The following is a 72089-nucleotide window of genomic DNA, read 5'->3' as shown; positions in this document are numbered from 1 at the left end:
TTAAAGTGAAACAATAAAAGTGTAATATTCCTTTAAATTTCGTACAAGGGGGGTGTCTATAGTATGCCTGTAAAGGGGCGCATGTTTCCTGTGTTTAGAACAGTCTGACAGCAAAATGACATTTCTAAAGGAAAAAAAGTCATGTAAAACTACTATCACTACTATCACTACTAACTACTGTAAAACTACTATCGCTAGCGCCGGCTATTAATGAATTGTCGGTCCGGCAATACACATAAAAGTTCATTGATAAAAACAGCATGGGATTCCCCCACAGCGGAACCCCGAACCAACATTTAAAAAAAAAATGTGTGGGGTCCCCCTAAATTCCATACCAAGCCCTTCAGGTCTGATATGGATATTAAGGGGAACCAAGCGCCAACATTTAAAAAAAAGTCCCCCTCAAATCCATACCAGACCCTTCTGGTCTGGTATGGATTTTAAGGGGAACCCCGCGCCAAAATTGAAAAAAAAAATGGCGTGGGGTCCCCCCAAAAATCCATACCAGACCCTTATCCGAGCACGCAACCTGGCAGGCTGCAGGAAAAGAGGGGGGACGAGAGAGCGCGCCCCCTCCTGAACTGTACCAGGCCACGTGCCCTCAACATTGGGAGGGTGCTTTGGGGTAGCCCCCCAAAGCACCTTGTCCCAATGTTGATGGGGAGAAGGGCCTCATCCCCACAACCCTTTCCCGGTGGTTGTGGGGGTCTGCGGGTGGGGGGCTTATCGGAATCTGGAAGCCCCCTTTAACAAGGGGACCCCTAGATCCCGCCCTCCCTGTGTGAATTGGTAATGGGGTACAAATGTACCCCTATAATTTCACAAAAAAGTGTCAAAAAAGGTTAGAAAACACAAGAGACGGTTTTTGACAAGTCCTTTATTAATTTCTTCTTCTTTCCACTTCTTCTTCCATCTTCTTTCTTCTGGTCTTTCTTCGGTGTTCTTCTTCTTCCTCCATCTTCTTCTTCTCCATCTTCTTCTTCCTCCGCTTTTCTCGTCCTGCATCTTCCTCCGACTTCTTCTCCGCTCCGTCCGCACGATCCGCCTCAGTGGGAGTCTTCTGCCGTGTGACACTTCGCTTCTTCTGACACTTCTTACATAACAGAGGGCAGGGGCACCCAGTGACCCCGCCCTCCTCTGGGGTCTTATGTGCAGGGTCCCCATCAGAGCCTCCCTTATATCTGGGTTCCCATCATAATCCCCCCTTATGTTAGGGTCCCCATCAGAGGCCCCTTTTACATCAGAGTTCCTGCTTACATCAGGATCCTGATGTGAGTCTCCTCTTACTTCAGTGTCTCTGCTTACATACGGATCACTATCAGAGTGCTCCCTTACATCTGGGTCCCCATCAGAGTCCTTTCTTACATCAGTATCACTCTTACATTCCCATCTCAAAATGTTGGGGGTTATGCATCAAGGTCTCCATCAGAGTCCTCTCTTACATCAGGGTCCCTATCAGAGCCCCCTTATATCTGGGTTTCCATCAGAGTCCCTTCTTATCTCAGGGTCCCCATAAGAGTCCCCTCTTAAATTAGCATCCCTGCCTACATCAGGATCCCCATCAGAGTGCCCCCTTACATCAGGATCCCCATCGGAGTTCCTCCTTACATCAGGATCCTCATCAGAGTGCCCCTTACATCAGGATCCCCATCAGAGTGCCCCCTTACATCAGGGTCCCTATCAGAGTCCAATCCTACATCAAAGTCCCCCCTTACATTAGGGTTCCCCTCAGAACCCCCCTTATATCAGGGTCTCCATCAGAGTCCCCTTTTACGTCAGAGACCCTGCTTACATCAGGATCCCCATCAGAGTGCCCCCTTACATCATATTTTTGTTTGTATCCGGGTTCCCATCAGAATACATCTTACATCATATTCCTGTTTACATCAGGGTCCCCATCGAAGCCCCACTTATATCAGAGTCCCCCCTTACATCAGGATCCCCATCAGAGTTTCCTCCCTTATATCCAGGTTACCATCAGAATCCCCCTTATGTCAGGGTCCCCATCAGAGTCCTCTCTTACATTAAAGTCCCTGCTTACATCAGGAACCCCATTAGAGTGCCCCCTTACATCAAGGTGCCCATCAGAGTCATCCCTTACATCAGAGTCCCTATCAGAGCCCCCTTATGAAATGGGCGCCACCAGAGTCCCCTCTTACATCAGAGTCCCTGCTTACATCAGGATCCCCATCAGAGTGCCCCCTTACATCAGGATCCCCATCAGAGTGCCCCTTACATCAGGATCCCCATCAGAGTCCCCTCTTACATCAGAGTCCCCCTTTACCTCAGGATCCCCATAAGAGTTTCCCCTACATCAGTGTCCCCATCAGCGCCCCACTTATATCAGAGTTCCCATCATCATCCTTACATTAGAGTCGCTGTCAGAGTCCCCTTACATCACAGCCCCCATACATCAGAATTCCCCTTTACATCAGGGTCCCCATCAGAGTCCCCCCTTTCATAAATGCAGGGTGCACACTCTAGGTTTTTTTTTTTTAAGCCCAGCATGCTGAATGAAAAAAACTGACAGATCTTCTCCCCCGTTGAGCTATTGTGCTCTGACTAGGGGACGACCACCCCCGCCCCCTGCTAGAACACACCGGTAAGCCCTTGCAGCCATTAGCTGAGAGCATTGATTGCCGATTGGCTGCTGGTTTTCCAGCATGCGTGTTCGACAGAAGCTGAACATTCAGCCGGCTTCTGACGGACAGGCTGCTGTACACACTGGCTGAGATTTCTCCTAACAATAGAGTCCCCCCCTTACATCAGGGTCCCCATGAGAGTTCTCCTCGCATCAGGGTCTCTATCGGTCCAATCAGTAGTGTCAGTGGCAGGAATTATGCTCCAGCTCCACTGTTGGCATCCAGTGGAAGGAATTGCGGCTTGTAGCAGTGGGAGGAATAGTGTCCCAAGGGACAGATAGGGCAATCAAAGGGCCGAAGTTTGGAGACCACTGCAATATAGGAACAATCATGAACTCTCCACTATAAATTTTGTAGAATGATCACCCTTAAATTTGCCCAACGTGCTGCATCTTTTAATGTTGGGCCATTTTTTCCAGTGCTTTATAATTATAGATTGTTTTTTGGGGCTTTTTCTTTCAGTGATGGCGGCTGCTGAACTGAAGCTTGAGGTGACGTGTTCCATCTGTATGAACATTTTTACAGATCCCGCCACCCTGATATGTGGACACAGCTTCTGCCAAGTTTGCATCACAAGAACATTTGACAACCAACATGACAGGGAATACTTCTGTCCAGAATGCATGAAGGATTTCAGGAGACGTCCAGAATTACAGAAGAATCCAAGATTATCCAACATTGCCAACCTTTTGTACTCTGTGGAACCAAAGAGAGACAAACCTGAGAAGGTCTGCAGTTCTTGTATTGACCTTTCTGTACCTGCTGTTACATTGTGTCTACACTGTGAAGCTTTTCTTTGTGATGTGCATCAACAGGAACACAGCAAGTCACCAGAACACGTCCTCACCGATCCCAACACCTCCCTGGAGGGCAGAAAGTGTCCCGTCCACAAGACGATTCTGGAGTATTACTGCATCGATGATGGTACGTGTATCTGTACTCACTGCATGACCTCAGACCACAATGGGCACAAAGTGAACACTATAAGTGAGTATTTGCAGCAACAGATAAAAAATCTAAACCCGATTCTGGAGAAATTGTCCTCTAAAAAAATGAAAACTGAAGCAATGCTCCAGAGTCTGCAGAATCACCAGAGGAAGATAGATAATGAGGCAAATGGTGTAGTTGAGAAAGTCAATGCCATAATGAAAGACATCAGGAAAAAACAAGAAGATCTAGAGATGAGAGTACTGACTGAGGTCTCCAGGCAACAAAAACAGATTTCCCTCTCAGTCTCCAATGATATCCAGCAACTGGAATACGAAAAGTCTGAAAGAGAAAAGAAGATCACTCAAATTGAGGAGCTGAGTAGAAATACCAACCCAATATCTGCCTTACAGACTGCAGAACTGTTGCTTTGTGTCTCAGCGGATGAGTATAATTTGGACACAGAGATGGGTAGAGAAATTATCCATAAAGCAGGTAATCTGGAGGAGGATGTGATCTTAGAGACTTTGCATTCTGGGCTATCAAACATTGTGGTGGGAGCTGGAAAAGATGTCCACATGAAGGATGTTCCGAAAGTTTCACTCTCTGCAGCTGATGATAATATACACATAGGAAGTAGTAGTAGTAGTAGTGTTTCCAATGAGCCTCCGATACAAGTGCCGATCTTTATACATGAACCAAATGCCCCTGTTCAATCACACACCCCATCAAAAACTCAAATTAGGGCAATCACAACTAAACCTCAAAACGTCTTACTCATCCCAGCTGAGTCTCAAAATGATCCACTTGTTGCAGCTGAACCTCCAAAAGTTACACCGGTTGCAGCGGAACCTCAAAACATTCAACTCATTGCAGCTGAACCTCAAAACATTCAACTCATTGCAGCTGAACCTCAAAACATTCAACTCATTGCAGCTGACCCTCAAAACATTCCACTCATTGCAGTGGAACCTCAAAACATTCCACTTTTTGCAGCTAAATCTCAAAACATTCCACTCATTTTTGGCAATAGGATCACTACCCAAAAAATGTTACCTGGTGTAAACAAAGCTAGTAACTGTTTGCTCATCTATGATGCCATTGATAATGACATGGATAATGACATTGATAATGACATGGATAATGACGTTGATAATGACATGGATAAGGACATTGATAATGACATGGATAATGACGTGGATAATGATGTTGATAACGACATTGATAACGACATTGATAAGGACGTGGATAATGACGTGGATAATGACGTGGATAATGACGTGGATAATGATGTGGATAATGACATTGATAACGACATCGATAACGACATCGATAAGGACGTGGATAATGATGTGGATAATGACGTCGATAATGACATTAATAATGACGTGGATAATATCGTTGATAATGACATGGGTAATGACGTTCATAATGACACTGATAATGACGTTCATAATGACATTCATGATGACATTGAAAATAACTTCAATGATGACTTTGAAAATAACTTCAATGATGACTTCGAAAATAACTTCAATGATGACTTCGAAAATGACTATGATGACGTTGGCTGGTGATTACGGTGTATGTATTCTAGATTTTTAGTAATTAAAAACAGTGAGAAAAAAAGATAATCCACAATCCTTCTGAGAGAATAAAAATGGAATTTGATTATAAAGTGGGGCAGTTGACCATCTATGATATGGGTGACCCCATACAACACTTACACACCTTCACTCAGCCCCTGCATCTTATAATCAAATTTAAAATTTAAACTGTGTCTTCAAATTCGCTCACAGGTTTTATTTTACCCCAGCCCGATTGGGAGGGATATATTCATTTTGCTCTGCGGAGTGCTGGAGATGTGTACTTTCCCCTGCCAATTTTGACCATGTTTTCTGGCACAGCTAGTTGATTCATGGCTTTTGGATGGAAGTCAGGAAGTCACGAAATGCAGAGGTCTTGGCCTCCCCCCGTTCCAATGACAGTTTCTGTATGTCTACTCAGCCTTGTAGAGGAGATGGTTCCGACCAGTGCCCATAGAACACTACTCAACATATTATTGTTTTATACTATTAAGGCTATTATTTTACACTTGAAGAAACCCACCGCCCCACGTGGTCCTTCTGGAAAGGCCTAGTAAACTCCATGATACGGTTCTATAGGGCCACCTATCTTTCCAGAGGGTGTGAGAAGAAGTTTTCATTTTAGTAGGTTTCATTGGTCTTTGTTATTATTACGAGATTTTAGCACTCGGGCTTTCACACTGGAGTGACAGGAGCTTTACAGGCGCTTTGCAGGCGCTATTTTTAGCGCTAAAACGTCTGTAAAGTGCCTCGGTGTGAAAGTGGCCTAAATGTTCATGGATTACTACTGAACAAATTGCCTGCTATGATGTACAGACTCTATAAAACTGGCAAGTATTTACACTGACAAAGCTGGAAACTGGGTGTGCCTGCCCACACACCAGTGGCCAACAAGAGAGAGAAAAATTTCACCTTTGTTAAGTGGGAAATATGTCATGAAACGAAAGAAAAAGCAAATAGGTGCATGTGTATTTACCTATAGGAAGGAAAGCATATGCCCTAGTTAAATAGGAGAACAAAAAGATGGGAGGATACACAGATTAGCTTAACATTTGTCCTAATCTGTTACTCTTTTCCAACCTGGAATGTCAGGTAGATGATCACTATCTACAAAGGAAACCTCCCTCTCTAAGACAATTTGATTGGCCAATTACTGTGGTTTGGTGTCTTGCATTCAAGCCACTTGTTGGTCTTAGACAAAACAATATATAATAACTCTCATATCTCCATTGTAAACAACTAGGCAATTTGACTGTGAAAAAAGGAGGGAAAATACTGCGCTAAACCAAAAAACAAACAATGTGCAAATGTAAAATTGTAAAATTAGAAAGCAGCTAACACTCAAACAAGCAAAGTTCAAAGTGACATGTGAAAAATAATGTGTAGCGCTCAAATAAATGACCATTAAAATGGAAATAACCTGAAAAGGTAATCAATGCATAAACGAGTAATGTAAATACTCTGTACATACAATAAATGTGAAACAAAATCAATGATGATGCCCCAGTTGAAGACCACTTGTGTCGAAACGCGTCGAACCTGCTCATTTTTGCCTCTCACATTGCTTTTATACATGTTTTACCAATTTTGTGATCACTTTTAATTGTCTATCTTTTATGACCAATAAACCATATTTGGTTGACCTGCACCATATGGAGCACCTTTTTTCTTTTCTTCTCCTTTTTACATTTTGATATTCCTGATTATTCTACCATTATCACGTGGACGAGTTCTGAATTCCTCTGGCTGTCGGTTGACGGTTTCTTCCAGTCCTGTGGTTTGGAGTCACACACTGACCAGCATATCCAGTGTGACAGTCCTAGGAGGACTACAAGCCCTTTTGACTCACTGCCGTATGGTATGTGTGTCCATCTCAGCTGGTAAGAGTACCCTATCTTACTTACCTTATTCCTTGGAAGTGTCCATAGGCATGCCCACTTGTTTACCGGGACCATATACCAGCCTACCTATCTTGATACGTGGCTAGAAGAATTCTTTCCATTTTATATGCAGTGACTATATGGACTATGTTCTACATTCCATTGTGTTTCACTAGCACAACCAGTATTATTATTTTTATGTTATAATACTTCACTGTAGCGGATTGATTGTTTCACGTTTATTGTATGTGCAGAGTATTTACATTACTCGTTTATGCATCGATTACCTTTTCAGGTTATTTCCATTTTAATGGTCATTTATTTGAGCGCTATACATTATTTTTCAAAAGGCAATTTGACTGGCCAATTACCGTGGTATGGTGTCTTGCAACCAAGCCACTTGTTGGTCTCAGGCAAAAAAAGCTCTCATAAATTTCTTGTAAACTTCATGTTTACTATCCTAGTAAACCATATGACAAATGTGACACCTCAAAATAAAGGTGAAAAAATAAGGTGCAAAAATAACTTAACTCTACATGTTTCGCTCACTAAATAAGCTTCATCAGGAGTACCAAATAGTGCACCAAATCAATAAAGTAAAAATGAGACAAACAAATATATAAGGTCCATGGTGATGAAAGGAAAGAAAATGGCATCCAATTGTTTGGTCACCCTGCATTTTTAACATTATGAGCAAAATGTCCGCCATGCGTCCACGTGCAATGACGTCATCACGCACATGATAGTGCTCTGTAATGTGCTGTTTGTCTGTGTACTTGTGAAAAATGTTTTATAAAAAGAATAAAAAACAAAAAATAAAAAAACGTTAAACTGAGTTAAAAATTTAAAGTAGACCTTATATTTAAATTCAAAGGTCACTTTTGTGTAAAAGAGTACTCTTTGCCATGTGTAGAAAATACATCTCCTGAGTTCCCTCATTTGGCCTTATGTCTAGGAATAAAAGATCACATGATCTGCCATTAGTATTGTGGATGCCTCCTTTTACATACACACTATACATAGAACCAAGAAATGTTACACATCAGCACACACTGATAGGATGACGTACATTACACTGATCTATTGAAATATACCATATGTCTAAAAATCATTAGGAAGGCTGTAGCCATAGTTAGATTAGTAATGGGTTCCTGCAGATGTTCTGTACAGCAGCGTAGTGTGTGGAAGGTAGGAATTAGCAGAAGGAATGGGGGCTATTAATTGAACCTTAACAAGTTCACTTCAACAACAACATAAGTGTGAGCTAACGTTCAGACTTTGCAGCAATAGCAGCAGCAGGGACGGTTGATGCCACATGAGTACCAGCAGGGCTCTTTGGGACCTTAGGCCTAGTTACAACTCCTCTTCCTATGAAGAACCTATGAAGAAACCCAATATCACTGAACAACAGACTGGGATTTACAGCTTTCATGAGCAGGCACTATATCAGTGGTCTCCAAATTGTTGCCTGCGGGCCGGATGAGGCCCTTTGCTTGCCATTATCAGGCCCTTGAGGTACTATTCCTTCCACTGACACTAAAGACGGGGCACTATTCCTCCTATTGATACCATTGATGGGGCACTATTCTTCCACTGACACCAATGATGGGGCACTATTCCTCCCACTGACACCAATGACAGGGCATTATTCTCCGCTAACGCCAATGATCGGGCACTACTCCTCCCAATGACACCTATGATGGGACACTATTTCTTCTACCGATTCCATTGATGGAACATCATTCCTCCCACTGACAACAATAATGGGACACCCTTCTTCCCACTGACAGCAATGTTGGGACACTATTTCTCCCACTGATACCAATGATGGGGCACGTTTCCTCCCACTGACACCAATGATGGGGCACTATTCCTTCCGCTAATACCAATGATGGGGCACTATTCCTCCCACTGACACCAATGATAGTGAACTATTCCTCCCACAGACATCAATGACAGGGCAATATTCCTTCCACTGACACCAACAATGGGACACTATTCCTCCCACAGACACCAATGATGGCACTGTATGCTGTACGCTATGTGTGGCGAAAAACGAACACTGCACATCACCCTGAGCACACCATCCCCACTGTGAAACATGGTGTCGACAGCATCATGTGGTGGGGATGCTTTTCTTCAGCAGGGACAGGGAATCTGGTCAGAGTTGATGGGAAGATGGATGGAGCCAAATACAGGGCAATCTAATGCCACGTACACACAACCAGTTTTTCCGTCAGAAAAAAACTCTGATGGTTTAATCAACGGAGTTCTGACGGAATGCCGCTGAAATTGTCTTGCGTACACACGATCACACCAAAGTCCGACTGACCAGAACGAGGTGACGTACAACACTTACAACGGGACTAGAAAAAGGAAGTTCAATAGCCAGTAGCCAATAGCTTCCGTCTCGTACTTGCTTCAGCGCATGCGTCGTTTTTGGTCCATCGGAACAGCATACAGACGAGCGGTTTTCCCGATAGGAATTGGTTTGAAATATTTGGAACATGTTCCATTTCTAGGTCCGTCAGAATTTTCGAAAATAAGGTCTGATGAGGCCTACACACGATCGGATTATACGATGAAAAGATTCCGTCGGACTTTTCCTGACGGACATTCCGCTCGTGTGTCCGCGGCATTAGAAGAAAACCTGTTAGAGTCTGCAAAAGACTTGAGACTGGGGCGGAAGTTCACCTTCCAGCAGGACAATGACCCGAAACATACAGCCAGAGCTACAATGGAATGGTTTAGATCAAAGCATATTCACAATCCAGACCTAAATCTAATTGAGAATCTGTGGCAAGACTTGAAAATTACTGTTCACAGACGCTCTCCATCCAATCTTGAGATATTTTGCAAAGAAGAATGGGCAAAAATGTCCCTCTCTAGATGTGCAAAGCTGGTAGAGACATCCCCAAAAAGACTTGCAGCTGTAATTGCAGTGAAAGGAGGTTCTACAAAGTATTGACTGGGGGGGGGGGGGCGCCATACAAATGTACCCCCACACTTTTCACATTTTTATTTGTAAAAAAAAAAAAAGGAAGTCCATTTATCATTTTCCTTCCACTTCACAATTATGTGCCACTTTGTGTTGGTCTATCACATAAAATCCCAATAAAATACATTTACATTTTTGGTTGTATTATTATTATTATTATTATTATTATTATACATGATTTATACACAATGTATCATGACAAAATGTGGAAAATTTCAAGGGGTATAAATACTTTTTCAAGGCACTATATATTCATACTTTATGAATTTTAGTTTTTATATATATATATATATTTAAAAAGTACTGTATATGATTCACATTTTATATAGCTAGCTTATTTAGTTATCACTAACTCTCCCTACATTTTACATATTAAGGTTAAAATTTGAGCCATGGGTGTCTTTGTTGGCATCAGTTGACTTTTCTCCAAGGAGCAGAGTGGGAAATCCTCAGCCAAATGGTGCTTACATCTAATCACATCCTATTGTTCTTAATGTTCAGGCATTCTGATAGCGTCGGATGGCAGCCAACGGGGGGGGGTTATATATCCTTGCTCCTTAGCGAAGATGGAGGAATCTGTTTGCTTTCTTCCATTCAATCTGTAGGCTGAACAAAAGAAATGTATGCATTTAAGAAATCTTTGTATCTATGCATGTATGGCCAGTCTAGCACACAAACACTGAATTATGCAGACACAAGTCTCATCAGGTAAGTTTACTGCAGATGAAGGGCCATGAGGCTGAAGGAAGGCGCTCTATTCTACGTGTTTTATCTGGTTATACTGTGAACCAACTATTCAAAGAAAAAAGCAACGTTGTAGCTGACTCCTTCAAGGGAAAGTAAAGTATTTTCCGTTTTTTTTTTTAATACACATGTAAAAAAGCAAAAGAAAAAGGAAGAAAGAAAAAAAAAGAAAAAAAAAAAGAAAGAAAAAAGAAGAAAGAAAAAAGGAAAAACATAAATATGCTTGATTCCGGTAATCTTATCAAAATGCATTCATCATAGGAAAAAACCTTTTGTTTTTTTGAGTAATTTAGAATTATATATGTACATGGAAGCAGCCATATTTGCTTATTAGCTATGCAGTCCCTGCTTCCTGCTTTGCAGTGCTACATAATGTTTGTGCTTTACTGCTCCTATCACAATGCACAACTATAGACTATCATTAAATGAATTGAATCTCAGTTTCTTCGACAGCCGAGATTCAATCCATTAATGGGCAGGCTGGTTGTACTGAAGTCGATCCATCAATCGACTTCAGTACAACCAGCATCTTGGATTTTTTGCATGTGATTACTGCTATACCTGCCAGCAGTAATCATTGTGTTCCGCCAGCAGGGAAGGCTACCCACTGGCAGAATACAATAGTGCTGCAGGAGGAATCCCCCCCCCATCAACATTGACTATGTTGATAGGGGAAGCGAGTGGTTTTCTTTTCTGTGACCCGTGGATGCTGGAAAGAAAATTGCAACATCTATGGCTTGCCTATGAGTAGTCCGACCGACTGAAGACAATACACACCCCATGCAGCTGATATTTTATGCAGAGAAAGACATGGGAAGGAGATATGGAGAGCTCCCACTAGTGATCAACCTTGATATCTTTAGATTTAAAGCAACTCCTTTCCTGGGTTACCAATATGTAGCAACTCGCCTTCTTCAAAAGAAGTGGCTGTCTACTTGCCTATCCCAATGTAAGCTCAGAAAAAACAGGGAGGGGGAGGCGCCGACCTGAGTGTAGTATTAAAATGATGACTTTAATAGGATAAGATTAAAAACACTTACAAGATGATAGAAGAACAGCAGTGGGACCCACAGAGCCATTTGGAATGCCAGGAATGCACTTTACTTTGACGAGCATGCATCTTCTATCATCTTGTAAGTGTTTTTAATCTTATCCTATTAAAGTCATCATTTTAAAGAGGAAGTAAACTCTCCCACTCTGATGCTGCTTTTCATTTAGTCCATTATAATAAGTAATTATCAAACTATAGCCACTGTAATCCATCCCAAATCGCATATTACTTACTGTTTAAAGAAACTTTAAAAAACTTGTTTCCAGGGGTTAGGCAGCTCCATCTTAAGTATTGTTTTCTTAGTCCACAGTAGAGTGTATTTCCGCCCTTACATTGAGCACTTCCTGTACTGTTAACCAAGCCTCCTTCTCAATCCAGCGTTTCTATGGCAACCCTGTTTCCCTGCTCATAGCTGAATTGTTTTATCCTATAGTATTTACTTGTGCCGATTAACTAGTGTTTGCCTGTGTCAGTCTTATCAGCTTCAGCTGATAAGGCTGCAGTAATGCTGTCCGATGCCCAAGTTTACACTGCATGTGTCAGGCTCCTACTTACCAGACCGGTGAGTCCGCTTGGGCAGAAGGTAGGCTCCCTTACGCGTCCGACTCGCGGCCCCTGGCCAGGTAAACAGGAGGCACAGGAGTGCGGAGTGGTATGAGAGCCTGTTTGCAGGAGTCCAGATGCAGATGGAAGAGCAGGCTAAGACGGCTGGTGCTGGCTGGAGCACAGGCAAGACTGAGCAGGATGGTCAGGAGACAGGCTGGGTTCGGCAACAGGCAAGCAGTTGAGGTACAGAGGAGCAGGCAAACGGATAGTCAGACAGGCAGAGGTCAGGTGCAGGCAGAGTTCAATGGGAGGTTCAGGAAACAAGGCCAGGTCGTCAGGATATCAGGATCAATACAGGTACAAGGGTCAGGCACTAAGGACGGCAGAGCTGTTGATCAGGCAGCACTGATCACAGAGGGAAGCCGGCTTAAATGGGCCATTTGGCACCAAACGACGTGCACATGCGCGCACCGGCATGCACAGGCGCGTGCACCCACACACGCCCGCGCGCACGCCCCCGCACACCAGCACACATACGACAGACCTGCCTGGGACACACATGCCAGCACTGCAAGGAACGCGCGCAGTGGAACCCGCAGGAACGCGCGCGCCGACGCGCCCTGACACACACCACCACGAGCACCCTGCCCACCGAGGTACGCTCTCTGACAGCATGTGATGTCACATGGTCACATGGGGTGTAGTAGGAAGCTCTGAGTGATTATGCAGTCTCGTGGGATTTCAGTGTTGTGCCGTAGGAAGTCCTGATAATAGACAGACAAGTACACAGAGTGTGCCGTAAATCAGAGGAGATCTGGGCATGCTCAGTGAAGTCATTCTAAAGAACAAAAAGGATTACAACAATACTAAGCAAGTAAGGAGATATCTACAAGCAGTGTTCATTAGGGTTTTTTATGCTGATTTACATGGGACAAAGTTGTCGGGGAGAGTTTAAAACCACTTTAATACTACACTCAGTTCGGCGCCTCCCCCTTCCCTTGATTTTTCCTTACATGTCTTACAGAGTTCTGGACAAACTCTGAAGGATGGCTGCCTTCCTTTTTAACCCTTAATATCCCTTTCTATGGATACATCACCATCCAGCTATTACAGCCACAGACTATACCCCTAAGGATTACGCCTTCTGGAGCGCCAGATAAACACTGACTATACTGCCAATGTAAGCTCCGAGTCCTGAGTGGCTCGGTGAGAGCCGACAATGGTGCGGAAGTCCTAGAACAGTGATGGCAACCCACCGGCACCAATGCTCTGGGCATTGTTAGAGGGGGGTGATAGTCTCCTCCCATCAGTCGTAGCAGCTGCCCAGGACCCAGAGATGTGGGATCAAATGACCACTACAAAAAAAAAAGGTATTTACACTTCTATTTATTATAAATGTTCTACATTACTACCGTGTTTCCCCGAAAATAAGACCTACCCTGAAAAAAAGACCTAGCGTTATTTTCCCAGGAGGGCTGCAATATAAGCCCTACCCCGAAAATAAGCCCTAGTTTAAAATGCTTGTAAAATCCTATAATCCACTCTATTACAGTACTATATAATGTACAATGTGTGTGTTTCTGTAATATAAATGAGAGGAAGTGAGCTCCGGCAGGTCACAGAAGCGCAGAGTGGCGCTATAACAAAGGTATTTGGCACAATTATATTACAGAAACACAAACATTGTACATTATGTACTACTGTAATAAAGTGGATTATAGGATTTTACAAGCATCTTAACTCAGTTCACACTGGGGATTCCTGTCAGGCAGGGGGAGAGAAGACAGCACATTACATGGTAAGACCTACCCCGAAAATAAGCCCTAGTGTGTCTTTTGTTGCCAAAATTAATGTAAGACCCGGGCTTATTTTCGGGGAAACACGGGACTAAACTAACAAAAATTGAAATTGAGGCACCACACTGCTAAGAGGTCAAGATGCAACAGTATTTCAATAAAAGTCAGGGGGACTATTCAGAAAGCAGTCAATGCATTTTGGGATCCAAGAGCGCCCCCCCATAATCTGCTTTAGAAGGAACATAAGGACATCTTCATATCAATCCAACGTCAACACAAGATCCTATATATATATAAAACTAAATAGCCAATAGTATTGGACGTTTCAAAATGAGTATTCAAATGCAAAATTATAAGGACGTGGCCATAAACCAGCAGGAGGAAAGTTCAATACTACCTTTGGACAGTTTTTTTTTAAATTAAAGCTTAGTTATTGTTTGGAGTGGATGGCGGCCAGCAGAGGTAGGGAGTCAGTCAGCAGTAGGGGAATTTAAACATGCCTAGGGCAAGCATAGATCTATACTCAAAAGGTTTAAAAAAAAAAAAAAAAAAGCAAAGATGAGGAAGAGTCGATGTCACTTTTGTTTGTTTCTTTGTAAGCGGAAGTAGCTGCAAACGTAAACCAGCTTCATCCAGCTGACACATCTAGAGCATTTCTCAGTAAGTTTTTGCTTTTATATACTGTATACGTTTTCTTAGCTCTAAAAAGCCGAGTGACCAATATACATGCAGAAGGCTGCATGATAGATCACATATTAAGTGCTAAGCTGGATACACGCTATACAATTTTTTCCTTTAGATTTACCAAAACCAGATAATATGAAGGTCAAACCTAAACACTTTCACTTTGTATGCAATCAGGTAGGGCCTTGCACTACATAGTTGAAAGCAGGGCTTTTTTTCAGCAGGAACTTGGGGGAACGCAGTTCTGGCACCTCCAGAACTGAATGGCAAGGGGTGCTGGGGTGTCCTGGAGAGTCTATTGATGCTGGCTGTTGAGGAATCTATTGTTGCTGGAGGGGATCTATTTTTGGGGAGGAAGGAGGTCTACTGTTGCTGGGGGGGACTTCTGTTGCTCGTGGGGGATCTATTGCTGCTGGGTGTGGGTCTTATGTTGCTGGGGGGGTCAATCATTGCTGGGAGGAATCTACTGTTGAGGGAGGGGTCTTTGTAGCTGGCTGCTGGAGGGTCTATCAATGCTGGCTGCTGGGGAACCTATTGTTGCTGGATGGAATCTTTTTTTGCAGGGGGATCTATTGTTGCTGGGAGTGGGTCTTATGTTGCAGGGGGTCAATCGTTGCTGGGTGGGATCTACTGTTGAGGGAGGGGTCTAATGTTGCTGGCTGCTTAAGGGTCAATTGATGCTTGCTGTTGAGTATGCATTGTTGCTGGAGGGGATCTATTGTCGCTGGGCTGTCTATTGTTGCTAGATCTATTTTATTGCCTTTCTTGTTATCATTAACAAACTCCATATAAAATACTTGGTTCTGTATTCTCTTAAAGGGGCAGTACTGGGAGGTGGGTAAGGGTTGGACCCAAAAAAGAGAATGGAGGTTCCCCGTGAGGTTTTTTAGCAGCAATTTGTAGATCAAAAAAATAGTTTTGTTAAAAAAAGTTAATTTTATTGACAAAATACTCTGGACATAGACCATACAAAACAAGGATTTAAAAACATGAGCTCCGGTTTACATAATGCGAGACACGGTGAATTGGGTAACAAATCAGACAATAAGTTAGTATCATGTGGAAATTGTTGTAAAAGGTATACATACAGCGATGCTACCTAGAACATTGATTATAGTTATACTGTAAGATGTTGGAGAAAACCCCAATGCATTTCAACCTTATTGGGTCATGGTCTTCCTCAGGGGGTCCTTATAATTCTACAATAACATCAGAGAAAAAAATCAAAATCTTAAATTTTAAATATGTCTTCTACAGAAATTTGGAAATAATCTCATAATATTTACCCTCTATACCAGTGATGGTGAACCTTGGCACCCCAGATGTTTTGGAACTACATTTCCCATGATGCTCATGCACTCTGCAGTGTGGTGGAGCATCATGGGAAATGTAGTTCCAAAACATCTGGAGTGCCAAGGTTCGCCATCACTGCTCTATACCATGCACTTGTTTATCCGGAGACTTCTTTAAAAGCAAAACAAAAAACAAAAGAGTTCCCCCACTTGTGATTCTGGGTTACGCTGAAACGTTGTCCCTACCCGCACCCCAAAGGGAGGCAGGGTGGACCCGTACGACTTGCAGGTGGTCACAGACAACGTGGCCCTCACCCAGAGCAGGAAGGGAATGGACAACCAGAGCACCTGGAAATTACCATAATAGTACAGATTAGAATATTATCTATATGTTACATTATATTATATTAGTGTTCTAACCCAAGTATGCAAGGTATTTATGTATGACACAGGGGGCGAGAAACAATTTGTTTGGAAATATTTATATACACCAAAGGGTGTGTGTATCAATGTAAAAATAACAATAAAAATAAATATAAAGATCAGTGTATGAACAATTTTTAAGAATATAGATATCAGTATATATCCTGAATTTATTTAAAGGGAAATGGATATCCCATCATGATATAATTTAATTTGGACATGAAATAGAAACATCTATGCCAACAAAGGTGACAAACGTGATAAAAAACTAAATACTGGTAAAAATGCAAAGTGACAGATGACGAAAAAAGGAACTTGTGCCAGGTGTTTCCTCTTCCTTTAGGGGGAGGGGGGGATTTTAACTAGTGCAAACAGTGAAGAGGGAAATCATATGATATGACTCCTCTTATCCAAACAGGGTTGCTAAAAGACCATGGTCTATATGTCACCCCTGAAAAAAAAAGGGGGAAATTAAAAACAAAACAAAATATATAGAAGTGAAAATAAAAGTGACAGTGAATAAGAAAAGCCACTGTGAGTTAGAAAAACTGGTGCAAAGGTAGTGCTTGTGAGAGATGTAATTATCTTGGCAGATATATACCCAGCTGCCGAGGATATTAGAAACCAAGAAAAGTAGATGAATGTGAAAATGCCCTTATAGATTAGGGTGCTGTAAGATATATATATAGTCCATCAACAAGTGTGAGAGGACTACCAAAGATACTTAGGTGCTACAAAAGTATAAAAGAAACCACAGAAATCAATACCTTCTCTCTATATTTAAAATGGTCGGACACATATGACATCCAGAAAGAAATGCATAATGTCTAATCGCCAAAATCAAAAAGACATGTAGCACTAACTCTCGGTGGAGCTGCTGGTTTAAAGCGGGCTGTTACCTTCACTTCCGCCACCTCTATTTCCCCGGCACTGGGTCTAGGGTCCCGTTGAGTTTACCTCCAGACAATGTAGGCACCAGACACTTGAGTATCTTTTTCCAATGCTTTAATGAACAGGTAGTAACGGAAGTAGCAGGAAAGAGGTAGAAGGAAAATTGCAGGGAAGCTCAAATACCTTGTCTTAGTATTCTTTAGTACATCATTATGAATTATTATTATTATTATGAACGCTTGTAGCTGAATATGCTCCCCTTGTGGGATTTAATCTTTGCCCGCCTGGATAGGTTTCTCTCACTTGCCTAGCAGCCAGTACGTAACACGAACAAAAGTCTCTGACACAGACTTGTTTGGAGCAAAACCCGTACGATCCTCTGCCACAGGATGTAATGGTTTACGGTGAATATCAGACACAGTACTTGAACCTTTAAACTAACCCGGCAGTATTATGCAGTAAGATTACTTCAGGATACGTCCTCCAACCAAGACACCAGGCCCCTCTCCAGACCAGCACTCTGCATGATCCTTCCATGACAGGTCCTCCCCTGGGATCTCCTCGGTTGTCCAGCTTCTTCACTCTGGATAGACAGCTCAGGACCATTCCTCTGCCGCTGTGGTAGGCCCCAGACAGGCTTTTGGGCCCACCCACACACCACAGCGACGTGGGCCTCCGGATCAGAGGACCACGAGGTCGTACTCCTAACGCATACCCGTCGGCCAGGAGGGCCAGCAGGTGGCTGAAAACAAACCCCTAAACATGGCATCTGTCCCATAAATACCCTCTCCCAGAATGCAACTCGGAGGACCACCTCCACCGAATTGTCTCCGGGACAGAGGAGCACTCATACGCTTCAACACATTGCCTTTCCAACACTGGCCCATGGTGACAACGACACCCACCGGTGCAGTTTGGAACTACACGCAACTCAGCCAAGCTGGAACAGAGGCAAATCTAACTTCACCTAACAAGTAACCCACTAAATTTACCTATCAGCAGTAGATTAGAAATCTACCAGCGCTACAGACATATGCATAAGAAGCCTGAATGAAAGAAAGATCAAATAAGTGACAAAAGCTTTTCAAATGATATTGCAAAGGTGCAGCTTCGCCTCCAAATATTACATATCCTTACCCCATAGCTTTGTGTGTTGTCATGCTCATGTCAGGGATCAACTAAGTAATCCCAGCAAGGAACATCTCTAAATATGCTCCCTGAGTGGGTGGGTGATTGCTGACAGGTGCTGAGGATAATCTCCAAACCAACCCTCTAAGGGAGGGGCCGTTGGGAGGCAAGATGCATCCCTGCTGTGGCCCCCTCGGCGTTCCGGTAAGCAAGATGCTCCGGACGCCTCCGTCATCTCCGACGTAATCACCGTGACTGAAGGCGAGCCACGCGCATGCGCGGAGAAGGCACCCTCAGCCAGAATTGGGAGACCACTCCGCTCATGCGTGCGACACGAACTCCGTGTCCGAAGGTGAACACGGAATGCCGCCGGCAGGGTAAAAAGCTCCACCTAGTGGTAGATGTTAAAACCACGGGTGTTGCTTAATGGGGAGATGCTAGAATAATCATCTCCCCACCCTGCCGGGAAGCCGCCAGATCGGAGACCAACATCCCAAGGTGCAGGGGGAGGACAGAGACAATGATCCAGTATCTAGGGGGTAAAAGGAACAAAAATAAACATAATCATATATTTCAGCTTTACATTAATTGATGTATTACAGTGTCCAGAGATCAAACTAAATAAACAATTAATGTACATTATTTGTTATATTTTACAATGAGCAAAGGAAAGAGAAGGGAGTCCACCATGAGAACCAGAACTTAAAGGGGTTGTAAAGGTAAAAATTTTTTCACCTTAATGCATTCTATGCATTAAGGTGAAAAAACTTTTGACAGTACCGCCGCCCCCAGCCCCCCCGTTTTACTTACCTGACGCCTCGAATCTTCGCTGCTCGTGCTCGTCATCTTCATTGCAGCTCAGCCTGGTCGCTGATTGGCTGCAGTGGATGGATTGAAAGCAGCGCAGCCATTGGCTCGCGCTGCTGTCAATCACATCCGATGACGCGGCGCGCCGGGGGGCGGGGCCAAGTGATACAGCGAGCGGCTATAGCCGCCGGCTGTATCACGGGAGCGCGCCCGCAAGCACTCACCACCGTGCGAGGGAGCTCGCATGAAGGTGGTAAATGCTTGCGGGGAGGAGCTGAAACAGCCGCCGAGGGATCCCAGAAGACCAGGTTCGGGACCACTCTGTGCAGAACGTGCTGCACAGTGAAGGTAAGTATAACATGTTTGTTATTTTAAAAAAAAAAAAATAATTACTTTACAACCCCTTTAAAGAAATACTAATCTCATAAAGTACATACAAAAATTTCCAAGCTTTTTTCGAGGAAGAGGCTGCCAGGAGGAATAGGTAGATAAATGTTTATAGGGAGGAAGTGAGGAATATTGATATGTTGCAGTGATATATCATCTTATAAGTATATTCGTATTGCAAATATGCATGAGTGTGCATCTATATTGTGATACCACAAGAAGACTAAGTTACAATGTACGTTAATAAAAGATTAACGTAAATGTCGCTGACTGCTTCATTTAGAGAGAAAGAGATATATTTTCTCATGCCTTCTCCATCTTTCTCCCCATTACCTCTAAAATATCCTCCTAGCTGGTCTTCCCCGAGTTAAAGCCCTTCAGAAAAGGGGTGTATGAAATGGACTCATTGAGACCAGGATATGTGGTGGCCCCGAGTCTATATATCCATTTTTGCTCAATTTGTAAGCGCTTTTTGGTCCAATCGCCGCCACTTCCTGGAATATGAATCCTATCTAAGGCGGCGAAGGCAACTTTGGGCATCCTATAGTTGTGTTGAGTAACCACGTGTCTTCCTAGGGGGAGATAGATGTTGCCCATTTCCATGCTATAGACATGTTTCGATGTTCTACACCAAAATTTCTGCCTGGCTTTACCTACACAAAATGTGCCGCACTCGCAGGTCATTAAATATACTACTGCGGGGGTCTGACAATTTACAAAGTGTTTAGGTTTAAAAACCTGGCCATTAGGAAGTGTGAATACTTTTTCTTTTCTTATCCATTGGCAATGACTACAGTGCCCACAAGGGAAAGTTCCGTATATGGAACAATGTTTTTTGTCAAATTTTCGGTATTCACTTTTTACCAACTTGTCTTTTAGGGATGCGTCTGAAATTAATTATAGGGACCAGGGAGACAAAATGCTTAACTTTGTCATCATCTGTAAGGATGGACCAGTGTTTAACAATAATATTGCGGATTTGTTGATGTTGCCGTGATTATCGTATAATTATTCGTGAAGGATCTGCTTCCTTCCTTTTTCTTGTCTGTGGTCTAAACAACAGAGCTTCCCGGGCCTGTGCAATAGCTCGATTGAATGCTTTTTTTAAACAACACCGGCTATAACCTCTATCTAATAATCGATTCTGGAGCTTTCCAGCCTCGATTTTGAAGAGTGTGTCATTTGAACAGTTTCTCCTCAACCGGAGGTACTGTCCATATGGAATAGAATTCTTTAGGGGGGTGGGATGGAAACTCTCCGCGTGCAAGACGGTGTTTCCTGCTGTATTTTTTCTGTATAATGTGCTGGTTAAATTCCTTTGTATCTCACACTCAACTTTCACATCTAGGAAGGTAACGGATTTGACGTCAAAATTCATAGTGAATTTCAAGTTGAAGCTGTTTGTGTTCATGTAGTTGAAAAACTGAATCAATGTTTCCTCAGGACCTTCCCAGATGATGAAGATGTCATCAATGTACCTGAGCCATGTAGTGACGTGGCTCAGGTACATGGCGAGATCCTCATCACTGAAAAGTGACCGCTCCCACTCCCCCGGGTACAGGTTGGCGTAGGATGGGGCACAACATGTCCCCATCGCTACGCCTTGCACCTGGAGGTAGTGGGAGCTGTCAAAACAAAAATAGTTGTTATTTAGAATGTGATTTAATCCACTCAGAATGAAATTGTTCAAGGCCTTATCATACCGTGATCCTTGTTGCAATACATTGTGAATAGCCTGAAGTCCTTTCCCATGTGGGATTGAACAGTAGGCTTCAACGTCTATTGTAACTAAGATTGAATTTTCAGAAAGCTTTAGTTCATGTATCATCTGCAAAAAAGTGAATAGTGTCCTTCGTGAACAAGGTAATGCTACTACAAAGGGCTGAAGATACGAGTCAATTACCCTACTTAGGTTTTCAGAGATCCCACCATTACCTGAGATAATTGGTCGCCCTGTAATTTGAGTAGAGCTTTTATGGATTTTTGGGAGACTGTAAAAAGTAGATGTACGAGGATGTTTTGTCCTAATAAAGTCATATAGATCTTTAATAATTGTGCCATCGCGGTATGCTTGATCGATTAGGTTATAGAAGGCTTGATTAGATTTTGTAATGTGTCTGGTATGAATGGTCTTATACCATTCTCTGTTATTCAAAATGTTACGGCACATTGTTCTATACATTTTGTTGTCCATTAGGACACCATTGCCTCCTTTATCCGATGGCTTTACAACGATTGAATGGTTGTTGCGTAGGGATTCTAATGCTTTGCTCTCTTCAGCAGATACATTTTGTGAAGTCTTGACACTACAGGATATTTTAGCAACACCCTTGAGTGTCTGTCTAATAAAAGTAGCTACACTTGGATTGGTTTGTAGTGATGGAAATTTGGTAGATGGATTTTTAAAGAGAGTCACTGGATTGAGGGTAGATTTATTCACCTCTTCAAGTAGTTTGTCAAGATCTAATTGATCTATCAGATCATCCGAGTTGCTCTCTTGGAATTGTAGGGTCAGATCCCATAGGGCCTTAAACTCTCTCATAGTATATTTTGACCAATCTGTTGTGTCGATTTCATTGGGTATTGACTCATTTTGACACTTTAGCAGTAATTTTCAAGCAAACAAATGCAAGTCCGTAACCAATTCAAACAAGTCAAAATTTTGTTGGGGGCAGAAGCTCAAGCCCTTCGATAAGAGGCGAGTCTCTGCTTCTGTAATAGAGTGTGAAGATAGGTTAATAACATTTAGGGGTTGTGTTGTAACCGAATTACATGCGGGTCCATCCCACTCCCGATTTTGTTGGGTTGTGGGGAGCTCACTCCCCTTGTGGAGTTTAAAGGCTTCTGGGATGCTGAACGTTCGAATGAATTGGAAAATCGATTGGTAGCAGCAGTGACATCCGATAAAGATGAATCGGATTCACCAGGGACTGTGTAGGAGGATTCCCCTCCTCTTGATGGCATAGGAAAACACTCATTGGGATTACCTTGTTGGGTGTAATCTGAATCAGTATCCACCGAACGTTTTTTATAACCCTGTTCTAGGGAACCCCTGTTGGTTCCACTCCTCTTCTGGCGTCCTCGTCCTCTATTAAAGGAGTTTCTATCCTGATTGGGGTTGGACCCAAGAAACGGTGCTCGGAGGTGGGTAGGGGGCTCGGAGGTGGGTGACTCAAAAGGGGGGGTTCCTGCACCTTCTCGCTGAGAAAAAAAAACCCTGGTTGAAGGTAAATCTAAAGGAATTCTCACAACAAACGTTGTATAGTGTGTATCCAGCTTTAGTATTAAGAAAGATTTGATGGGACAAGACTTTCATGTAGATCAGGGGCCTTGAAACTGTTCAGTACGAGAAAAGAGTGGAGAATACCGCGCCAATCAGAAACCCAAAATAGCAGCCAACACTCCAATAAGACCAAATTGTGCAAAATACATAAACATAAATAGTGTAGCGCTAAAATGTAACCTCTATGCAAAAATTAATATGCATAATAAAAAAAAAAAAAGAAAATTATTCCACAGTGAAGTGAAAAGTAATCTTATCTTGTCTCCGGATTACATATTTGTGAAAAAAATATATGTGGAGTAACAACATACAAAAAAAACACTCATATATCAATGAAGATAAGAGATATATAAAATGAAAAAATACAAAGAATAAAAAATTTATAACGTGATAAGCTTAAAGTGTCCACATTCCAAAGGAATATAAATACAATCTTAGGGGATGAATTTATTAGAAAAGTGTCCAAAATCAAGAGGTATGGCCACCAAATAGATCTGAAAGTATTCTGTTCCCAGTGATCTATCATGCAAATAAGGCGGATTCCATACAATATAAATGATCCATAAATGTCTCCTCCATAGTGATCTGATCAACACAAAAGATAAGGTACTCTTACCAACTTTGGTGGACTCACAGGCCGTTGGCGGTGAGTCAAAAAGGCTTGCACTGTCTCAGAATGGAGGACAGTATGGGAGCAGGTCATGTGCTGGTAAACCTCTTCCTCCAAATGGGATGCCAGGATCCTGCCCGAGTGGTCTGCACGATCTTCGTTTAGATCAGAAATGGTAACCATGTATAAGGAAAGAAAAAAGGAGCCTCCACATGGTGTAAATCCAACAATTCAATTGGCATTTATTCAATCAATCACGACCATTTAACAGTCCATAAAAGTATAAAAAGATAGAATCGATTCCAGTATTTAAAAAAAGGCAAGCGTGGTGTGGGTGGCTGGGTACAAGGGGTCTCCTTGCTGTACCCAGCCACCCACACCACGCTTGCCTTTTTTAATTATGCCCATGCAAGGGCAAATGCTCAATGGTAGGCTAACGCATTTCGAGGGGTTCCCTCTTCATCAGAGCCTTGGAAAGCAAAAGAAAGTCTGTAAACTGTGGTAGATACACATAGAGAGGAGTGGCTGAGATGTTTTACATGGTGGGTGATGTATTCTACTTTACTCTAAAAGTATCCACATCCCAGCGCTCTAGATAGGATAAATACCAAATGTATGTGTGTATAATTAATGCTGTAGTAGAAGGCACATATATAAAAAGTGTTGGAATTATGCATTGTACATTATTATTACAGACAAGAGACGTATAATTGAAGTGTTAATTGAAGTATTAAAATGATGAAACATTGAAACATTAAAACTAGGGCTGTTACTGATTAAAATTTTCATGTTCAATTAATCGATTTTTTTTAATCGATTAATTGACTAATTTCGATTAATTACAACGCACATACAGATCCAACTACTTTTAGCTTTTGTTATGGTAACGGCCGAAGCCGGACATAGCGGGGCATGGCTAGGATGTCACACGTCAATCAAAAGCAAGCGCCGCCGTCATGGCAACAGCAGAAGCCAATACACACGGCAAAAATATCCCAGCTTATCAGCCTGTAAGGACAACAGTGTTAAAAACGGAGGTTATCAAATTTGCCTACACTTAGCTCACTGAATCATCCCAGTTAACCACATCTATATTTACCATCACTGTCCAGGCTGTCCGGTGACGTCACGGACATCGACGTCACCGGACTCCTCCCCCCTTCCCTTCGTTAGCAGACGGAGGCACTTGGGGAAGGGGGGAGGAGTCCGGTGATGTTACCGGATCTCCGACGGAACTCCCTTAAGACCGGGAAGCCAGCGGAGAGGTGAGTACCAATCAAAAGAATTTTGATTGATCAAAAAAATTAAAGATTAATCGAGGAATTAATCTTTAATTTCCACAGCCCTAATTAAAACATTAAGCCATTGAAGTAATGAAACAATAAAACATTAAAGCATTAAAAATTTTAAAATTATTTTAAAAATACGTTAACCACTTCAGCCCCAGACCATTTGGCTGGCCAAAGACCAGAGCACTTTTTGCGATTCGGCACTGCGTCGTTTTAACTGACAATTGCGCGGTCGTGCGACGTGGCTTCCCAACAAAATTTACGTCCTTTTTTTCCTACAAATAGAGCTTTCTTTTGGTGGTATTTGATCACCTCTGTGGTTTTTATTTTTTGCGCTATAAACAAAAAAAGAGCGACAATTTTGAAAAAAAGGCTATATTTTTTACTTTTTGCTATAATAAATATCCCCAAAAAATATATAAAAAAACCTTTTTTTCCTCAGTTTAGGCTGATATGTATTCTTTTACATATTTTTGGTAAAAAAAAATTGCAATAAGTGTTTATTGATTGGTTTGCGCAAAAGTTATAGCGTCTACAAAATAGGGGATAGTTTTATGACATTTTTATTAATAATTTTTTTTTTACTAGTAATGGCGGCGATCAGTAATTTTTATCATGACTGCTTCATTATGGTGTACAGATCGGACACTTTTGGCGCGATTTTGCGACCATTCACATTTATACAGCGATCAGTGAGATTAAAAATGCATTGATTACTGTGTAAATGTTACTGGCAGTGAAGGGGTTCACCACTAAGTAGTGCTGTAGGGGTTAAGTGTGTCCTAGGGAGTGATTCTAACTGTGGGGGGGAGGGGCTGTGTGTGACACGTCACTGATCACCACTCCCGATTACAGGGAGCTGTGATCAGTGACAGTGTCACTAGGCAGAACGGGGAGATGCTTGCTTACATTAGCATCTCCCTGTTCTTCCTCACCGTGAGACGATCGCGGGTATCCCCGCGGACATCGAATCCGCGGGACCCGCGATCCCGGTCACGGAGCTTCCGGCGGGCGCCTGCAAGCCGCCTCTTGAAGGGTAATGTACAGGTACGTTAATCTGCCTGTACGTGCCCTTCTGCCGCAGTATATCTGAGTGAGGCGGTCGGGAAGCGGTTAAAGGTATTAAAACAGTGAACCATTAAAACCGTAAGGTATTAGCATACCAAAAAACACAAAGAGCTCTACTTACTATAGTGAGTTCACTAGACACAGTAGTTTGAACGCAAATGTACATATATATACTGTACATATATATATATATATACACATACATATACACATGCATATACAAACACATACGCATACGCATACATATAGAGATTGCATATGCTCCACAATGTGGATAGATAGATGGAAGTCACTAGTGTATATTCAAAGGTGACAGGATTAGAAAGGTTCTTGTGTAAACGCACCTGTATCTAGACACATAAACTCATATGTGCAGAGGTGTGCATAAGGGTTGAACCTCTGAGAGTGCCTACTGCAAATGGAGTAAGATGACAGACTGTTCACTGGTGAAAATAAGGGGGATCTGGATGGCAGCTACCTTCATACCATAGAATTAAATGGTTCCTTTAATATTTGTTGTTTGTCTGTCATCTGTACCTACAGAGATATCAATGACACAGAGGGATGGACCCGGAAGGAATGACCCAATACATATATGTATACTGATATATTGCAAACTCAACAAAATCAGTAAGTATAAAACGGAATGTAATTAATTGAGTCATCCATATTGCTGACCTGCATTTGAGTTTGTTGAAGAGCTGCGGCTCCATGCATGTCAGCTGCAGGCTGGAGGCAATCTTTTTTGGAGGTTCTACTTTCCTCCTCGCAGAGTGCTGTCCTGTGTTGCAAGAAAAGATTGTAGCAGTCCACAGCTGTGTGGGACCTCAGCGGCATTTAAATTGGAATGCAAGTGTGTGTGTGTAGAACGCAGGTGGGCAGGTCCGTGGATCGGTCCTGTGACCCACGATGTCAGACCTAGGAAGTAGGTCGGTCGCTCGCTGGGAACGCACGCCATCGTTCATGTGGTCTTTGCCCTGCGTTCCAGAGGCCGTTCTCACGTCCAATGGCCAGCCTGTTCTATAGGGGCTGGCCTGGCCGGACAGTGGTCTACATGGAGCCAAATCTCTGATGGCTATTGCAGACATCCCAACCTGCAAAAAGTCATTTCAGGGAGGTGACGATTTGCGCCCGCAAACGCCCCTCACCCCAACCCCCCCCCCGGCAGCAAAATATTATTTAAATCACTTTCTCAATATTTTTTCACAGTGCTTCTGGGGAAGGGGGTGGGGGGTGGGTGGCAATGGACGGTGTCAGTAGTTTTTTTACTTATAATAATTGATTTTTTTACATTTTCATTTGTTTTCATTTATTTTCACAATGCTTTTTTTTTAATTTTTTATTTTTTACACTTTTTCATTTTTTTTAGAATTTTGTTACAATATTTTATTTTTTATTTTTGGGGGGGATTTGGTGAGATGTCAGGGGTCTAAACAGACCACTGACATCTCCCCTTTGAGACAGACAAAGGGAATGAGGACACACATTCCCCAGTCCCTTTCTCAGCACTAAAGATGAATGAACAGGAGACAGAGGCTCCTGTCCATTCATAAACTGAGCAGAGTAAACACAGTTTACTCTGCTCAGGAATCACAGGACACAGGAGCAATCTCGCCCGCAAATGCCCCCCACCCCCCGTGGCAAAATATTATTTCAATCACTTTCTCAATATTTTTTCGCAGTGCTTCTGGGGAAGGGGGTGGGTGGCAGTGGAAGGTGTCAGTAGTTTTTTTACTTTTGATAATTGATTTTTTTACATTTTAATTTGTTTTTCTTTTTTTTCACAATGCTTTTTTTTTTTTTTTTACACTTCTTCATTTTTATGGAATTTTTTTTACAATATTTTATTTTTTATTTTTGGGGGGGATTTGGTGAGATGTCAGGGCTCTAAACAGACCACTGACATCTCCCCTTTGAGACAGACAAATGGACTGAGGACACAGATTCCCCAGTCCCTTTCTCAGCACTAAAGATGAATGAACAGGAGACAGAGGCTCCTGTCCATTCATAAACTGAGCAGAGTAAACAGAGTTTACTCTGCTCAGTAATCACAGGACACAGGAGCGATCTCGCCCGCAAATGCCCCCCACCCCCCGCGGCAAAATATTATTTTAATCACTTTCTCAATATTTTTTCGCAGTGCTTCTGGGGAAGGGGGTGGGGGTGGGTGGCAGTGGATGGTGTCAGTAGTTTTTTTACTTTTAAAGATGAATGAACAGGAGACAGAGGCTCCTATCTATTCATAAACTGAGCAGAGTACACAGAGTTTGCTCTGCTCAGTAATCACAGGACACAGGAGCGAACTCGCTCACTGTGTCCTATTACTAGTTTTCCCCCACAGCTGGCAGGAGAGGAGAGGAGGGGAGCCGGCTGCGGGGGACGAGGGGGGCCGGAGGAGAACAGGGGCGGAGAAGGACATGGAGGGGGCCGGAGGAGAACGGGGGCGGAGAAGGACACGGAGGGGGAGGAGTACATAGAGAAGCTGGGGATGATCGGTGAGGCTGGAGGGACAGCCGTTATCACCGATCTCCCTGTATAGCTTTTTAGCCGTCAGCCGCGGGAGAGAGAGAAGGAGAAGCGGCTGTCAGCTAAAAATCTATACAAAGGAGATGGTGATCAAAGCTGATCCCCGCCGCACCGATCATTCCCGGGAGATCGGGAGGCGCGAGCAGGTGTCTCCCACACCTTCCGGGAGACTTGAGATGTCTGCTATTGTGACTGTGTGAGTGGAGGAAGTGAGCGGCTCCGAGCAGCGACCATGTGATCCTTGTGTGAGAACCAGGAAGCGACCCAGTCGCTCCCTGGAACGCACACCATCATTCATGTAGGCGTGGCCATGCATAGCGAAAGATAGTTCTTGTATTCAATGACCAGCCTAGTCTATGGCACACTGCTCAGGGCAGGACTCGTTTTTTGTTTGAAATTCTTCCCATCTATGTCCATCTTTAGATTTGTACAATCAATGTGCATCTTTTCTTTTCCAGATTTTAATTTTCAGTGCTTCATAATTAGATTATTTTTTCCTGCTTTTCTTTCAGTGATGGAAGCTGCTCAACTGAAGCTTGAGGTGACCTGTGTTATCTGTATGAACATTTTTACAGATCCCGCCACCCTGATATGTGGACACAGCTTCTGCCAAATTTGCATAACAAGAACATTTGACAGCCAACAAGACAGGGAATACTTCTGCCCAGAATGCATGCAGGATTTCAGGAGACGTCCAGAATTAAAGAAGAATTCAAGATTATCCAACATTGCCAACCTTTTCCATTCTGTGGAACCAAAGGGAGACCAACCTGAGAAGGTCTGCAGTTATTGCATTGACCTTCCTGTACCTACTGTTGCATTGTGTCTATTCTGCGAGGCTTTTCTCTGTGATCTGCATAAACAGGAACACAGCAAGTCACCAGAACACGTCCTCACTGATCTCACCACTTCCCTGGAGGACAAAAAGTGTCCCGTCCACAAGAAGATCCTGGAGTATTACTGCATTAAAGATGGTATGTGTATCTGTGCTCGCTGCATGACCTCAGACCACCATCGACACAAAGTAAGCACAATAAGCAAGTTTTTGCAGCAAAAGACAAAAAATCTGAATCTTATTCTGGAGAAATTGTCTCATAAGAAAAAGGAAAACTTAGCAATGCTCCAGAGTCTGCAGAAACACAAGAGGAAGATAGATAATGAGGCAGCTGGTATAGCTGAAAAAGTCAATGGCATATTGAAAGACATCAGAAGACTAGAGGATCTAGAGAAGAGAGTACTGACTGAAATCTCCAGGCAACAACAAAAGATTTCCCTCTCAGTCTCCAATGATATCCAGCAACTAGAATACGAAAAGTCTGAACTAAATAAGAAGGTCACTCAAATTGAAGGGCTCAGTAGAAATACTAACCTTATATCTGCCTTACAGACTGCAGAAGTTTCTCTGTGTGTCTCAGAGGATGAGTATAATTTGGGCAGAGGAATGAATAGCAAAATGATCCATAAAGTGGGTGATCTGGAGGAGGATGTTACCTTAGAGACTTTGCATTCAGGGCTATCAAACATTGTGGTGGGTACAGGAAAAAATGAACTTCAGAACATTCCAACTGTTGCAACTGAACTGCAAAATGTTCCACCCATTTTGGGCAATGGGAGCACTACCCCAGAAATGTTACCTGGTGTAAAGACAGCTAAGAACTTGTGGAGGTATGAAGAGCTCTGTTATGACAATGATACTGACTACAGTGCCTTGCAAAAGTATTCACCCCTCTTGGCATTTTTCGTGTTTTGTTGCCTCAGAGCCTGGGAATAACATGGATTGTTTGAGGATTTGCATCATTTAATTTACAGAACATGACCACAACATTGAAGATGTGGTTTTTTTTTTAGTGTGAAGCAAACAGCAAATAGGACAAAATAACAGAAAAAAGTCAATGTGCATAACTATACACCCCCCTACTTTGTAGAGCCGGCTTTTGCGGCTATCACAGCTCCAAGTCGCTTTGGATAAGTCTCTATGAGCTTGCCACATCTTACCACTGGGATTTTTGCCCATTCCTCCTTGCAAAATTGCTCCAGCTCCTTCAAGTTGAATGGTTTGCGTTGTGAACAGCAATCTTTAAGTCTGACCACAGATTTTCTATTGGATTGAGGTCTGGGCTTTGAAATGTACATGTTTCCCCTTAAACCACTCAAGTGTTGCTTTAGCAGTGTGTTTGGGGTCATTGTCCTGCTGGAAGGTGAACCTCCGTCCTAGCCTCAAATCACACACAGAGTGGTACAGGTTTTGCTCAAGAATATCCCTGTATTTAGCACCATCCATCTTTCCCTCAACTCTGACCAGTTTCCCACGGAAGTAGCTGCAAACAACGTAAACCAGCTTCACCCAGCCGACACATCCAGAGCATTTCTCGGTAAGTTTTTGCTTTCATATACTGTATACGTTTTCTTAGCTCTTAAAAGCCGAGTGACCAATATAAAGGAAATCTCACAACAAAAGTTGTATAGTGTGTATCCAGCTTTAGTATTAGGAAAGATTTGATGGGACAAGACTTTCATGTAGATCAGGGGCCTTCAAACTATTCAGTAGGAGGGTCACATTGTTTATTTTGCAGGCCAAAAACAATCCATGTCAGGGTACTCACTTTTATCAGGGTCCTTATCAAAGTTTCCCCTACACCAAGGTCCACATCAGAGTCCCTTTACATCACAGCCCCCCGTACATCAGAGTCCCCTCTTACATCAGGGTCCCCATCAGAATTTCCCCTTACACCAGGGTACCCATTCGAGTTGCCCTCACTTCAGGATCACTATCAGAGCCCAAAGTTACATAGTTAGTAAGGTCGAATAAAGGTGCCAGTTCAACCTGTGCGGTTTTGTGTGTGTGTGTGGTCCCCATCAATGTCCCCCTTACATCAGGGTCCCCATTAACCACTTAAGTCCCGGACCATTTGGCTGTCCAATGAACAGAGCACTTTTTACGATTCGGCACTGTGTCGCTTTAACTGACAATTGCACGGTCGTGTGACGTGGCTCCCAAACATAATTGACGTCCTTTTTTCCCCACAAATAAAGCTTTCTTTTGGTGGTATTTGATCACCTCTGCGTTTTTTATTTTTTGCGCTAAAAACAAAAATATAGCGACAATTTTGAAAAAAATGCATTATTTTTTACTTTTTGCTATAATAAATATCCCCAAAAAATATATAAAAAAAATTTTTTTTTCCTCAGTTTAGGCCGATACGTATTCTTCTACATATTATTGGTAAAAAAAATCTCAATAAGCGTTTATTGATTGGTTTGTGCAAAAGTTATAGCGTCTACAAAATAAGGGATAGTTTTATGGCATTTTTATTAATAATTTTTTTTTACCAGTAATGGCGGGGATCAGCGATTTTTATCGTGACTGCGACATTATGGCGGACAGGTCAGACACTTTTGGCGTGATTTTGGGACCAATCACATTTATACAGCGATCAGTGCAATTAAAAATGCATTGATTACTGTGTAAATGTGACTGGCAGTGAAGGGGTTAACCACTAGGGGGCAGTGTAGGGGTTAAGTGTGTCCTAGGGAGAGATTCTAACTGTGGGGGGCGTGGCTATGTGTGACACGACACTGATCACCGCTCCCGATTTCAGGGAGCGGTGATCAGTGTCCTGTCACTAGGCAGGACGGGGAAATGCTTGTTTACATTAGCATTTCCCCGTTCTTCCTTTCCGTGAGACGATCACGGGTATCCCCGCGGACATCAGGTCCGCGGGACCCGCGATTACACTCACGGAGATCACAGCAGGCGTGCGCGCGCCCGCAGACCACTTCTTAAAGGGCAATGTACAGGTACATTAATCTGCCTGTACCTGCCCTTCTGCCGACGTATATCAACATCAGGGTCTCCATCTAATTCCCCTCAGATCGGGGTCCCTATCAGCGTCCCCTTTACATCAGAGCCTCCTTCTTACATCAGGATCCCCATCGAAGTCCCCCCCAGAATCCCCCCTTACATGGGGAGGTACTGATGCAAAGCCCATAGCCAGCAATCTGTGCACATTGAGGATACCCCACTAGCCCAAGCTGTGACCCAGATAAAATCCTGTAGCGGGTTGGATGTAGCCCATGAACCCTAATTGGGTCACCACCTGTCAACTTAGGTAGGTCTTATCTAATTTTGGATGCTCTTATTCGTTGGAAGGGTTATATTATCTCTCTTTCCCTATGTATACACTGACCCTTTTTTAGACATTCTGCCATTCTAATTTTTACCTTCGCTTTTCCCCTGCTCTACTTTCCAGACCCTTCCTTCTTTTGGGCCCCAGTGCATATGCCAGCCCGCTGTTGGTCTGAACCCTTGGAACCCTGTGGGGCTATCAGGTGTGAAGAAGGGGACATTTCCTTCCCCCACCATTTCATGGCCTTCGTTTCTCTTTTTTTCTATTGATTGCCATTTGGCGGATGGGATCTGTGGGAAACGCCATGCCTCAATATTCCTCACTTTTTAAGATTTTTTGGATGCATACATGTACTTTCTTAGCTATTATGATGTAAGTATTACCATGTCTGTTGTATTTAATATATATGTAGTACTATATGTTAGGACTTGTTCATTAATTATTGTATATTTGAATCGCATAGACACTGTACTTCCTGTGAAAACCCCTGATGAAGGAGACCACAGGTCATCTCTGAAACGTCGTTGGGTTTAGGATTGTGTACCATGTCATTTTGCTAAAACGTTTGTACTACACAATGCATCCTTTCTTTTATATTTATCATGTGTTTCTTATGTATTGAATAAACTTTATATTTTTTCATATATATATATATTGTTTTGGTAGTGCCTTCAAAGTCCCACCCCTAGGAGGTTCCTGTGGAACACCTCTATTTCAACAGTTTGTTTCAGATATCCCTCTTTCTTTTATGTATTTTGGTAGCAAATACCTTACCCTGCCTTCTCCGAATAAACTGTGTTCTATGGTTCATACTGACGATTTAGTCATCCAGTTTTGGATGCGGCAATGAACCATAGTTTTGTACTAGTTTACTAAATTACTTCTTCCTCTGTTTTTCACATTTTTTTTTCTCTCTTTTCTCCCGATCATTGTTATTTGAGCTAGGAAATGGCAAATTATTTGGGTAATGATTGGGACAATTTAATGTCTAGTTCCCTTAAGGACTTCGGTAAAAATGAACACATTGACTCTGAATTGAACAATCTGTTCTCCAAACTGACCAGGGTTCTGGAAAAAAAGTCCTCAATGTTTTGGCACATCAAATCCTTTGAGGATTATCTCAAGGAGGATATGAATCCTCTAGGACTCCAGATCTTTCCCAATCTGGAGGGACTGGACTCTGACTTCAAATTGGCATGGGAAAATATCCTACGCACTTACTCAAGGGAAATTATGCAATTAATTATTAGAGAATATACCAGACGATCCAGGGCTCTGGACAGCGAAATTGAGAGCACTTGCTCACAACTTCAAACGTTCAAGACTCATAAGACATTTGAGGAGAGGGAAATGAAACTTCAAAAACATCTTGAAATTTTCAATAAAAATATCTTAATAAAGATGGTAAATACAGCAGGGACAAGTCAGCCTTTCAGGGCAATAGGGCCTATAAGTGGAACACTGGTCAACAACAGCGTAACAATAAACTTAAAAATAGAAAGGAACATTATGTCGCAATTTCTCATTCATCAGTTTGTCCTCTGTTTCATCACAGGTTTCATCTAAGAATAAGAAAACCCCCCGTACCAACCGGGGCCGTGACCCTCCACAAAGAACAAAAGTCAACATTGAAAATCCATCTGAGTGCCCCCCTGGAGCACCAGTGGTGTCAGGTAGAGTACCTGCGGTAGCAATGGCTTCCTCTACACCTCCGCCTCCCCAACCACACGGAGGCGGATCTGCAACCTGCCCACTTACAAGATCTAAAACCATGCAGGGAGTTGAGAAACTGAACCCTCCCCCTTTTGTGGAGGCCCTTTTAATCAGCCCCAAAGCAACCCATCTCACCTAGATGGTTCTTTTGGTCAAATGCACAGTCAAACTCCCCAAGTGGATCCCCATACGACCATGAACATAATTAACCTCTCATCCCATACGTTCTCTTTGGACAAATACCAGATACTTCAAAAAGGCCTGGTTTTCTGTCCAACTGAGAATGTAGATAAGTTTGAATTTGTAAAAACCTCCAACTTTTTGCACGCAGACTCATCCTCAAAAACATGTACCAAAAACCTGGAGGACGGACTGACCTCATACCCAGTGAAAACAGGGCAATTGACCAGCTGGTCTCCCTGCTAGAGGAGAGTGACACTGCTGATTTGATCGACCGCATTGCTCTACCTCAGGTACTCTCCTTATCCCAGGAAGCCATAGCAGGAACTACTAAAGACACCCCTTCAGGATCCAAATTGAAGAAAAAATCTTCATTATTTCCACCCCCTAGTTCCAATCCTAATATCGCTGCATTTCTATGGTTGGTCAATGGTGACATTGATAAACTCCATGTTAACCATCCTAGGATAACCAATATCAGTTTTTCTGAAAAGCAGGCTCTAAAATTTCTAAGTGACAATATCTCCGTCATAATTAAACCCGGGGACAAAGGGGGGAATATAGTCCTTATGGACAATATACAGTATGTTGCCATGTGTTCCAAAATTAAAAAAAATAAAAACTGGTATAGAAAAATAGCCCCTTATATAGTCCAAAAATTCAACTTGGAGTATTACCAGCTAGTGGATCAGGCTTATTCCAATAATATCATCAACAAAACCACATGGGAATACATCAGAATGACTTTTCCCAAAGTACCAACCTTTTACTCATTGCCTAAGGTCCATAAGGATGTACACAATCCCACAGGTAGACCAATCATATCTGGTAGGGGGTCCATCAGTGAGAATGCCAGTCGTCTCATAGACAAGCATCTCAAACCACATGTAGCCTGTCTACAGTCCTATGTCAAGGACCAAGGACACGATCCACTTCCTTAGAATCATCGAGAATCTTGTGATTCCCGATGGGGCTTATCTTGTCACCATAGATGTGGAGGCGCTCTACAGCTCCATCCCCCACCACAAGGGGGTGGCAGCTGTGAGGCATACCATCTTCCAATGCAGTGATGTGGACTGGGGATATAATGAATTCATCTTGTCATTCCTTGAATATATCTTACATCATAATGTCTTCACATTCAATGGCTCCCACTACCTCCAGGTGCAGGGGGTAGCGATGGGGACCTGCTGTGCCCCGTCCTATGCCAACCTGTACCCGGGGGAGTGGGAGAACATGTTGTTGAATGATGAAGCCCTGTCGATGTACACAGGCCACCTTCTAGTGTGGTTTAGGTACATCAACGACATTTTTACTATCTAGGATGGCCCTCTGGAGTTGCTCAATCAATGTCTGGAGAGAATGAATCGCAATGAATTCGACCTTGCTTTCACTATGTCTTCTGATACTAACACTATCTCGTTTCTCGATGTGCAGGTTTCGAGGGACACTGATGGCACACTCAGCAGCAGCCTCTACCACGAAACTACCGCAGGCAATAATATTCTGCACAACTCCAGCTTCCACTTGGAGATCTTGATAAGGTCCATACCATACAGCCAATATTTAAGGGTGAGACGCAACTGTACAAATGATGAGGTTTTTTACTTGAGGCAGGTAAATTGCGTGATAGGCTGCTGCTGAGGGGCTATTCCAACACGTCATTGAAAAAGGCATTCCAATGTGCCACTACCCGAAGTAGACAGGATCTTCTTTACTCCCAGCAGCACACCAAGTCAGACAACTCCTTGAGAATCATAACCAAGTATTGCAACCAACACACTGAAATTCGGAAAATTGTTTCTAAATATTGGCATATTCTCATGATGGACCCCAACCTAAGACGATTGCTGCCAGAGGCACCCCACTTCACCTTTAGAAGGGCAACTTCGATTGCTTCCAAATTGGTTAGGAGTGAATATAGGGGAGAGAGAGAGGTGGTCCACTGCAAGTATAGGGGCACCTATATGTGCGGTGCATGCGGCTATTGTAGATATATGGACACCAGCAGAAGTCCAATTCTACCCAACGATCAAATCCTCGAACCCCGACACTTTGCGAACTGCCAAACCTTTGGGGTCATCTACCTTCTTAAATGTGAATGCGGGTGCTTTTACATCGGGAAGACCAAGCTTCCCTTTTGGAAAAGAGCATACCGACATATCCACAGTATGCAGGTCTGCAACCCAGACTTGCCTTTGGGGAGACACACCACCCTGGTTCATTCAGGGGTCTTCCCCAAGATCAAATTTCTGATCCTGGACCGCAACCACCCCAATTTGAGAGGAGGAGACTGGAACAAAAGTCTCCTCCAACTCGAACTGCGATGGATATACAATTTGAAGGCTACTCGCCCTCCTGGGTTAAACGATGCAGTTTGCTTTAGGCCCTTTTTGGAGGGCTTCAACTCAGGAGGAATAGAAAAGTAACATAATATACCAGCCCTAGGCCTCCCTTCTCTCTCTCCCTCTATCCACCTGCCAGGCTCTGATATGCCTTCTCCCTGTGCATAATCACCTTCCTCTTCCCTTGATTCTTTCTGTTAGTCGTTTCCCTTTTTCTTTGTCATTTTTTGTGCTCAAATATTGTAAGGACTGTGGCATGGGGTCTCCTGCTGGTTCCCTCCTTTTGGTACAATACATTATTTATTAGGCCTAATTGGTTGTCTGAAATGTGGCACAGTGGTGTAGTGGATAGCACTTTCGCCTAGCAGTAAGAAGGGTCACTGGTTCGAATCCCAACCACGACACTACCTGCCTGGAGTTTGCATGTTTTCCCTGTGCCTGCGTGGGTTTCCTCCGGGTACTCCGGTTTCCTCCCACACTCCAAAGACATGCTGGTAGGTTAATTGGATCCTGTCTAAATTGTCCCTAGTAGGTATGAATGTGAGTTAGGGACCTTAGATTGTGAGCTCCTTGAGTGTAGGGACTGATGTGAATGTACAATGTATATGTAAAGCGCTGCATAAATTGACGGCGCTATATAAGTACCTGAAATAAATAAATAATGTTTCCCCATATCTATTTTTTTGATCTCAAAGCATTATGATTTTTCTTTTTTCAGGCCTTTTATACATTGACACCCGTTTTCATATGTACCCGGCGCGGCAGAGAGGACTCTCTTTGAGTGCCTCCAGGGATGTGAGTTCCACCACCCCATTGTGGACACCCCCTCCCATTGGTATCCATGGCGATATTCGTCATGAGATATCCTCGCCGCGCCGGTGGGACGTCACTGCGTCGTGCCCCTCCGTGTCGCCTATGCATGACGTCGACGCGCGTGTGCCGTATGGCCGGCTCGATTTCCATGCTGTACGTGCGGTGCATACGCGCGGCGTCCTCTGCGCCTGCGCCGTGTGGAGACGCGGCGCAGTGGCAGCTCAGGGGGCCCGCCCATGAAAGTGTGGTTAAGAGGAGACTACACTCAGCTGTTCGGCATCCAGCGGAACAGCTGAGTGAGGGGGTTTCTACCTATTTATATCACCCAGTCAGTGCAGGTCAGGTAGGGCCAAGAGCATGACGTTTCTTGGAGGAGTCTGTGTTTGGGTAAGCCACATTAACTATCCCTCTTTTTTGCATATTGATGGTTGTCCTTTGGTGATATACCAGCTTGCATAGTTATAAGTCCCCTGTCTTACACACATACCCTGTTGGGTGCTTTTCATTCCTCTACAGCATTTCCAACTGACAGCGGTTTTTCCAAGCCTATGCCCTTCCAGACCTTCCAGCCATCTTCCCCTATTTTCCACCGATCTGTGAGTGTAACCACCTGTCAACTTGGGTAGGTCTTATCTAATTTTGAATGCTCTTATTGGTTGGAGGGGTTATATTATCTCTCCTTCCATATGTATACACTGACCCTTTTTTAGACATTCTGACATTCTGATTTTTACCTTCGCTTTTCCCCTGCTCTTCTTTCCAGATCCTCCCTTCTTTTGGGCCCCAGTGCATATGCCAGCCCGCTGTTGGTCTGAACCCTCAGAACCTTGTGGGTCTGTCGGGTGTGAGGAAGAGGACATTTCCTTCCCCCTCCATTTCATGGCCAATGTTTCTTTTTTTTTCAATTGATTGCCATTTGGCAGATGGGATCTGTGGGAAACGCCATGCCTCAATATTCCTCACTTTTTAAGATTTTTTGGATGCATACATGTACTTTCTTAGCTATTGTGATGTAAGTATTACCATGTTTGTTGTATTTAATATATATGTAGTACTATATGTTAGGACTTGTTCGTTGATTATTGTATATTTGAATCTCATAGACACTGTACTTCCTGTGAAAACCCCTGATGAAGGAGACCACAGTTCATCTCTGAAACATCGGTGGGTTTAGGATTGTGTACCATGTCGTTTTGCTAAAACGTTTGTACTACACGATGCATCCTTTCTTTTATATTTATCATGTGTTTCTTATGTATTGAATAAACTTTATATTTTTTCATATATATATTGTTTTGGTAGTGCCTTCAAAGTCCCACCCCTAGGGGGTTCCTCTATTTCTATATTTATTTGGGATGTGGCACACCTCTATTTCAACAGATTGTTTCGGATATCCCTCTTTCACTAATTGGGTGATCCAGATGTAGAGGATAGGAATGTTTAATTCCACATTTCAAGATAAAACAATGAAGATCTTGTTCTAACAACATTAACATGTTTCTAATTAAAAATCTTAAATTGTAATATTTAGAGTGGGTGCAGGTCATTAAAGTGTTGTTAGCCTAAAAAAAAAAAAAAAAAAAAAGATCCTTGTTCTTTAAAGCATGTTATACAGCACAGTGCTTGTGCTGTGTAATTTGGCCCCCTGTATCACCTTTAATACCTGGCTGATCCTGCCTGGTTCTGCCCTCCACCTGTAAACTGATAACGGTGTATCATGGCTGCTGAGCCCTGACACCGTGGTCAGTTTACGTGCCTCTGTCATCTGCAGATCTCCTCTGTCCTCCTCTCTGCTCTCCTCAGTCCTCTACTCCCTCCCCTCAGTGCATGTCAGCTCCGTGTCCATGCTTACCCCCTCCCCTCCTGCTGCTGGAATTAGGGTTACATTTACACCATCCTCTTGGTTTATTCATATAATGTGCCTCTGTGTCGTATAAAAAAAAATGCAGCTACAGTATCACACAAAAGTGAGTACACCCCTCACATTATTGTAAATATTTTCTTCTATCTTTTCATGTGACAACACTGAAGAAATGACACTTTGCTACAATGTAAAGTAGTGAGTGTACAGCTTGTATAACTGTAAATTTGCTGTCCCCTCAAAATAACTCAACACATAGCCATTAATGTCTAAACCGCTGGCAACAAAAGTGAGTACACCCCTAAGTGAAAATGTCCAAATTGGGACAAAGTGTCAATATTTTGTGCGGCCACCATTATTTTCCAGCACTGCCATTAGCCTCTTGGGTATGGAGTTCACCAGAGCTTCATAGGTTGCCACTGGAGTCCTCTTCCACTCCAACATGACGACATCATGGAGCTAGTGGATATTGGAGACCTTGCGCTCCTCCACCTTCCGTTTGAGGATGCCCCACAGATGTTCAATAGGGTTTAGGTCTGGAGACATGCCTGGCCAGTCCATCACCTTTACCCTCAGCTTCTTTAGCAAGGCAGTGGTCATCTTGGAGGTGTGTTTGGGGTCATTATCCAGTTTCCAAAGGGAGGTGATCATGCTCTGCTTCAGTATGTCACAGTACATGTTGGCATTCATGGTTCCCTCAATGAACTGTAGCTCCCCAGTGCCGGCAGCACTCATGCAGCCCCAGACCATGACACTCCCACCACCATGCTTGACTGTAGGCAAGACACACTTTTCTTTGTACTCCTCACCTGGTTGCCGCCACACACACTAGACACCATCTGGACCAAATAAGTTTATCTTGGTCCCATCAGACCACAGGACATGGTTCCAGTAATCCATGTCCTTAGTCTGCTTGTCTTCAGCAAACTGTTTGCAGGCTTTCTTGTGCGTCATCTTTAGAAGAGGCTTCCTTTCCAGGATGACAGCCTTGCAGACCAATTTGATGCAGTGTGCAGTGTAAGGTCTGAGCACTGACAGGCTGACCCCCCACCCCTTCAACTTCTGCAGCAATGCTGGCAGCACTCATACGTCTATTTCCCAAAGACAACCTCTGGATATGACGCTGAGCACGTGCACTAAACTACTTTGGCCAACCATGGTGAGGCCTGTTCTGAGTGGAACCTGTCCTGTTAAACCGATGTATGGTCTTGGCCACCGTGCTGCAGCTGAGTTTCAGGGTCTTGGCAATCTTCTTATAGCCTAGGCCATCTTTATGTAGAGCAACAATTCTTTTTTTCAAATCCTCAGAGAGTTCTTTGCCATGAGGTGCCATGTTGAACTTCCAGTGACCAGTATGAGAGAGTGAGAGGGAACACACCAAATTTAACACACCTACTCCCCATTCAAACCTGAGTCCTTGTAACACTAACGAGTCACATGACACAGGGGAAGGAAAATTACAAAGCCTGCTTGGATTGGCAGAGGCTGTAACATCATCAGCCCGCTCCTCTCTGACTCTCAAAGCCAATTGGCAGAGGTTGTTACTCCAATCCGAGCAGGCTCTGTATTCATTTGAATACATCGCTCACCGGGATTGGCTCAGCCGTAAATACTGTATGTACCTGAAGCTACATACAGTATTACCGCACATCCAGCAGACATCCGAGGGGCTGACCCGGCGTATAAGACGACCCCTGCTTTTTGGCCAGTTTTTTTAAGTGTAAAAAGTCGTCTTATACGCCGGAAAATACGGTATTGTGTATATTAAAATATTTTTAAAAAGTGTATATCATAGAATGATTGACAGAGTTTGGTGAAGTGACCCACAACTCCAAGGAGAGCCAAGTGAAGAGTTGAAAAATAAGTAAATAATCTGCCACAGGATACTAGTGATAAAAAATATACATAAAGTCAAACCATGTGAATGTGGGAACAACTAAAAACAAAAAAACACCCAGACAAAATGCCAGAACCCAAATGAGTGAAGATAAATATATTTGCAAAAGTGAACATATCTAACACAATCCTACCTGTGGTGAAAAGGATGAGTGGAAACCATCCTGGTATAGCCGCCCATTGGAGAGGATTGTACGGAGTGAGGTCTCAGCCAGCCTCAGCTAAATACCACAATGGCGGTGGGCGGGTCCCCACCAACGCCATGCATCCTTCCATAATAGAATAAAAAGAAGTGCTTTGTTACTTTGCCAAGGTAACTAAATACACCTTTTGCCAAGTTTTCTTTTTTTTTTTTGTCATTTTTGTGCCATTTCAATGTCTTGTCAACACAACAAGTGGAGATTTCTGCAAATGCAGTAAATTCCCCCATAGACAGTCAACAAATGTCCCCACTGAAAGATACCCCCTCTATTCCTGTTATGCTAACAACTAGAAATGTTTGATTTTCCCTCCCTTGCAATCCCAGTGACAATGGTCACCAGGACAACAAGGGAGTAAACCTCTCTAATGGGGTCACAGACCACAAAACAAAAAAAAAAAACAACAAAAAAAATGGACAAGGAGTCTAAACCCATATTATTTTATCCAACACCTGTTTCCTCCATGTTCCCTTATGCCTCTTTCACACGGGGCGGATCAGTGATGATCCGCCCCGTGAACATCCACTGGCTCAGTGGGGATCGCTCCGCCGATCCCCGCTGAGCAGGAAGATGACAGGTGCATCGCTGCACGATGTGCAGCGATGCACCTGTCAGAGCGCCGCTCTCCCCTATGGGGGATCGGATGATGACGGACCGTAGTGTCCGTCGTCACCCGATCCGATCCGAAAACGGATGGAAAAGTAGGTTTTCCCTCCGTTACACTTTTCGGATCGGAGCGGGGTCGGATGTCAGCGGACATGTCACCGCTGACATCCGACGCTCCATAGGGATGAATGTATGTCCGTTTTTCATCCGAAAACGGAAGGATGAAAAACGGACATACGGATCGTCCGTGTGAAAGAGCCCTTAGTCATTGTTAGATTTTTGCACCCAGAGTTTAGGAAAGTCATTGGGGGAGATTTACTAAAACTGGTGGAGCTGTGCATAGAAACCCATCAGCTTCTACGTTCCAGCTGTCTAACATCTTCTTGGCAATTACAAAAAGTTTTTTTTTTTTTTACGTTGTGTGTTGTACTTTAAGGTTTTCAATAAAAATCTATTGGAATTTAAAACAATCAGCTTCCAGGTTTTAGTGTCAAAGCTTAATTGAACAAGCTGAAGTTAGAAGCTGGTCGGTTGCTATGCACAGCTGCACCAGATTTTATGTGCACCAGTTTTAGTAAGTCCACCCACCCCACTGTCTTCTTAATACTTCCAAAAGACCTGAAAACATCCTCTGTACTGCAATTATCTGACGTTGTATTCAACTTCTATGTTTTACTGAAAAGTTAAGCTGCCTGTGGATGGTGCCAGTCAGCCAAGTCAACAGGTAACCTTAATGTCTTGACATACTTGGGTTGATTTGCTAAAACTGGAGAGTGCAAGATCTGGTGTAGCTGTGTATGGTAGCCAATCAGCTTCTAACTTCAGCTTGTTCAGTTAGGCTTTGCAAAAAAAAAAAAAAACCTGGAAGCTGATTGGCTTCTCCAAAGAACTGCACCCGATTTTGCACTCTCCAGTTTTAGTAAATCATCCCCACTGGGTCTAAGGAGGTATGTCAATGCATACAAGCGGCATTTGAAACAGAACAAACTGTGGAGTTGATTTACTAAAACTGGAGAGTGCAAAATTTGGCGCAGCTCTGCATAGAAACCAATCAGCTTCCAGGTATTGTCAAAGCTTAACCGCTTGCCGATCGCCGCATGTACTTATAGGTCAGCAGAATGGCACAGCTGCGCAAATGGGCATACCTGTACGTCCCTTTGAATTTGCCACCGTGCCATCGTGTGCGCGCTGGTGGCGTGCGCTCACGCCATGAGCTCTGTGAGTAGGATCGCGGGCCCCGCGGACTCGATGTCCGCGAGGATACCCACGATCGTCTCACAGAGAGGAAGAACGGGAAGATGCTAATGTAAACAAGCATCTCCCCGTTCTGCCTGGTGACACTGTCACTGATTATAGCTTCCTGTGATCGGGAGCTATGATCAGTGATGTGTCACAGACAGCCCCTCCCCCCTCCCCACAGTTAGAATCACTCCCTAGGACACACTTAACCCCTCGCTAGCCCCCTAGTGGTTAACCCCTTCACTGCCAGTGTCATTTTTACAGTAACCAGTGCAATTTTATAGCACTGATCACTGTAAAAATGACAATGGTCCCAAAAATGTGTCAAAATTGTCTGATGTGTCCGCCATAATGTCGCAGTCACAAAAAAAATCGCAGATAGCCGCTATTACTAGTAAAAAAAAAATATTAATAAAAATGCCTTAAAACTATCCCCTATTTTGTAGACGCTATAACTTTTGCACAAACCAATCAATAAACACTTATTGCAATTTTTTTTACCAAAAATATGTAGAAGAATACGTATCGGCCTAAACTGAGGAAAATAAATAGTTTTTATATATTTTTTGGGGATATTTATTATAGCAAAAAGTAAAAAATAATGCGTTTTTTTCAAAATTGTCGCTCTATTTTTGTTTATAGCGCAAAAAATAAAAACCGCAGAGGTGATCAAATACCACCAAAAGAAAGTTCTATTTGTGGAAAAAAAGGGACGTCAATTTTGTTTGGGAGCCATTTCGCACGACCGCGCAATTGTCAGTTAAATCGATGCAGTGCCGAATCGCAAAAAGTGCTCTGGTCTTTGGCCAGCGAAATGGTCCGGGGCTTAGGTGGTTAACTGAACAAGCTGAAGTTAGAAGCTGATTGGCTACGATGCACAGCTGCACCAGTTTTTGCACTCTCCAGTTTTAGTAAATCAACCCCAGTGTGTCTTAAAATATGGTGTTGTTGCAGCTAAGCCATCCATGCACATCATAATCTAATTGCCAACTAGAGATGGGCCGAACACCCCCACCCTCCCCCGGGTCGGTTCACGTCAGAACTTTCAAACATTGCAAAGGTACAGAGCCGAAAGATGAACCCAATCAAAGTCTATGGGACCCAAACTAGAAAAATCAAAAGTGCCCATATTGAAGTTATATGCAAGTAATTAATTGGGCATACAAAGGGTTACTGCTCTAGGGAATATGTATCGATTACTGCTCTAGGGGATATGTATCAATTACTGCTCTAGGGGATATGTATCAATTACTGCTCTAGGGGATATGTATCAATTACTGCTCTAGGGGATATGTATCAATTACTGCTCTAGGGGATATGTATCAATGCAAAAAAAGGTATTTAAAAAAGATATGGTGATTGCGCTGTGATAAGTGGGGAAGGAAGGAGGAGGGAGGGGAAGGGGCTAGCTCAAATGTATAGAGAGGTGAATGAAAAATGAAAAAAATTATACAAAATATAAAGGTATAATGAGCATGAGGGCTAGTATCATACTAGCACATAAACAATATCATGTAAATACTGAAACAGAAGAAAAGAAAAATCTCAGTGCAAAAGGGCTAGTACCATACTAGCACATATGTGGTAACTCAGCAAATACTTATCAAAAGATAAAACTCAGTGCAAAAGGGCTAGTATCATACTAGCACATATGTAGTAACTCAGCAAATAATTAATGGTGACTCCAAGTAAATAACTAAATGGTGAACAGTCCCACCGCCTTGTAGTACAAAGTGCTCAAACAATGAGTCATCAGTTCCAAAAGGCAAAATGGAAAAATTATACAAAATATAAAAGTGTGATGAAATGTAATAAAGTGCAGTCTAATGAGCACTAAATCCAAATAAACTGAAGAACCAAAATAGTCTAAAGCGTATAAAAAGCTATGAAATGAGTGACATATACAGCGTGGGTACAAAAAAATTGAACAAAATAAAATATATAAATCAAACAAAGTCCATGTGCATGAGGGCTAGTATCATACTAGCACATAAAAATATTGTAAATACTGACACAAAAGAAAAGAAAAAATCTCAGTGCAAAGGGGCTAGTATCATACTAGCACATATGTGGTAACTCAGCAAATACTTATTAGTGACTCCAAGAAAAATAAATATATATAAATAAATGGTGAACAGTCCCACCACCTTGTAGTACAAAGTGCTCAAACAATGAGTCATCAGTTCCAAAAAGGCAAGTCCACAAGCCACAGGAAAGGGAAACAAAGTCTTCAGTGGGGACACCTCTGTGCTCACAAGCAGCTCACCTTACTGCTGCAAGACAACAGCTTGTAATCCAGTAACAAATCACCAGCAAGCAAGGGTCCCATCCAGTAGTTCAGGCCATTCGGGTGGTGGGTGTGCAGGATGGTATATAAAAAACATAAGCAGACAGTATATAGTATAACTCCGTGGCGGCCATTCTGATGGAGGATTCCTCTGATGAAGTCATGTGACATGACGATACGCGTGAGGTTTGGAGCACAGGAACTGTCACAGACTGATGATAGGATATGAGCTCGGCGCTCGTGGATGTTTTTTACTATAGCCTTCTGCTAAATGTAAGTGTACCATGTTGTTTTTAAGCTAATAAACTGATTTATATACGGGATCACGCTATGTGTACTCTCTTCCAATACTCTACATATATGCATCCCATTGTGACGAGCATTGAGGAAATGGGGTTTGAAGACACCCTTTTTGAGGTATACGAACTCGGCGTTCGTTGGATTGACGCCCACACTCATTTTACAAAAGTGAGTGCATCCCCCTTCTGTGTCCTGTCCCTTTTTTCCACTTTGGCCGCCATGGAGTTATACTATATACTGTCTGCTTATGTTTTTTATATACCATCCTGCACACCCACCACCCGAATCGCCTGAACTACTGGATGGGACCCTTGCTTGCTGGTGATTTGTTACTGGATTACAAGCTGTTGTCTTGCAGCAGTAAGGTGAGCTGCTTGCGAGCACAGAGGTGTCCCCACTGAAGACTTTGTTTCCCTTTCCTGTGGCTTGTGGACTTGCCTTTTTGGAACTGATGACTCATTGAGCACTTTGTACTACAAGGTGGTGGGACTGTTCACCATTTATTTATATATATTTATTTTTCTTGGAGTCACTAATAAGTATTTGCTGAGTTACCACATATGTGCTAGTATGATACTAGCCCCTTTGCACTGAGATTTTTTCTTTTCTTTTGTGTCAGTATTTACAATATTTTTATGTGCTAGTATGATACTAGCCCTCATGCACATGGACTTTGTTTGATTTATATATTTTATTTTGTTCAATTTTTTTGTACCCACGCTGTATTTGTCACTCATTTCATAGCTTTTTATACGCTTTAGACTATTTTGGTTCTTCAGTTTATTCGGATTTAGTGCTCATTAGACTGCACTTTATTACATTTCATCATACTTTTATATTTTGTATAATTTTTCCATTTTGCCTTTTGGAACTGATGACTCATTGTTTGAGCACTTTGTACTACAAGGCGGTGGGACTGTTCACCATTTAGTTATTTACTTGGAGTCACCATTAATTATTTGCTGAGTTACTACATATGTGCTAGTATGATACTAGCCCTTTTGCACTGAGTTTTATCTTTTGATAAGTATTTGCTGAGTTACCACATATGTGCTAGTATGGTACTAGCCCTTTTGCACTGAGATTTTTCTTTTCTTCTGTTTCAGTATTTACATGATATTGTTTATGTGCTAGTATGATACTAGCCCTCATGCTCATTATACCTTTATATTTTGTATAATTTTTTCATTTTTCATTCACCTCTCTATACATTTGAGCTAGCCCCTTCCCCTCCCTCCTCCTTCCTTCCCCACTTATCACAGCGCAATTACCACTTACTTTATTCACACCACTTTTGTCTGTTTGGATCAGTCATTTAGGTGTTGCAGCAGTGCCCCTTAGCATAGGTATTTCTGACAGCGCAGGAGTTTCTTCATTATTTATCCATTTAAAAAAGATAATTTTTAAATGAGCAGTGATTTAATGATGCGTGAAGGCAAACAATAAAAGTGAAAAATTCCTTTAAATAGAGTGCCGGAGGGGTTGTTCCCGTAGGATGCCTGTAGAGTGGCACATCTGTGCCGTGTTTAGAACCTGCTGCAGCAAAAATTACATTTATAAAGAAAAAAAAATGACATTTTCCCTGCAAGCTTTCTTTATTTTGTAAACAACGGCTTGGGGAGCCAGTTTGTAGGTCACGATTTGGTGAACTCAGGTCAAGATTATTAACTTTTAGGATAAATTCTGGTGTCCCTTTCACAGACTTGTTATAATAGTAACAGGTGCAAAAAAATTGGGCTTTGAGTGTTTGTGATGCCTTCACACCGTAACCCTATAAAAGTATTTGAAGAAGTCACGTGACGTGACGACACGCGTTAGGAGCACGGGACGTTGCCACACACACAGCTGATGTTACGAGCACGGCGCTCACGGAGTTTTACCCCCCAGCTGTCTACTTTTGTAAGTTTATAAGTGTTTTTATACAATAAAGTGTTTTTTGTACGGGATTACGCTATATGCGGTTCTTGTCTTGTTACCACATCACATATACTACGTATGACGGGTGGTGAGCTACAGGAGATGTGAGATGGTAGAAGGTCCTACGGCCAGCGGTGTGGACTTTACGAGTTCGGCACTCGTGGATTGAGGCTTGCGCTCATCTGTCACAAGTGAGTGCAACCCCTCCCCCTTTCCTCCTATAGCTCGCTTATCCCCTCATTCCCATACGGTATCACACTATATGCTGTCTATGTTTTTTTCGCATGTGATACCACTGCATTTACGAGCTATATCATCTGCTGCAACGTTTCTGGATTCCATATCTTACTGGGCGTTTAATATATATGCTGTATACCTTACAGCCGTAAGGTAAGGGGCCTGTGTTCACTGAGGTGCCCCCATCGAAGACAACCCCCCCCCTTTTTTTCACCTGTCGTTTGTTGGCTGTTTCCTTGGACTGTGATCCAGCATCATTACACTTGGTGGTGGGACTGTCGTTTATATTCAACACCACTTTTATATATTTATATGTTTTTTCAGATTTTTGGGAATATATTTCCTTCTGCCATTATTATTGTATCCATTTTGATACACCTTTATGTTGCATTTTGGTTTTTCGATTTTATTGGTCAAGTGTTTTTGATTCATATTAGGACCATTTGCTATCCCTCATCTACTGGTTTTTTGTGCACTTAGTGCTATATGCATTTATTTATTCTTTATATGTTATCAGCTTAACTGCCCCTTTCATCATGTGCACTGTTCATCTCCATTTGATTTAATACCACTTTGTCTCCAAGTTTACACTATTTAGTGGTTTTTATTCATTTATCTATTATATGTACTGATTAGTGTGTTTTTTCCAGTCATTCACTACATACACCCACCTGTGTGCTGTTTATTTATATCTTTCTGTCGCTTTTTTTATATATATTATTATTTTTTTTAGGTCACCTGGCATGTTTGCCATTTGCACTTTAGTGTAGTTTCCCCCCTTCCCTATCCCCTTCCCTATCACAGCGCAACTACCACCCCCCTAGTATATATGCTATAAAAGTATTGTTGATGAAAGCAAGAATTGGCCTTGCTGTAAAAAATGAAATGATATGCCCGATCAAACAGTGGCAGAAAACGTGGGCTTTGGGTGTTAATGGTGCCTTCACACCGTAACCCTGTAGAGGTACTCTTGATAAAAGCAAGAATTGGCCTTGCTGTAAAAAATTTAAATGATATGCACCTGTCAAACAGGTGCGGAAAAAATGGTCCTTGGGTGTTAATTGTGCCCATGAAACCTATACCAAAAAATCCTTCTAGATAAAATCAACACCCACAAAGCTAGGCAGCCTAGACAGTCTTGCAGAGATTCCATATCCCAAAAACACTTAATTGGTGACATCAGCATCAGGGGCTTGATAGCTGCTGCTAATCCAGTTATGATTAATTTTGATAAATGTCAGCCAGTCAACGGAGTATGTGGACAGACATGGCCTTTTATCTGTCTAAACCTTTGGCAGCACTAAATGTCTGTTCAGAAAGCACACTGGATGCAGGGCAGCCCAGCAGCTCAATTGCATACTGGGCAACTTCTGGCCAGTGATTCATTCTTATGACCCAGTATCCCAGTGCTTGACTGGAAAGCTCTCCATGTCTTTTTTCACCCCTAGATAATCTTCCACCATATGATGCAGACGCTGCTGATGAGATGTGGAAGCTGACAGTCCTGTGCGTCGAGGACTAAAGTTGCCAAAGTTGAGTTCTATCTTGTGGGCATGTCACAAATCAGGCTGTTTACGGGCAGGTGGAATTCCCGCTAAATTTCAGCCAACCGAACACTGGCTGTGTATGACCATCTGAAATGGCTACAGACTCTTTTGGCCTGCTTCAGAAGATCTTGCAACCCTGGGTGCTTGTTTAAGAAATGCTGCACCACCAAACTGAATACATGTGCCAGGCATGGCACATGTGTCAATTTTCTCTGTCAAAGGGCAGACAGAAGGTTAATGCCATTATCGCACACCACCATTCCTGGCTCAAGCTGCCATGGCATGAACCACCTCTGGGCCTGCCCCTGCAGAGCTGCAAGAATCTCTGCTCCGGTGTGGCTCCTGTTGCCTAGGCAGACCAGCTGAAGCACTGCATGGCATCTTTTAGCCTGACTCCTTGAAAAGCTGCTTAAACGCTTAGGGGGTACTGATGGTTCATAGAACAAATCAGCAGAGGAGGGCATGAAGGAGGAGGAGGGGGTGGAGCTGACCAATCTCGCATCATCACCACCAGCTGTATGGAGACGTGGTGGCAAAATGAGCTCCAGCACTAAACCCTGTCCTGCAAGCAGAGTTACCCAGTGTGCTGCGAACTAACTATATCGCCTCAGACCATGCTTGCTGGACCACGATTCAGCAGTAAGGTGGACCTTGCGGCTGACTGCCTTGCCCAGTGATGCCAAAACATTGCCTTCCATGTGATGATGCAGAGCTGGAATGGCCTTACATGCAAAGAAATAGTGACTGAGAACCTGCCATTGTGGTAAAACACATTCTGCAAATTCACGGAAGGGGCAGAATCCACCAGATGGAAAGGTAGGAGTTGTAAAGCCAGCAGCTTGGGCAAGCTGGAATTTAGATGCTGGGCATGTGGGTGGCTGTGACTGTATTTTTTTTTTCTCTGCAGCAGCTGGGGCAGAGAAATTTAGCTGCTAAACTCTACGGCTTTTGGTGTGCTGCTGGCAGACGTGTTGCAAGGACCTGTGACACCCTTTGCTATACCATCATCCCTGTCAGTGGAGGCTGCTGAGAGGTCATGAGATATAGCAGAGGGAAGACATGAAAGGTGAGAGGTGAGGAAGAGAAGAATTGCGTCCCTTTTATGTGGCTTTCGGGTGCTCTTGCCAATGGGCTAAGTGGTGGGAGTTTAAATGCCTTGTCAAGCATGTGGTACCCAAATGGCTGGTGTTTCCACGCTTGATCTGCCTGAGGCAGTTTGCAAATTACAACAGTGTTTTTGGCTGCATATGTGCTAAAAAAGGCCCAGACAGCTGAGCTGTGGGAAGTGGTCCGGGAGATAACAGCTCCATAATCTGACGGAATAGGGTGGCTGCTCTCTACTCTTCCGTGATGGCTGCCTCTGCAGGACATCCTGCCTCATTGGGGTTGTGCTTCACCCTCACTTTTCTCCTCTGCTCTCTCCAGCACCCAAGTCGCATCAGTGACCTCATCATCATCATCCCCTCCATCCTCTTCATCACTGGAGCCAACTTGGTAATACGCTGTGGTTGGGGAACATGACTGCCAATTTGTTGTTTATCAGTGTTCTCCCCTCTCTGTAGTCTCATGTTCCTTCTTTCCCCAACCTGAGAGTCAGAACCAACATCTGACTCAAGTAGCTGACGCTGTGTTCAAATAACTCAGATGACTCCTCCATGCATGATGCTGGGGCTATGGCAAGAGTAGCTGTGGACAAGGAGGCAGAATAAGCTGCTTTGACAGCTGTAGTGTACTATGTACTAGTATCTGTGTCGGAGTACCTCCTCTGCTTGCTGTGGTGGGATAGTAAGGGCAGCATTACTAAACAGAGAAAATGGTGCCCTTCCTGAGAACGAACTACGTTTACCAATGCCTGTGAACCCAGACGCTGCTGGCCACCTCATAGTGGAATGGGAACTTCTTCCTCTCCTTGTTGGCCTCCCAGACATGATGGAAGAGGCGTATTAGCAAAATGTAATAGAGACGGGGAATTGTGTACTTGTATGCACTTTAATCAATAGAAAGTGGTGGTTGGTCAACTTAAGGACTGAAATGTCACGTCAATATACTGCAGTAAAACTGCACTGATAAAACGACAATATACTGCAGTAAAACTGCATTGATGCACACTACAATATACTGCAGTAAAACTGCACTGATGCACATTACAATATACTGCAGTAAAACTGCACTGACACACTACAATATGCTGCAGTAAAACTGCCCTGACGCACTTCAATATACTGTATTAAAACTGCCCCTGGTGCACTTCTGTGTCCGGATTGGGCAAATGAAAAAATGTAAATAAAACAAAGGTTTAAAACAAGTAAATATAATATACCTTCCTGTCTCTTTACTAATACTAGCAGCGTGAGGATTCAAAATAGTTCATATTGATTGAGTGAGTTTAGTTCCCTTTAAAGAAGACCCTGGGAGACAGTTCACTTCTGCTAAACTCTGTAATTCTTTTCTCACTGCACAGTATACTGTATATTATTTTCCGGAAGCACACACACATGTAATTGCCAAGCACACTCAAACAAACACACAATCAATGTCCTAATGTTGACTTTTCACGTCATCATGAAGGGAGGGTGAGGGAAGACCAAGGAAGCAGTTGCTTTGAATTAATTGAAAACTTGACCCAGCCGCCGCAATGAGCACATTACTCGGTAAGTCTTTGCTTTATTATTAAACTTTTCTACAGTCTTAAAACTTTGAGCTGTGCAACCAATATACTGACGGCTGAATGATAGATCACATATTTAAAGTTTGAGTTAAGAAAGAATTTGATGGGACAAGACTCATTTCATGTAGTGCAGGGGTCTGCAAAGTCTGGCCCCCGGGCCACATTCGGCCTCATTTAACATTTTGTCCAGCTCACAGCTCATTCAGACGCTGGCACTGCCAGTCTGCTTGCTTGTAAAAAACCCTGCAGCTGTCGACAGTATTCACAACAAGTCCCAGCAAGCAGCAGACAAAGCCGTTCCCCATAGCCCCTCTTGCGCTGCCATGCTGTGCTGTGGAGTTGGTTGCTGGGACCGCCGGCATCCCAGCAACCAATGACGTCATCAGTGCAGCACCTCCCGACTCCTGCCTGCTGTTTATATAAGTGTTAGTTCTGCTTATAGCCTGCTTGTGTAGCAGCGGGCGGGAGCTGGGAGGTGCAGGAGACCTGTGCTGTGCTGTTACTGTCCCACACAGTACAGTAAAGACAGAAATGTAGGAGGAAGAGGGGTTAATGTGCTGGACATAAATGTGCCTCTCTGATGGGGACACACTTATGGGGGAGACGCTAAGGTGGACAAAGATATTGGGGAGACTCTGATGGGGATGCAGTTATGGGGAGACTGATGGGGACACAGTTATGGGGGAGACTCTGATGGGGACACAGTTATATGGGAGACTCTGATGGGAACATAGTTATGGGGGAGACTCTGATGGGGACACGGATATGGGAGAGACTCTGATTAAGACACAGATGTGGGGGAGACTCTGATGGGGACGCAGTTATGGGGGAGACTCTGATGGGGACACAGTTATGGGGGAGACTCTGATGGGGACACAGTTATGGGGGAGACTCTGATGGGGACACAGTTATGGGGGAGACTCTGATGGGAACACACATATGGGGGAGGCTCTGATGGGGACACAGATGTGCGGAAAAGCTCTGATTAAGACACAGATGTGGGGGAGACTTTGATGGGGACACAGTTATGGGGGAGACTCTGATGGGGACACAGTTATGGGGGAGACTCTGATGGGGACACGGATATGGGAGAGACTCTGATGGGGACACAGATATGGGGAAGGCTCTAATGCGAACACTCATATGGGGGAGACTCTGATGGGGATACGGATATGGTAGAGACTCTAATGGGGACACAGATATAGGGAAGGCTCTAATGGGAACACACATATGGGGGAGGCTCTGATGGGGACACAGATGTGCGGAAAAGCTCTGATGAAGATACAAATATGGGGGAGACTTTGATGGGGACACAGTTATGGGGGAGACTCTGATGGGGACACAGTTATGGGGAAGACTCTGATGGGGACACGGATATGGGAGAGACTCTGATGGGGACACGAATATGGGAGAGACTCTAATGGGAACACACATATGGGGGAGGGTCTGATGGGGACACAGATGTACGGAAAGGCTCTGATGGGGACACAGATGTGCAAGCAGACTCTGATGGGTGGAAACTTAGATGGGGAGACAGATGTGGTGGAGGCTCTGATGGGGACACTGATGTGGGGGAGACTCTGATGGGGACACAGATGGGAAAGACGACTCTGATGGGGATACAGATGTGCGGAAAGTCTCTGGTGGGGACACAGATCGGCAAGGAGTCTTTGATGGGAACATATATGTGCAAGAAGTCTTTGATGGGGACACAAATGTGGAAGGAATCTCTGATGGGGACACAGATGTGTGGAAAGTCTCTGATGGGGACACAGATGCGCAAGGAGTCTCTGATGGGAACACATATGTGGAAGGAGACTCTGATGGGGACACAGATGTGAAAGGAGACACTGATGGGGACACACATGTGGGAGAGACTCTAATGGGGACACAGATGTGGAAGGTGACACTGATAGGGACACAGATGTGGAAGGAGACTATGATGGGAACACAGATGTGGAAGGAGATTCTGATAGGGACACAGATGTGGAAGTAGACTCTGATGGGAGCACATATGTGGAAGGAGATTCTGATAGGGACACAGATGTGGAAGGAGACTCTGATGGGGACACAGATGTGGAAGGAGACTCTGATGGGGACACAGATGTGGAAGGAGACTCTGATGGGGACACAGATGTGGAGGAGACTCTGATGGGGACACAGATGTGGAAGAAGACTCTGATGGGGACACAGATTTGGAAGGAGACTCTGATAGGGACACAGATGTGGAAGGAGATTCTGATAGGGACACAGATGTGGAAGGAGGCTGTGATGGGAACACAGATGTGAAAGGAGACTCTGATGGGGACACAGATGTGAAAGGAGACTCTGATGGGGACACAGATGTGAAAGGAGACTCTGATGGGGACACAGATGTGAAAGGAGACTCTTATGGGGACACAGATGTGGGAGAGACTCTAATGGGGACACAGATGTGGAAGAAGACTCTGATGGGGACACAGATGTGGAAGAAGACTCTGATGGAGACACAGATGTGGAAGGAGACTCAGATAGGGACACAGATGTGGAAGGAAACTCTAATGGGGACACAGATGTGCAGAAAGGCTCTGATGGGGCCACAGATTTAAGGAGGGAATCTGAGGGAGACACAGATGAAAGGGGGGAATCTGAGGGAGACACTGATACAAAGGGGAATCTTGAAAAGGTAAGGGGGACTAAAATGGGGGCTCTGACATAAGGGAGAATTCTAATATGGACTCTGATGTAAGAGGGGACTCTGATGGGAGCAAATACATAAGCGGGGACCCTGATTTTATTCATTTATTTATAAATAACTTTTGTCCAGATTCTGATAAGCCCCCCACCCACAGACTTCCACAGCCACAGCCCAGGGTTGTGGGGAAGAGACCCTTGTCCCCATCAACATGGGTACAAGGTGCTTTAAGGTGCGCAGAGCACACCCTGCCACAAAGCACCCCCCCCATGTTGAGGGCATATGGCCTGGTATGGTTCAGGCGCTCGCTCACCCTACTCTTTCCTGACCTGCCAGGCTGTGTGCTCCGATAATGGTAGGGTATGCATCTAAGGTGGGAACCCACACCTTTTTTTCTATTTTGGTGTGGGGTGGCGGCAATTGCAACTGCGAGTCAATTTAAATGTGATTTGACGCGTTTTTTTTTTCTTTTGAAGTTTCATTTTTGCTGCAGCATGTTCTATATATGCTACAGATGCACCGCTTTACAGGCAGACTAAGGGCACCCCCCAGGCACTATATTTAAAGGAATTTTTCATTTTTATTGTTGCACTTTAAGCATCATTAAAATCACTGCTCCTGAAAAAACCTATCTTTGTAAAAAAAAAAAAAATTCCATTGATAAATGTCTCCCAGGGCAGTACCCAGACCCCCATACCCCTTTTATGGCCAATTACTTGCCTACTCATGTATCGCTGCCATAGACTTCAATGGAGTTTGCTGTTTGAGGCAGAACTTTTCCCCTATTCGGGCATTTTGCTGCAAACCGAACGTGGGGTGTTCGACCCATCCCTATTTGAAACGAAAAATACAACAAGAAGACACAGGACTGTTGAGCAGTTAGAATACTATATCATACAAGAATGGGACAACATTCATTTCCCAAACTTCCAGCAACTGGTCTTCTCAGTTCCCAGAAATTTACAGATGTTTACAGAGTGTTGTGAAAAAAGGAGGGGATGCTACACCATGCTAAACATGGCACCACCCCAACTTTTGTGGGATATGTTGCTGCCATCAGTTTCAAAATTAAGGGGTTTTTTTTCTTAAAATGGAACATTCTCTCAGTTTAACTGGGCTGCCTCCAAAGATGAGAAAAAAGAAAAAAGAGTTCCTTATGGTGTAATGGTTTAGCAGATACCGTATATACTCGAGTATAAGCCGAGTTTTTCAGCACATTTTTTTGTGCTGAAAATGCCCCCCTCAGCTTATACTCGCGTCAAGCACTTTTCCGCAGCAGAGAATGACATTTTCCAAACTGACTTTGGGGCCCTGTATCTCATACAACATATCCAAAGCTGGGGTTCCTAGCACCAAGTGGCCCCGAGATATGGGACCCCAAAGTTGGTTGGGAAAATGTCATTCTCTGCTGCAGAAAAGTGCTTGACATTTTCCGAACTGACTTTGGGGCCACGTATCTCAGGGCCACTTGGTGTTAGGAACCCCAGCTTTGGATTGTAGTGCTAGTTCCACTGGGTTTGCACACCAAATTTGGGGTTCCTAGCACCAAGTGGCCCCGAGATACGGGCCCCCAAAGTCGGTCGACTGTGTCCATCTGCAGCAATGTCATTTCGAGACCCTTTGGGTCCAGAGACCCCAAATTTTGGCTGCAGCTAGGGGGCATCTAGGTACCCTTAACTACTGAGTTTGAAGTGTGGGGGACCTATGGCTGAAATGGGCACAGTGAGACATGCAAATGGGCACAGTGAGACCCTCTTTTCCACTTACAGTAGCTGCGCATTTCTCACCCTAGGCTTATACCCGAGTTTTTTGTGGTAAAATTAGGTGCCTCGGCTTATATTGGGGTCAGCTTATACTCGCGTATATACGGTAATTGGATAAAATATAGAAAGAGAACATCAAATGCAATGGTGTACTCACATTTGTGAGGTTGCTGAACCCCTTAATGAGGGATCACATAACCCGGAGTGAAGGAGTGTACGGAATATGTCTGTCCCTTCACAGAGAAAAGCCACACTCGATGCTCAGTGAGGGGATCTGGATGATCCTATGCTCTCCGGTCTCAGGATTCTGGTGTATTCTAAGTGAAAGGTCTTTGAGACTTATGCTCTCCGAGACCTAATGGCAAAGTGATGTCAGCAGATGTGTCTAAATGTGAAGGAGAAGCTGAGAAATGGATTGTTCATTGATTCAATATTTATTGCTCACAGAATAATATAAAACACGTCTCGTGGCACTCCACTGGCCACTTCCTCAGGATGGTGCATAAAACACTTTAAACACCTGTGATCTGCTTCTCCTGCTGTTTGTAAGTGTGCTCAAATCTCTCAGTTCTCTCAGTTTGAACATTTGATGTTTTCTATTTTATATTGTGAATAAATAATGGGTTTTGCAAATCATTGCATTCTCTTTTTTATGTAGATTTTACAGGGCATCCCAACTTTTTTGGAATTGGGGTTGGATGATGTGTCAAAGAAAGAGTACTAGAGATAGAATAGTAAAACAAACAAAAAAAACAGCATGACATAGAGTAGCATTTAATTTTTTCAAAATGTAAAAATGTAAAGCTAATACTCTGCACTAAAATGTTGGTTCTAACAGTTGTTGATTCAGTACAAGCCATCAGCATCCTTCCTTCTATACAGGACCAAGCATGAACTCTCCACTTTAAACTTTGTCCGATAGGCACCCCTATATTTGTACAATGAATGTGTTACAACTTTTAATGTGCTTCATAATTAGATTATATTCTCCTGCTTTTCTTTCAGTGATGGCAGCTACTGAACTGAAGCCTGAGGTGACGTGTTCCATCTGTAAAAACATTTATACAGATCCCATCACCCTGTTTTGTGGACACAGCTTCTGCCAAGTTTGCATCACAAGAACATTTGACACTCAAGAGGACAGACAGGACAGAGAATACTTCTGTCCAGAATGCTTGAAGAGGTTTTCAAGACGTCCAGAACTACAGAAGTCTACAAGATTATGCAACATCGCTGACCATTTCCATTCTGTTGAACCCAAGGGAAAACAGCCTGAGAAGGTCTGCAGTTATTGTGTCAACTTTCCAGTACCTGCTGTTTCATTGTGTCTACACTGCGAAGCTTTTCTCTGTGTTACGCATAAAGAGAAACACAGTAGGTCATCAGAACATGTCCTCGTCAATCCCACCACTTCCCTGGAGGACAGAAAGTGTCCCATCCACAAGAGGATCCTGGAGTATTACTGCACTATGGATGGTACCTGTATATGTTCTCACTGCCTGACCTCAGATCACAATGGGCATAAAGTGAGCACAATAAGTGAGTTTTTGGAGCAAAAGGCAAAAAATCTGGGACCGATTTTGGAGAATTTGTCTGCTAAGAGAAAAGAAACTGAAGCAATGATTGAGAGTCTGCAGGATAACAAAAGGAAGATAAATGAAAAAGCAGATGGTGTAGCTGTGAGAGTCACTGCCATAATGAGAGACATCAGGAGACAGCTAGAGGATCTAGAGAAGAGAGTATTAACTGAAATCCCAAGGCAAAAACAAAAGATTTCCCTCTCAATCTCCAACCATGTCCTGCAACTAGAAAAGGAAAAGTCTGAACTGCATAAGAAGATCACTCAAATTGAGGAGCTGAGTAGAAATATTAACCCAATATCTATTTTACAAACTCCAGATGTTTTGGTTAGTTCCTTAAAGGATGAACATAATTTGGACACAGGGATAGGTAGCAAATTGATACATGATGCAGGTGATCTGGAGATGGATGTGGTCTTTGAGACTTTGCATTCAGGGCTATCAAATATTATAGAGGTTGTTGGAAAAGATGTCCATGCGAAGGATGCTCAAAAAAGTTCACTCTTTGGTGGCAATAAAAACATAGGAAAGAGAAATGTTTCTAAGGAAGCGCAAACCACTAAAGGTGAAACAAATGCTCAAGTTCGGTCATATTACCCATCAAGAGCTCAAATTAAGTCTAAAACACAAAATGGTCCCCTCATACCTGCCAATAAGAGCAGCACCACAGAAATGTTACTGGATGTAAACACGGCTAGTAACTATTTAGATATCTCAGATGACCTAAAAACTGTCTCCAGGTCAGACGTTTATTTAGGCCGACCAGAAACACTAAAGAGATTTCAAAGTCCTCAGGTTTTAAGCATCGGAGCGATTTCCTCTGGGAAGCTTGTACTGGAGATGGAAATCAGTAAAACAAAAGGGTGTAGTGGTGACTCTTTGTTTATAGGAATGTGTTACCACACCATAGATAGAAGAGGATCCCAGTCATTAACTGAAGGCAGTAGCATTGCCTGGGGATTATGGATCAAAGATATAGCATTCAAAGTGGTTAAAAACAAAAAAATGGAATGCATAAGGAATGTGTCTTCGCAGAGAATAAAACTCAGTTTGGATTATAAGGCTGGTCAATTGTCCTTCTATGAGCTGTGTGAGCCCACCAAGCACATACACACCTTCACTGCCGCCTTCACTCAGCCCCTCCATCTTATAATCAGTTTACAAGGTAGTTGTTGGGTGAAAATCTTAAAATGATCCTAATATTAAAAGTGACTCTTTGCCTGAACCAACAGGACACAGACCAGCATTGCCAATTCATATTGTTTTTATTAAAAGAGTACCTTTTGTCATGAATTAAAAAGAAAAAAAAACCCTTCTACTATAAAAATTATCAGGCAGCTTATAGTTTGTCATTATGATACTATATAGAGAAGAGTACCAAGTTTGAACATTTGTATTGTTATCAGATATTATGTATCAATGTGAAAGCAAACAAAAGTGTTTTAAATAGGACAGCTGGTAAAAAATACAGTTCATGCTTCAGTGCCGGGCAAGGGTCCTTTGGCACTCAGGGCAAAAGATGCCAAAGTGCAAGGACCTTTTCAAATGAACCTGCACAGTACAAGTTCACTTTTAGTAATAACAAGGTGAGATAGGGTTTAGAAAGAGCAGCATGAGCATTGGGAAACAGAAGTTTGCGATGACCTTCTTGGTGGCAGTTGGGGTTCAGAAAGAGCAGCATGAGCATTGGGAAACAGAAGTTTGTGATGACCTTCTTGGTGGCAGTTGGGGTTCAGAAAGAGCAGCATGAGCATTGGGAAACAGAAGTTTGTGATGACCTTCTTGGTGGCAGTTGGGGTTCAGAAAGAGCAGCATGAGCATTGGGAAACAGAAGTTTGTGATGACCTTCTTAGTGGCAGTTGGGGTTCAGAAAGAGCAGCATGAGCATTGGGAAACAGAAGTTTGTGATGACCTTCTTGGTGGCAGTTGGGGTTCAGACAGAGCAGCATGAGCATTGGGAAACAGAAGTTTGTGATGACCTTCTTGGTGGCAGTTGGGGTTCAGAAAGAGCAGCATGAGCATTGGGAAACAGAAGTTTGCGATGACCTTCTTGGTGGCAGTTGGGGTTGAGACAGAGCAGCATGAGCATTGGGAAACAGAAGTTTGTGATGACCTGCTTGGTGGCAGTTGGGGTTCAGACAGAGCAGCATGAGCATTGGGAAACAGAAGTTTGTGATGACCTGCTTGGTGGCAGTTGGGGTTCAGACAGAGCAGCATGAGCATTGGGAAACAGAAGTTTGTGATGACCTTCTTGGTGGCAGTTGGGGTTCAGAAAAAGTAGCATGAGCATTGGGAAACAGAAGTTTGTGATGACCTTCTTGGTGGTAGTTGGGGTTCAGAAAGAGCAGCATGAGCATTGGGAAACAGAAGTTTGTGATGACCTTCTTGGTGGCAGTTGGGGTTGAGACAGAGCAGCAGCAGCATTAGCATTGGGAAATGGAGGTTGATAATGACCTCCTTGATGGCAGACAACCCCAAGGTGCATTCTTTTGATCTCCTCTTATAGTACCCATTGATAAATAGTTCTATGATCCCAACTTCATTGAAAAAAGTAAATTTACAGCCACTAGACCTTCAGGAAGATTTACCCCCTCTTTATGACCAGCTTTTGCTTTTTGGCACTGCGTTACTTTAACTGACAATAGTGCAGTCATGCAACACTGTACACAAATGGAATTTATATTATTTTTTTTAACAAATAGAGCTTTCTTTTGGTGGTATTTGATCACCTCTGCATTTTTTTTTTTGTTTTTTTTTGGCGCTATAAACAAAAAAAGGCCGACAAATTTGAAAAAAAAATAAACAATATTTTTTCATTTCTGCTTTAAAACATATCTAATAAAAACATTGAAAAACAATCAAATGTCTTCATCGGTTTAGGCCAATATGTATTTTTCTACATATTTTTGGTAAAAAAAAATCCCAATAAGCGTATTTTGATTGGTTTGCACAAATTTTATATTGTCTACAAACCCCAGGAGAGCGCTTTTCCCAGGGGTTATCTAATGCAGGGAAGAGCCGCCGAGGGACCCCAGAAGAGGAGGATCGGGGTCACTCTGTGCAAAACGAGCTGCACAGTAAAGGTAAGTATGACACGTTTGTTATTTTAAAAAACAAAAAAAACAAAGCTTTAGTGTCAATTTAAGCTTATGTAGTTTCAATAGTGCTTTAAATATTAGGAACATCATTTTAAAAATATTTAAAAGCATGTGCTTCCCTGTAATGGTGCAAGCCAGGTTAGCTCTAGGTTCTGGTAATATGGGTAAATGCTGTGGTTTAGGTTTAGCAAATCCCGCTGGGGTGGAGGATGCCTGGAACGTGGCTTCAGAGATCACGCAGACGGAGACACTCACTCTTATGTGAGCACGGTGATGCTGAGCAACTTCTTCTGTCACATAAGGCAAAAGGATAAAGCCAGTTGCTTGTGTCATCAGTTGAATGGCAAATCGGCTTCAAAGAAGACACCAGATTGGGACTTGTCTAATAAGGTGGAGCTGATAATGTAGAGGCTGAGGCTGCAAAAGTAAAAGTAATTTTGTGGTGGATACCAATGTCAGTGGAGGTCACAGAGGGGGAGAGTCATTAAAACTGGATCAGAATCTGGTGTAACTGTGCAAGGCAGCCAATTGGCTTCTAACTTGAGCTTGTTCAATTAAGCTTTGACAATAAAACCTGGAAGCTGATTGGTTTCTATGAAGAGCTGCACCAGATATTAAACTCTCTAGTTTTAGTAAATCAGCCCCAAAATCAGTGTCATCAGCGGGGGGGGGGGGGCTGACAGTGGCTGGCTGAAGCACCGAGTGGGTCCCCAAAAAGCCCCAGGTCTCACAGTTCTATTATTAGCCCCGAGTGCCGCCGCTGAGCAGGGACCAATCTGATCCTGAGTGCAGCCGAGTGTAATAGCAGGTCCAGCCTTCTGGAGCCTGCATCGCTGATGGACGTCCCACTGGTCCAATGTCGGGACTGCGGGACTTGTGACGTCCATCATAAGGCGCTGCAGGCTCCAGAAGGTGGGAATTACAATGTGACCGCCGCGACACTGTCAAAAGATCCTGACCCCACTCGGCGCTCAGGCGGGTGGCTCTCCTCTCCTCATCATGGCTCCGGCTGCCTGGAGTCTACCCTACACTGTGTGATGAGCACCCTGCTGAGCTGCAGGGGGACACCTGAAGTCTGGTCAGGTAGGTCAGTGTATGTCAGGTAGGTCAGTGTATGACAGGTAGGTCAGTGTATGTCAGGTAGGTCAGTGTATGACAGGTAGGTCAGTGTATGTCAGGTAGGTCAGTGTATGTCAAGTAGGTCAGTGTATGTCAGGTAGGTCAGTGTGGGTCAGGTAGTTCAGTGTGGGTCAGGTAGTTCAGTGTATGTCAGGTAGGTCAGTGTGTGTCAGGTAGGTCAGTGTATGTCAGGTGGGTCAGTGTGTGTCAGGTAGGTCAGTGTATGTCAGGTAGGTCAGTGTGGGTCAGGTAGTTCAGTGTGGGTCAGGTAGTTCAGTGTATGTCAGGTAGGTCAGTGTGTGTCAGGTAGGTCAGTGTATGTCAGGTAGGTCAGTGTGGGTCAGGTAGTTCAGTGTGGGTCAGGTAGTTCAGTGTATGTCAGGTAGGTCAGTGTGTGTCAGGTAGGTCAGTGTATGTCAGGTGGGTCAGTGTGTGTCAGGTAGGTCAGTGTATGTCAGGTGGGTCAGTGTGTGTCAGGTAGGTCAGTGTATGTCAGGTAGGTCAGTGTGGGTCAGGTAGGTCAGTGTAGGTCAGCGCGTGTCAGGTAGGTACTTCCCCCCCGGTGCTGGGCTCGGACTTTGGGCTGAAGCCCCTGGTTTTTTTGCCACCTAGCAACACCCCTACCCAAAACTTTAGGCATGTGTGTTACCAAAGAATGAGAATGTGAACATCAAAGTCTTCTTGATCCAGGACACAAAAGCAGTACAATCAGCCACCACCCACCAAATGGATGTAAAATGGTGGGTCAGGGAATATTTGTTTCTGTTCTGAAGGTCTTTTCAGGGACAAGGGCATAAAACAGAGTTATATCTGTGTTTCTAATAATAAATGTCATACATGTTAAATTACATCAGAGCTTTGACTGAAACATTGAGAAAGTGGTGACTACAATGTACAAGCAAAATAAATAATTTTTGCATCCTAACACAAAGTTTCTAAATCGTAATTATCTTACAGCATGCTTGGGTGTATGTGGTATTATTGTTGGATCCGTTTCCAAAAATCACCATAGTTAGGTGTGGATACAACAAACAGGCTTTTATTTCTGCTAAAGCTTTTGTTAGATCAACACAATGAAATGTGTGCAGCATTCAGGTGCTTATTAGCAAGGAGTGCAATTAAAAGCTTTGCCAATGTTCCAATGGGAAATCACGCAACATTTTTGGGAAATATTTCTAGTTTGGTAAAATGCATTGGAGTGCATGGCAAAGGCAAAATTTAAAATTTAAAGAGGATTTTGGAAGCTGTGCGCAAATAAATAAATAAAAGGCAGGCAGAGGAAAGGAACTAGGCACCAGGGATGAGCTTGGGTTTGGTCTGAACCCAAAAGTAAGCTGTGAATAATGGTCCAATCAAATGGAGCTGAACCATTCCATACCACAGCTATATGAACACAAATGGGGAGGAGTTGCTCGTGACAACATTGACCTAACAAAGCCACAGGGCATGACTGCTGAGGCGCAATGGGCTTAGGTCCCACTTAGCGTAACACCAAGGGATAAAATCCCCCACCACCCTTGCCCTTCACTCTATTAAACACGACACTTACAACCATTAGGTTGGAAAGGGCAAGGCCACAGCTTTATTAAATTCCAACACATAACATGTGAACATATTTAACCAGTACCAGTCACAGTCGTACTGTGAGCACTTAACCAAAAGAGGGAAGTGGGGCCTGTCCTTACCATAAGTGCTGGACAGACAGCCTATTTCCAATTTTCCATCAAGTGCATAGCCCATTACAGCAACTTTAACTGCTGGCAAAGTCAAGAAAACCGCAGCAAGCTGTGACATACCAAACATAGGAAAAAAAAAAAGGAGCGGGAGGGTGGGCAGCTCTTCCAATGACTCTTCCGAAAGACCCAGAATTCCCTGGGGCACACGATTTCCTGAGCTCAGGCCCATCCCATCCCCATGTCCCAACCAATCGTTCCCCTTGTCACACACCTAGCCATGCCCCCATCAGTCAAGGCTCTCTTTCCCTAGGGGGCTCAAGAGGCCTTCAATATGTATGTTCGCGTAGCTAAAGACCTGCATGCTGCCAAATAGATCCAAATCTGTTGCCTCTTCTCACTGCATTGTGTAGACACATGGTTACATTGTGTGTGTGTGTTGTGTGTTTTTTTTTTTTTGGTTTAAGTAGAGATCTCTTATTTCGTTTTTTTTTGTTTTTTGGGGCCTTTTTCTTCCTTAATTTGTCTTGTGACCATTCTCTCACAAACAGAAAGTGATAGGAAATCCTAAATTTTAGGTTGATGACACACAGGCATTTTGGCTACCAGTGACAAATCTGTATCTCCTCCACCTCTCCTGATGTTTTTGAATGTTACTCCCCCAGTCATCACAGGGGCAACTCCCAAGAAAGCAAAGCTTCTTTCAGGATGATCACCTCCATAGAGAGACACAGTGAAGAACAACGTACTGTATTTCTGCTCAGCAACTGCTGTCAATGTGTTCCTCCACGTGGAGAGTTCAATACCTGTTCTAACATAGATCTGTGGGGCCACTGTTTTCTCTAAAGTCCATCCAAGTTTTATCCTGTGTTAAGCCCTGACAAAGTGGCAGTAGTGTTGCCCCTGAAATGCATTGGCTGTTTTTATATTACTTTCTTGCAAACAATGAAAATCATCTTGGACTCTCTTATCTGTTTTTTGGCCTGAAGCTCTGTTCTTGAACACAAGAGTAGGTAAGTATTGGAGAAACAAAAATCAGCTGCAAATGAACCACAGACATTACTGGTGACTAGTCTTCTTTCCTCTACTTGCATTTTTGGCCACTCCTTCTATAGCACAAAAAGTAAACAACATCGAAACTTATTAAACATTCTACACTTATAACAGATTTTATATGATTTAGTTGTCTCCCTAGAGACAATTCAATTTACTTTGAATGTTGACTCTATGTATACACGAGCATGGGAGGGGACTACATCACGTATCAACTTTTTTGAGCAAATGTGAAATTTTTCAGATGGAACACGCATTTCCGTTGTAACCTATATGTTTGCCTACTCACGTTTATGTTTTTTCAGGTACCAGGCATAACATTGGGCACTTCCTATGCTCCATCATATGCAAAACCGTATCTGGGGGGGTAATTTTTCAGGGATGTTGGGCTGTTTTGCATTATATGTTCTGCATACTATTCTGGCACAGATATATAGATGACATCCTGCTTTTTGACCTTGGCCTTTGGATATGTTGAAAGAATTTGTAAAGATTCTAAAGTCTAATGAGGAAAACCTGAAGTTTACATTATCATTTGACTTTAGGTATTTAACCTTTTTAGAGGTAAACTTAAATAAAGAATCAACATTATCCATTTTATTTTCAGTATTCTGTAAGCCCACTTCAGTCAATGTGTTATTACATGTTGGGAGCTTTAATCTCTCAAATTTGACACAGATCTGGTCCCGTCACTTTGGGAAGCCACGTCACCCTGTTGTGTAACACGTAGGAGAGGGGCCAGCCTGACATCATGCTGAGGCGCGCATCAAGAAAGGATTGCAGTAACACTACTGTTTGATTGCTACATACCCACACTATGAGGATTGTTTGTTGTATGAGCTTTATATAGTTTTGTGTTCTTGGACTTTGGATATGTGATTTCTTGATATATACACTCAATATATGGCTGGCTAGCGTGGTACAGTAGGCTATTAGTGATACACCAGCACCATCTTGTGGACAATTATCTTATGGAAACCCCTGATTGTGGATTCTTTTTATTAACGTGCCCTCTGGTAAATCCAAATCCAGGATGCAACCAATGATATACACAATTACAGTTGTAATCCTCCTGATCTCTTTAGAACTTACTTCTAAAGCATGTACTTCATTTTGTAAACTGTTCATTGTCAATAGATATGTTTTTTAACTTATGTGTATTTTAAATGTATGAATACAATTATATTTTTAAGTATTTCTTGAATGATTCAATCTTATTTTTGTATTCCATGTGATGTGAGCATATATGCAATCTATATATTGAATATATTTGTGATTTTGTGTACAATGTCCATATTGTTATTGTTTTACCATGTATCTTTATCCCATTTATATTTATATTTAGTGATACTCTCATACCATTTGGATTTGGACAAGATCGCCTGTATTGATGTTTGCCTTCACATACAGTGGGGACGGAAAGTATTCAGACCCCCTTACATTTTTCACTCTTTGTTATATTGCAGCCATTTGCTAAAATCATTTAAGTTCATTTTTTTCCTCATTAATGTACACAGAGCCCCCCATATTGACAGAAAAACACAGAATTGTTGACATTTTTGCAGATTTATTAAAAAAGAAAAACTGAAATATCACATGGTCCTAAGTATTCAGACCCTTTGCTCAGTATTTAGTAGAAGCCCCTTTTGATCTAATACAGCCATGAGTCTTTTTGGGAAAGATGCAACAAGTTTTTCACACCTGGATTTGGGGATCCTCTGCCATTCCTCCTTGCAGATCCTCTCCAGTTCTGTCAGGTTGGATGGTAAACGTTGGTGGACGGCCATTTTTAGGTCTCTCCAGAGATGCTCAATTGGGTTTAAGTCAGGGCTCTGGCTGGGCCATTCAAGAACAGTCACGGAGTTGTTGTGAAGCCACCCCTTCGTTATTTTAGCTGGGTGCTTAGGGTCATTGTCTTGTTGGAAGTTAAACCTTTGGCCCAGTCTGAGGTCCTGAGCACTCTGGAGAAGGTTTTCGTCCAGGATATTCCTGTACTTGGCCGCATTCATCTTTCCCTCGATTGCAACCAGTCGTCCTGTCCCTGCAGCTGAAAAACACCCCCACAGCATGATGCTGCCACCGCCATGCTTCACTGTTGGGACTGTATTGGACAGGTGATGAGCAGTGCCTGGTTTTCTCCACACATACCGCTTAGAATTAAGGCCAAAAAGTTCTATTTTGGTCTCATCAGACCAAAGAATCTTATTTCTCACTATCTTGGAGTCCTTCAGGTGTTTTTTAGCAAACTCCATGTGGGCTTTCATGTGTCTTGCACTGAGGAGAGACTTCCGTCAGGCCACTCTGCCATAAAGCCTCGACTGGTGGAGGGCTGCAGTGATGGTTGACTTTCTACACGTTTCTCTATACATACTTGGATGTGGCACAGTGGAAGCCTTTAGTTGTTTGAAATGCAAAATAAATTACTGGACAGAGGCTTTCTTGCATAATATTTAACCCATGAGATGAGGTGTCATGTACCTGATAGGAGGCTGAAATGAAGAGAACGGCCTCTCTTGTATTTCCAGCCCAACCCCACTGAAGGTGGAACAGAAGGTACCGAGGGACAGGAGGAACCCGAGTGCCTGCGGACATTGATGGGAGAACTGGAAGCAGGAGATGCGATCCCAAGGTGACTGGCGAACCAATGGATCAGGAATAATAGTAGTGTTCAGAAGTCTAGCCAAGGTTAAAGGGGCATTCCGCCTAAGTTGTTGGTTCAGGACGTGCAGCTTGTCAGGGCTCTCCGCAGAGAACAATATAAAAATTCAGAAATGTCAGTCCCTCCTTAAAGGAGAAGTCCAGCCTGAGCTTTTTAGGCTGGGCTTCTCCTATTGGGTCACGGTGGTGCAATTTGTTTTGCACTCCTGTGACCCACTTTCAGCGGAGAGCGGTTTGATGTCCACTCTCCGCTGAAGTCACCAGGATCAGTCCAGGCAGCACGTCATCCTGACTTCCCAAGTCTGGATCCGCCAGCTGCCTGGACTGATGGGAGTCTCAGCCTCTCAAGGAGAGGCTGAGAGGCTGAGATGGCCGCTCCCCGCCCCTCAACAGCTCAGCGCTCCAATGAGCGTGGAGGAGCAGAGAGGAGAGATGCTGACTGACAGGCAGCATCTCTCCGTTCAGGGAGGTGAGAGATTCGAGCCATCGGCGGTGTTCAATCGCTCAGTTCTCAGTGAAGAGGTGGCAGGAGACAGATGCAGCATCTACCTAGGTAAGTATGAATGTAAGTATGAGCCAAAAAAAAATATACTTCGCTTTAACATCATATAGGAGTTATAGAACTTACAGGACATGATCATTAGGGCAGAATTTGGAGTTGAATAAGTGAATAAATAAATTCACTTAAAAATAAATCGGCATCCTTGCCTTTATGACTCGTTGTCGCTGACTCTCAAGTCCACCTCTTCCGGTAAGAGTAGATATACTTCCCCTTTTCGGTTGAAGATGTACCATCTTTGATGCTTCTTATGCCGGACAGTGCCAGACTATTCCATCTCTGGTTCATCACCATTTGGTGGTTGACGTATACGGCCCCTCTCAGGGCCTTCACATTCATTGGACTTTTTCACATTTCCATTTGTGTTATTTTTATACAATTGATCTTTGCATTGTTTCACCCATATACCGATATATGTGTTCGCTACATTATCTATCATAAACTTTTACTACTAAAAAGTCAAACATTAACTTTTTTTACTAAACATTCTTTTAGGTCATGAAAAAAGGATGTAACTGGTGGTTTGGCTTTATAGGGTCCATTTAAAATGTTTTCAGCATAAGGAGAGGAACCCTTGTGACAATCGGTGTCAGACAACCAAAGAATATCTCTCAGATTCGTTTTCAAGATCAGGTCAGTAATACACAATTTTTTTTCCCTTTGTCACTTGTTTCAGTAAGGCTAGTAAGTTGTATTGGTTGGTGTTGATGGGCTTTTGTTCACTTCACATTGTTTTGCATTCCCATGCAAGACTATACGGTTGAAGGTGAATATTTTATTTATAGGTGAAATCCAGGTCCAAAGAAGGTCAACTACACCTGTCAATGAATTCTAAATGGTTAAACAAAGATAACAGGGTTCAATATTGAGTTGGCCCACCCTTTGCAGCTATAACAGCTTCAACTCTTCTGGGAAGGCCATCCACAAGGTTTAGGAGTGTGTCTATGGGAATGTTCGACCATTCTTCCAGATATGCATTTGTGAGGTCAGGCACTGATGTTGGATGAGAAGGCCTGGCTTGCAGTCTGCACTCTATTTCATCCCAAAGGTGTCTTATCGGGTTGAGGTCAGGACTCTGTGCAGGCCAGTCAAGTTTCTCCACCCCAAACTCGCTCATCCATGTCTTTATGGACCTTGCTTTGTGCACCGGTGTGCAGTCATGTTGGAACAGGAAGGGGCCATCCCCAAACTGTTCCCACAAAGTTGGGAGCATGAAATTGTCCAAAATGTCTTGGTATGCTGACGCCTTAACAGTTCCCTTCACTGGGACTAAGGGGTCAAGCTCAACCCCTGAGACACAACCCCACACCATAATCCCCCCTCCACCAAATGATTTGGACCAGTGCACAAAGCAAGGTCCATAAAGACATGGGTGAGTAAGTTTGGTGTGGAGGAACTTGACTGTCCTGACCTCAACCCGATAGAACACCTTTGGGATGAATAAGAGGGGAGACTGCGAGCCAGGCCTTCTCGTCCAATATCAGTACCTGACCTCACAACTGGAGGAATGGTCAAACATTCCCATAGACACACTCCTAAACCTTGTGGACAGCCTTCCCAGAAGAGTTGAAGCTGTTATAGCTGCAAAGGGCGGAGCCAACTCAATATTGAACCTTACAGACATGTGCACGTAAAGGCAGGTGTCCCAATACTTTTGGTAATATAGTGTACATGTCACCTGTGAGGCACATAGACACTTGTTCATATACAGACACTGTTGTCTGCACGTAGACACAGCAAATAAAACCCTGTCCATATGCAACGCCAAGTCATTTTCATCTCCATAAATACCACTCATTTTCCACTTAAACATAATAAAGCATTGTGTTAAAGTGGCAACATGAGAGGCATTCACATAAAAGAAAATTACTTGGGGTTGCATGTAGACGGCTTTTACAGTATTCTCTGCATCTATCTGCAGACAAAAAATCTGAATAAAATGGGTGGTTATATTTATATGTGCTTGTAAGAGGGGATTTGCTTTTGGCTAGTAATGTTGCCAAGAACAGACGTTCCTACTGTCTTTGGTAGAACAATCTCCCTCCGCTATATTGTGTCCACTTAGTGCCAGAGGTCTGCACATGACATTCCTGGCAGTTGTCCTTTAGATCTCAAAGAAGAAATGTCCAGACTTGAATAAGGTTGGTGCATTTTACTAATGGTACTCAGGGGTTGGCATATACAGTTATATCACATCGACATACAATCCGGAGTCATTTGACAATACAAAGTCTATCACATTTAGTGGACGATCCACAACAGTCACATGTGCAGTGGATGCCCGTCCATAGAGGGCGCACGGGAGCTGCCTCCCCTATCCATGCGTCCGGCCCCCTGATCTACATATCAGTGATGCCGGACCATAGATTCCAATGTGGCGGAGGTGTTTTTTTGAAGCACCTGACTAGAGCCAGAGGCTCTAATAGGCTTCAAAAAAGGGTGAGCTCCGAGCACAGAGCAGTGCGCTCCGAGCCCACCCAGTTGTGTAACCATAGCGAATGAATTTTCGCTATTATCACACTAAAGTTCCTCCCCGCCAATCAGGAGGCAGGTCTGTGAGACCTGTTTCCTGATTGGCCAAAGTGTCAGGTGATCCTATTGGATGCCTAGCGCTTTGATGGAAGACACACGACGGAGGAAGTTGGAGTAGCAGACACCAGAGCCGCCGTGGCCGATGCCCGCACTCCAGGAGAGGACACCACAGCTCCGCCACACGAACAGGTAAATCCCGGGGCTGGACCCCCTGCACGCATAGGGGGGGGTTGCTGTGCCATGCCGCTGGGGAGAGGTGTTGTTTGTTTGCCGCCCCCCAAAGAAGAACCCACTAGCTGCCACTGCATATGTGAAAGAGCATGCAGCACTATAAGCAGCCATCTTCCTCTAAGGCCCCTTTCACACTGGGGCAGTGGGTGCGTCCGCGGTAAAGTGCCGCTATTTTCACTGGAGCTTTACCGTCAATTTCGCAGCGCTATGGGTGACATCACCACCCAGGCTCTGCAGCCGTTGTTGGCAATATCTCCTCTCCACTGAAGCCGGCCACTGGGGAGATTATGTGTGCGGGCTGGATCTATCTCAGAATAGGTAAGTATAGACATCTTCCTTCCACAGGGTAGATAGAATAGGGTTTAGAAGGGGTATGGGAGCAGCATAGGCGTGCGTAGGCGGTGTGCCAGGTGTGCCTGGGCACACCCTAATTACCCCTGGGGCACTGATTCCCCCTGCTGATATTTCACCAAAGCCCCCCAACAGGGCTCCTAAAAAAAATTGTAAAAAAAAAAAATTAAAGTAGAATTGTAAAAAATAATATAAAAACAAAATTGTAAAAAATAGTACAAAAATAAAATAAAAAAAAATAAAAACCTGGTGACACCATCGACTACCCTACTGTTTTTTACATGTATTTAGAAGAGTGTGTGTA

At 43.4% G+C, this 72089-nt stretch overlaps 3 protein-coding genes across 5 annotated transcripts in view; all 3 read left to right on the top strand.

The window, feature by feature from the left end:
* The window catches only part of LOC141110370 (uncharacterized), a 10423-nt gene extending 2405 nt beyond the window's left edge, over nucleotides 1-8018 (top strand). The window contains exon 2 of the mRNA XM_073601681.1: nucleotides 3105-8018. Coding sequence (XP_073457782.1) covers nucleotides 3107-5146 — 2040 coding nt within the window. The 5' untranslated portion in view covers nucleotides 3105-3106 and the 3' untranslated portion in view covers nucleotides 5147-8018. The remainder of the gene's footprint in view (nucleotides 1-3104) is intronic.
* A 6023-nt stretch (nucleotides 8019-14041) lies between these two features.
* Nucleotides 14042-39022, top strand: LOC141110369 (tripartite motif-containing protein 5-like). Of its 3 annotated transcripts, none has more exons than XM_073601678.1 (5): nucleotides 14042-14830; nucleotides 26576-26662; nucleotides 29071-30930; nucleotides 32809-33057; nucleotides 33149-39022. In XM_073601678.1, exons 2-3 carry the CDS (start codon nucleotides 26584-26586, stop codon nucleotides 30327-30329), a joined length of 1338 nt encoding a protein of 445 aa, XP_073457779.1. In that variant the 5' UTR covers nucleotides 14042-14830; nucleotides 26576-26583; the 3' UTR covers nucleotides 30330-30930; nucleotides 32809-33057; nucleotides 33149-39022. The 3 variants fall into 3 exon arrangements, with proteins under 3 accessions (XP_073457779.1, XP_073457780.1, XP_073457778.1); XM_073601679.1 differs by having other exon boundaries at nucleotides 32809-34358; nucleotides 36016-39022; XM_073601677.1 differs by having other exon boundaries at nucleotides 32809-39022.
* A 13358-nt stretch (nucleotides 39023-52380) lies between these two features.
* On the top strand, nucleotides 52381-60465 carry LOC141110368 (E3 ubiquitin/ISG15 ligase TRIM25-like). The gene is made up of 2 exons (XM_073601676.1): nucleotides 52381-52477; nucleotides 57937-60465. Exons 1-2 carry the CDS (start codon nucleotides 52462-52464, stop codon nucleotides 59703-59705), a joined length of 1785 nt encoding a protein of 594 aa, XP_073457777.1. The 5' UTR covers nucleotides 52381-52461; the 3' UTR covers nucleotides 59706-60465.
* The last annotated feature ends 11624 nt before the right edge of the window (nucleotides 60466-72089 follow it).

The sequence above is a fragment of the Aquarana catesbeiana genome, linkage group LG10 (genome assembly GCF_042186555.1).
Source record: "Aquarana catesbeiana isolate 2022-GZ linkage group LG10, ASM4218655v1, whole genome shotgun sequence".
NCBI classification, from domain to species: Eukaryota; Metazoa; Chordata; class Amphibia; order Anura; family Ranidae; genus Aquarana; species Aquarana catesbeiana.
This window is presented reverse-complemented; position numbering and strand designations above follow the sequence as displayed.

What these genes read in the sequence shown, in the direction of transcription:
- LOC141110369 (XM_073601678.1), top strand. Translation starts at nt 26,584, where the DNA reads ATGACACAGAGGGATGGACCCGGAAGGAATGACCCAATACATATATGT. An exon ending in TTGCAAACTCAACAAAATCA is followed by an intron (nt 26,663 to 29,070) that starts GTAAGTATAAAA and finishes CTTTTCTTTCAG; the next exon opens with TGATGGAAGCTGCTCAACTG.